General features: G+C 39.3%; 2 protein-coding genes across 2 annotated transcripts in view; one reads left to right on the forward strand and one right to left on the reverse strand.

Moving 5' to 3' along the window:
• Positions 1-12,824: 12,824 nt before the first annotated feature.
• On the reverse strand, positions 12,825-53,615 carry Prp4k (Pre-mRNA processing factor 4 kinase). Its single transcript, XM_070101961.1, has 17 exons — positions 53,472-53,615; positions 49,423-49,584; positions 48,691-48,940; positions 48,383-48,544; positions 47,495-47,697; positions 31,687-31,918; positions 30,206-30,444; positions 29,763-29,952; positions 29,210-29,310; positions 28,440-28,889; positions 28,095-28,211; positions 27,041-27,194; positions 23,344-23,481; positions 22,542-22,656; positions 18,067-18,173; positions 16,825-16,956; positions 12,825-14,087 (listed from the first exon to the last, which is right to left on the reverse strand). Exons 1-17 carry the CDS (start codon positions 53,474-53,476, stop codon positions 13,884-13,886), a joined length of 2,961 nt encoding a protein of 986 aa, XP_069958062.1. The 5' UTR covers positions 53,477-53,615; the 3' UTR covers positions 12,825-13,883.
• A 5,706-nt stretch (positions 53,616-59,321) lies between these two features.
• Positions 59,322-72,089, forward strand: part of LOC128702681 (uncharacterized) — a 14,808-nt gene continuing 2,040 nt past the window's right edge. Inside the window, exons 1-9 of the mRNA XM_053797056.2 lie at positions 59,322-59,995; positions 60,946-61,041; positions 61,253-64,030; positions 65,608-65,764; positions 67,268-67,494; positions 67,863-67,945; positions 68,485-68,619; positions 68,921-69,097; positions 71,950-72,089. The exon at positions 71,950-72,089 is cut by the window's right edge and continues 66 nt beyond it. Of these exons, the coding sequence (XP_053653031.2) occupies positions 59,988-59,995; positions 60,946-61,041; positions 61,253-64,030; positions 65,608-65,764; positions 67,268-67,494; positions 67,863-67,945; positions 68,485-68,619; positions 68,921-69,097; positions 71,950-72,089 (3,801 nt within the window). The 5' untranslated portion in view covers positions 59,322-59,987. The remainder of the gene's footprint in view (positions 59,996-60,945; positions 61,042-61,252; positions 64,031-65,607; positions 65,765-67,267; positions 67,495-67,862; positions 67,946-68,484; positions 68,620-68,920; positions 69,098-71,949) is intronic.

Below are 72,089 nucleotides of genomic sequence, written 5' to 3' on the forward strand. Positions count from 1 at the left end.
CTAAACTCAGTTTCTAAGGACAGCATCCCATATTTCGTGGGACGAGTTCTGAACTTGTACGTCACATAGGATGGGGGGGGGAGACAGGTTCTGGGTAGACAAGTTTTGAACCCAGGCACAGGAGGACAGGTTCAGAACCTGTAGGTAGGTATACTCCAGGTTATGATTATAGTCATCCCCGAGTATACTGCACCAGTATGGAACCCATACCTGATCAAGCACGTCAAGAAACTAGAAAAAGTGCAGAGATTTGCAACGAGACTAGTCCTAGAGTAAAGGAGTATGAGCTAAACCTAATGATGGCGTATAAAATACTAAGAGGAATAGATAGGGTGGACAGGGGCTGGCTGTTTAAGAGGTGGGAAACAGGTGCACAGGTGAATCACAGGGATGTCAGGAAGAATTTCTTCAGCCTCAGAATGGTCAGGAAGTGACGTGACCTAGATAGCGATGAGGTAAAGTCAAGATCTATATAAACAGCTTTAAGGATAGGTATAAAATGGCTCACGAAATTAGGAGTGAATCCAATAGCGGCTGGTTTGAGAGGCCGGGCTAGGAGCTAAGACTCGACCTCGAGTACACAAGCACACACACAGATAGTAGCGACCAGCGAAGAGGCGGAACCAGGAGCTGTGAATCGACCCCTACAACCACAAACAGGTGAGTTCAAATAGATGAGTACACACACACACACACCCTCACCACCACAACAATGTTCATAGGTATCGCCACCGGCAGTTGCCTCAATTATACACTATCTAGATATACTTGTTCCTACATTTACTAGGGATGAAAATGTGTTAGAAGAGTTCTTAAGGTTAGGATAATACAGTCCTGTAACCACATACCTGTGAGCACATTCCTGTATGAACATTCCTATAAGGAGCTTCCTTGGTGCTGGTAAAAGGCTCTTGATCAGAGGAATTGAGGCTACCTTTCCCTTCCTAGGATCAAACCTGATTACCTCCCATTCTCCAAGCGATGCTGACTTCTACATGGATAACTAAAGTGTTATGAACACTTGTCAAGGCTCAGTAATAACCTACATGGAGACAGAAGCTCAGAAGATTAATTGATCTGTGTTTCGATCCCCTTCAGCAGATACACGTAAAGTGTTAATATTATTATTCCGTTCTGACCACCAATGTTTGCTTATGGTTCTACATTACCCAAGAATGGCAAGTAATAAGGTTCGAGTCAATGAAGGTGGCGAGGTGAACGTTTCGCTCAAGATCCGAGCGAAACGTTGCCACAGTAAAATGTAACATTAGTTGCACGTGTGTCCTTTTACCTAACATATTGTCGGTAATTCTACCAACATAATTACAGTATTTATTTTGTTAGGAGAAATGTGAAAGAGTTTTCCTTGTGTGCGTCTGTCATATGACTCAGTGGTTTTGGTTATTTGACCGAGGCCTTCCACCGGCTTACCCGTCCTCCATGTGAAAAAAGTAACCTAAGGTGACACTTTTACGTGTTGTAAGATAATATGAATGAAGACTCCGGTCCTGATTCTTACATCTGTACGTGAAGGCCGTGGCGCCATACCCGGTCAGTGGCACAAGAGATGTGTATCAACATGCCTGGTCTAAGAATCTGTGCTATATAGAGAAGATAAAAAAAAAAGAGAGATCAGCTGCAGAGCGACCGTTTCTGAAACCATATAATCGGTCACACTAACCAGTAAGAGTGAAGAGAGCAATGCTGTCATTGTGAAATTATTGTCTCAATGCAATGCAGTTCACCGGTGATTGACTGCACTGGCACCAGTCTGTACTTGATGCTCACCGCTCGCCTCTTTCTTTTGTGAATTTAAATTACATTTGTCGTCTTATACAATGAGGACGTTCATTCTCTCTCTCTCTCTCTCTCTCTCTCTCTCTCTCTCTCTCTCTCTCTCTCTCTCTCTCTCTCTCTCTCTCTCTCTCTATCTCTCTCTCTCTCTCTCTCTTCTTAAAGCAAGCTTTTATTCCCAAAAGATATAGTACATAATTTTACAAGACTGAATGACATATGATAGTATATATGAGAAGTCCCCAGTTATGCATAACATTTTGGGCAAGCTAAAACTGAAGACTAATAGTATAATAGACGTGAAAAATTGTTCATGTCTACCTGGAAGGTGTTCCGTGGTCAACGTCCCCACAGTTCGGTTCATGACCAGGTCTCCCGGGGGATCGAGGACTGATTAACCAGGCCGTTACTGCTGGTCGCACACAATCCAACACATGAACCACAGCCTGGCTGGTCAGGTACTGACCTCTTGAAGACAGCTGGGAATCTATTGGTAATCCCTCTTATGTATGATGGAAGAATGTTGAGCAACTAGTTCCGGGCCCCTGATACTTATTGTATTTAGTGTACTCTTGGAGAGTGATTTGTGTTTGCAGATTTGGGACCGCTTCCTCTAGGATTTTCCAGGTGTCAATTATGACACATCTTTCTCGCCTGCGTTCCAAGGAGTATAGGCCAAGGGACTTCAAACGTTCCCAGCAATTAAAGTGCATGACTGAACTTATAAGTGCATTGAAGGCTCTCAGTACATTCTCCAGATCTGCAATTTCACTTGCCAAGAAAGAAGCTGTTAGTGTACAACAGTATTCTAGCCTAGAGGCTTGGCATCCCTTGCTTTGAAGGCTCTTATTATCTACCCTATTATTCTTAGTTGTGATAGTGATCCTTGGAAATCCTCTAACGTTATCGCTCCTAAATCCTCTACGTTAATTTTTCGCTCTGTGTAAAATTTGTGTATAAAAAAACATTAAAGATTAATGAAGAAAACACACATGAGGGGTAGATTAAAAGTGTAGTATGGTACATGACAATTAGATAACATAAAATACTCAAGAAGATTTCAGATGGATAGGCCTAGACTGTCCAAAAGGTAGGAAAAAGGCACACGAGGGCACAGTCGGAAGGTACACACAGACGAGACATAAGGATATCAGGAAGTATTTCATTATCTTTGGGATAGTCAAGATGTGAAATGACCTAGACAGTGTATAGTGGAAAAAGTAGGATCCATACATAGTTGTAAGAAGTGGTACGATAAGGCTCTTGAAGCCAGCGGAGGATTCCGGATACCAGGAATTGGTCTATTTGGTTGTGAGACTTGAGCTTTCTCACCGAGCTGAGTCACATTATGTAGTGAACTTGAAGTATTAGTTATGAAGACAGACAAGATGCACAACAAGATTTTATTGGGAAAAGATTTGGCTCAGTGTAGAGCTTTATCAAACCAATTGAGCGAAAATTTTATCAAAATGAAATCCCATTTAGTTTTGGTTTATTAGGTTTAAAGCCTATCGACTGCACGAGTCATTAAAGCTGCATGTCACCTTTACACCACCAGTCACGTTACTTTAATACTAAATGTAGGGATTAAAACAAATTCTAAGTGTATATACTGTTTATCAGTATAAACACTCCTTTTTGTGTGCACAGTCAGTATATATTAGGAGTGATATACTTTTGGAATATATATCAAGTCATTCTGAAACTTGTCTTTATCTTCATACTTGGCAATACGCCATGTCGACCTGAAGCGACAGTGGTAAGAGCCTTTCTTCACTCGGCAGCTAGTTGGCAGGTTTTCCCAGCACTCCCGGAAGCTCATTATTATACGTGTCATTAATGGCATAAAAATGCACCGAGGCTGGCTGGTCACTCGTGTTGTGGATGATTGCCCAGGTTACACCTGCTGGCGCACCTCTGTCAGGGATTGTTCTCGCGCACTTGTCTCTAGAGATGTCGGATACTTTTGTCCCTTCAGCCAGTTCCTGACTCCATCCATCCTTCCAGTCAGTCACTTCCTGACTTCATCCATCCTTCCATTCAGCCAGTCCTTGATGTCGCTGCTGGCCAACCATCCAGCTCTTGATTCCTTTTATCCATCCATCCATCCTGGTCTTGACTGCATCAAATTCACATTTTTTTTATGCAGTATACAGTAACCAGAATCTATATTATATGTTTGTTTCCGCTGCTGTACCTTTAACCATAAATTTAGAACGAAAATTGTCACTAAAACTGAGGCAAACTACTATTTTTGCTGTTGAATTTCAGTTGAACAAGATTAATGCATTTATTTTAAAGATGTGTTTAAGCGCATGAAATCGTTCAGGTAATTCTGGTCTGTTATTTCACAGTGGTCAGTAGGAGGTGAGGAGTGTGTCTTGATGCTGGTGAAGGCCTCTTGATCCAAAGTATTGGAGCTTCTCTTCCCTTCCTTAGATCAAACGTGATTGCCTCTCATTTCTCAGTTCTTCCTCACGAATGTTAAAATAGTCACGCGTTTTACAGTGACTTCTTGTATAAGCAGTAGCTGGTACACAGCGATAATTATATTCAAGGGGACGCTCTAAACCAGTCCCCAGCGAAGCCCACATATTATTTGTCTCCTCTCTTCTCTCATCCCTTTCACTTGCTCATTTTATCATCATCTTTCTCCTGCATCTCTTCCCTTTCTCCCATTCTATTCCATCATACTTTCTTTCTTTCCTTCCCTCTCTACAATTATCTTCTCGTTTTTCTCTCGTACTCTTTGTGTGTTTTTTTCTCCTCTTACGTGGCCAGAAAACACAAGTGCAGATATGGATGAAACTGGCTGGAAACACTGAAATTGAGACATTATTTATGATGTATGATGTTTAAAATACTTCTGTAATTATAATTTTGTCACTGCGAGTAAGCTTTATTCAGGTTATTTTTACGTACTTGTATTACTTTGACAGCAGTAACAGTCTTGTTATTAGATTCATGGAGGAAGTGTTAAACCCGGAGTGATTATTACAGAGCGTAGGAACGGGATATAAAGTTCGATCCACCGGGTTAGGAACTCTAAGTCCCTTGGATCAAGAGCCCTTGAACAGCATGACGGCACCTCTTTCGATGGCACCAGCAGCCATCACAACCATGTTGACTCACGATTCACTGTTATTTCGTCTTAAAGAGATCTTTGTAAGTAACAGACCCTTTCGGGTTTAGCGTTTTTTATTTTTTTTGCCCATGAGGGGCACTTGATCCACGGAATTTGAGCTATTTTCGTGAATTAAAACGGTTTTCCCCATTTCCAAGGCACTTTATGAACTAAAGGTTTTGCGCTTCCCCTGAATATAATAATAATGACAGCCTATTCCATAGTCATTACAAAAGCTATACCCAACTTCTTTGAATTCAGTTAATAATTATGCTCATGAAGTGACAAACCTGTAGGGGTCATACAGCGCCTGTGGCATAGGAATTAATCAGGTTTTATAAGGGTATGTAGGGGGTTTCCAATTCGTTTGATAAAGAGCCCTTTGCCAACATGAAGGCAGCCTTCTTGAAGAAAACGGCAGTCAGATTATAATCAAAAGGAAGAGCTAAACCTACCAAGCAGCAGTCAGAAAGGCGGTCCTTGGACATTATTATTATTATTATTATAATCAAGGGGAAGCGCTAAACCCGTAGGATTATACAGCGCCTGTGGACAGATGCGTTGGCTAGCTGTATTCGAATTTTGAAGTGTTAGTATATTTAGTCATTTCTGTAGCTTGTTTCCATATATTTTTAGTATTGATCATTATTCACAAAGCCGTTAATCGCTTGCAAATCATAGAGCTAGTAAGTGCTCAACCTGTGTGAGGGACATACAATACTTAGGGAATATTATTATTATTATTATAATCAAGGGGGAAGCGCTAAACCCGGAGGATTATACAGCGCCTGGGGGGGGGGATGTGGAAGGCATTCAGGCTTAATTCGGGGAACTGGAGCACAGATCCAATTCTCTAAATCAAGAGCCCCTCACCAACATCAAGGAACCTTCCTTGAGGGGTACTTAGGGAATAGATGCGATTAGGTTTGAACCAAGAAGCAGCGCTGTATGACCTTGGTGGCTTAGCCCTGAGTTTTGATTATAATAATTATAATGAACCAAGGAAAGAATGGGTAGCTTTAGTGCTGTGGATCAAGAGCTCTTCGGTATGAACGCAACTCTTTGAAGGAAAGTCCCATTTTTTTTTATTTAGCAAAATTGGAGTGTGCCAGTTATATCTGAAAAGTCTATGGTATGACATTACCAAGTTAGAGAAGCCACTTTATGAATCGTATCCGTTTTCTAACCCGTTTACGTGCGTGTTTTTGGACGATGTTTAGCGACCAGCATTCCATTAAACCAAATATAAATTGTTAACGCTAATCTATTATATTCATGGGGAAGCGCTAAACACGTAGGGGTTACACATTATTATAATCAAGGGGGAAGCGCTAAACCCGGAGGATTATACAGCGCCTGGGGGGGGGGGATGTGGAAGGTATTCAGGCTTAATTCGGGGAAGTGGAGCACAGATCCAATTCCCTAAATCAAGAGCCCCTCACCAACATCAAGGAACCTTCCTTGAGGGGAGGGGTTACACAGCTCATGGGAGGAAATCAGTTTTGATCCCAGGGTAGGACAGATACAACTCATTAGATCAAGATCCATTTGTCTCGTAACTCGGTTGGTAGCGCACTCAGCTCACACATTGAGGTCCGTAGTTCGATCCCCAGTACGATTATAAAAACGAAGCGCTAAACCCACTTGGGTCATACAGCGCTGCCATTCCCAGTACGAGTGGAAACATTTGGGCATGTTCCCTTAAGACACCTGTTGTCCTTGTTCACCTAGCAGTAAGTAGGTACCTGAGTGTTGCATTCTGGGGACAAAATTAACCGAAGTTGCACGAAATGCTCTGCGTAAGCAGGGGCTTTCTGTGTCACTGATGTCAGCTAAGTCTGTTATCATGTACTTGTAAAAATATGAACGTGTGCAACTGTACTCGTATGCAGGGCCTAAGCAAACTTGCTAATACTGTGGAATATCCCATATACGGCACTACCGAAAGGTGGAAAGCAATCTCCGATGGGCGAAACGTCTGGAACAGTCTATTTTAGTCTGCCCTCCATATGAAATCAGAGAAAATGAAGATTATTATTATTCTTTAGCATCAAGGCACCCTTTGAATTATTATTATAATCAAAAAAGAAGCGCTAAGCCACAAGGACTATACAGCAGCACCCTTTGAAGGGGTCTGACCTTATGAAATATAATTGGATGAGGGATAGCTACAAGGTGGTGCACCTAAATATGTAATAGTATATGCATGGAGAGGCAGTCCTCTCAAGGGAGGTTCCTGATGCAAGGAATTGAACCTATCCTTCCCTTCGATTGAATCTGATTTGTCTCCCAGTTTCCCTAAATACAATAATGGCAGAACACTAAACCCCTAGGGGTTATATACAATACCTGGTGAATGCTGCAGTTAATCAGGTTTGATTAAAAATAAGTATCATAAACAACAATAGCACTGTATGACCCTTGTGTGTTTAGCGCTTAGTTCTGATTTAATAATGTTCACAACTGTGTTAAACATGAATGAGTTAGACATTTTACCAAGGAAGAGGCCAGTTTCAATTCCTTGGACGAAGACATCGTCAAGGAACCCGTACTGAAACAGTAATTTTATTTAAAAAAAAAAAAAGGCAGGGCTAAGGTAATTTATCTACATTTTGTAGTGATTATATATTTAGCATTTAATTATTGATTATTAGGATCTCCTTAAGGGAGATTCCTAGATTCCAGGGAGGGGCTCTTGATACATTATTATTATAATCAAAAAGAAGCACTAAGCCACAAGGGCTATACAGCGCTGCAGGGCAGGAAGGAAGAGAGGGCATCGGGTGGCAAAAGGGAGATGGATGAGTAATAGGTTACGGATAACAGCGGGGCAGTGGATGGTGAAAGGGTAAAGGGCAGCAAGAGACTGAACTAGAAAGGGCTGAGGGGAGTGCAAAAGGTATCATCATCAGAGTTTGTGGAGTAAATCAGTCATTGTCAAGAAGTCAATGAGTCAGGATTAAAGGAGGGTCCATCAGCAAGAAGGGAAGGTAAAGAGAGTAGTAGTAGAACGAAGACGACGTTGGAGGTAAATTCTGCGTGCTCGTTGATAGAGAGGGCAGTCTAACAGAATGTGGATAATCAATACTGGAACTTGACACTGCTCACAGAGAGGAACAGGGTGCCTCTCCATGAGATACCCATGAGTAAGACGAGTGTGGCCAATGCGAAGGCGGGAGAGAGTGGTCTCCCAACCTTGGCACTGATGACAAGAAGACGGCCAGTAACCTATGCTCGGTTTAATAGAATGAAGTTTGTTACCGAGCAGAGTTGACCAACGTTGTTGCCAACGGGTGTGAAGGTGGGTACCTATTGCAGCAAAATAGTCCAGAAATGGAACACCTCTATAGGAAATTGGTAGGTCATGCACTGCTGACCGCGCAGCAGTGTCTGCCTGTTCATTGCCCTGTACGTCGACATGACCAGGGACCCAACAAAAAACAATATCTTTATGCTTGGTAGAGATACAGCGTAGCCAAAGTTGGATACGGAGAACTAAGGGGTGAGATGTATCAAATTTTTGTACAGCCTGTAGAGCACTAAGGGAGTCTGAGACTACCACAAATGATGACACAGGCATAGATGCGATACGAATAAGTGCTGCAAGAATGACATACAATTCAGCAGTAAAAATGCTAGCCGAAGATAGTAAATGCCCTCGCACGACGCTGTCCGGAAACACTGCTGCAAATCCGACACCGTCTGAAGACTTAGAGCCATCTGTGTACACAGCGATGGCATGAGAATGAGTGTGGAAGTGATCAAGAAAAAGAGAGCGGGAAGCCACCATAAGCAGTTGGGCTTTCGAGCAAGGGAGTGAGAAAGAACAGACCCGAACAGCTGGAACTTCCCAGGGGGGTAGGGAAAAGTGAGATGCTACATGAACATATAAAGGTGGTAACTGAAGGGAAGACAAGAGCGAATGTAGGCGAAGAGAAAAGGGACAGAACAAACAGGGGCGGCGAACAAATAATGTCTACTAATATCGGTGACCATTCTATAAATGGAAGGATTGTGGAGTTCGTGAGAGCGTACATAGTAGCGAAGGCAATGGGCATCACGGCGATCAGACAAGGATGGAACATTCGCTTCTGCATAGAGGCTCTCAACAGGGGAAGAGCGAAAAGCACCAAGGCATAAACGTAATCCTTGGTGATGGATGGGGTTAAGGCTAGAGAGAGTAGCAGGAGAGGCCGCTGAATAAATCTGGTCACCATAATCGAGTTTCGATAAAACGAGGGCTGAATGTAGGCGAAGCAGAGTTCGACGATCAGCTCCCCAGGAAAGATGAGCAAGGGTTTTAAGAAGGTTTAGCCGGCTGTGACAAGTTGCCTTCAGAGAGGTAATGTGAGGTTTCCAGGATAACCTACGGTGGAGAGGGAGTGCATGACGTGTCGGTCTTTTCCGAGTAGAATGGGAAGGTAACGAAGGAGCATCATCAGGAGATTGACATTGGCATTTAGGAGTAGGACCGGAGTTGGTCCGGCGTGAAATGGGCTGGCGATTCGAAAATTGCCGTACCGTAGAGGGAGAGGCCGGAAGCATAGTCAAAGGAGAGCGGAGGTCAGACAAATCGAAGGAGTCAGTCAAAGCCCGGGTACCTGAAGCGGGTGAGGAAACAGCACCAGCAAGAGGTACAGGGGCATCAGGAGTGTCCGAAGAGTGGTCTAAAAGCAAGGCAGGGTCAAAATGGGGTGCGGTATCAAGAAGGGGCCCGGGGGTAGTGGGTTCATGAATTGGGTTCTCCATGGTTAGGTTACTCCTTTGCTTTTTGTTTTTAAGAAAAAAAAGAAAGAAAATAAAATAAAAATAATAAAAAAAGGGGGGAGCGGGGAGGAATAGTTCCCAGGAGGAATGAAAGGGCCAGAAATCTCCCTCCGTGCCCAAGAGGACCTCAGCACCGCTAGTAGTGCAGATGCAGCATGGAACCCGTGCCATACCCTACCCTTCATGCCAGTAAACCAGCAATCCGGGATAGCAACCTTACATCTGCCGAGCTACCTCGGTGGACAAAAGAGAGGGCGGCCGGATATCCGCCACAAAGCATACCTCCTTCGGCCACCACCCCCGGAATCCGAAAGGTGGCTTCCAGAGATACACCCGTCGCCCGAAAGACACCCAAAGCTACTCTGGGATACCGGAGAGGGATTGGGACATCCCCAGGCGATCCAGATTCCACGGCAAACTACGCCACCGCCAAGAACCTCAACGGAATGGGATGGACCCCGGTATCCTTTCCCCTACCTAGGAACTAGCGCGCCTGTGGGAGAAATCCCAAAGGCCAAAAAGAGGAAGGGCAAAAGGGAGGGGTGGGGAGGAGGAGGAGGAAAGGAAAAAGGGGAGGATGGGATAGGGAGGGGGGGATTGGGGGGTAATTAGGTTCGGTCTGAGGAAGGAGACCAACAGGTCTGATTCCTCAGACCAAGAGCCTCTTCACCACAACAAGGAGCCCCCCTTGAAGAGGGTCTCTTGATACAGGGGATTGGACCTCCTCTCATTTTTTGGATCAAACTTGAATGCCTCCCATTTTCTCGGGCACTATGACTCCTATGGGTTTAGCACTCCCCAATGAATGTAATTACTATTACATTTGGTTATGCCAGGGGCATAACCAAAGTTGTTTACAAAGCACTAGGGAATGAGGCAAATCAAATTTTTTAATAGCTTGCAAAGCACTAAAGGAGTATGAGACGATTACAGACTTTGAAGTAGGCATAGATGCAATATGAATAACTGCAATGAAAATGGCATACAATTCACCTGTAAAAATGCTAGCCAAGTCTAATAAATGACCTCGCACCACACTGTCAGGAAACACTGCTGCAAACCCGATACCATCAGAGCATTTAGAATCATCAATGTACACTGCAACAGCATGAAAATGAGATCAGAAGTGGGGAAGAACAGACACTAACTGTCGGAACTTCCCAAAAGGGGAATGAAAAGTTAGATGCTAGATGAACATATAAAGGGGGCAACTGAAGAGAAGACAAGAGCGACTGAAGAGAAAAGGGACAGAGTAAACAGGCGAACAAATGATGGGCTTCTGCTAACGTTTGTTACTATCCTGTATGTAGAAGGATCATGAAGGTCATGAAAGCAGACAAAATAGTGGAGGCAATGAGCATCATGAACGTTCAAGGATGGGACATTTGCTTCTGTATAGAGGCTCTCAACAGGTGAGGAGCGAAAAGCACCGAGACATAAACGTAATCCCTGATGATGGATGGGATCATTAGAGTTGCAGGAGAGGCCACAGAATATATCTGGGCACCATAATCTAGTTTCAATAAAATTAAGGCCGAATGTAGTAGGAGGAGGGTTCAATGATCTGCCCCCATGAAAGATGAGCGAGGGTTTTAAGAAGGTTCAGCCGGCTATGGCAAGTTGCTTTCAGGGAGGTAATGTAAGGTTTCCAAGACAACCGGCAATCAAACAGTAGGCCAAAAAATCTGACTATCACATTCAGGGATTTGTCAGCTATACAGGTACAATGCAGTATCAGGGATGACTGACTGTCTGGTGAAAATAATGGTTTGTGTTTTAGCACTAGAAAATTTAAACCCATGAGTAGTGGCCCAATGGGAAACATTGTTGACAGCATTCTGGAGTGAGGCTGCTATTAGGCAACAATCAGCTCCTGCACATGCAAGAGTGATGACCAAGTATTAAATAGGAGAACGGATGTCATATCATTTATAGCAAGGAGAAAAAGGGTGGTGCTAAGGACACATCCCTGTGGAACACCTTCAGCTTGGACAAAGTCCAGGGAAAGCAAATTATTAACCCAAACATAGAAATGCCTCTCAGATAAGAAGTTTGCAAGAAAAGATAGCAGATTGCCTCGGAGGCCGAAGGAGTGAGCTTAGACCAAGATGTTATACCTCCAAGTAGTGTCATATGCCTTTTCAAGATCAAAAAAGAATGTTATAACGGAGTGGTTACTAGCAAAGGCATTACGGACATAGCTAGCTAAATGGAGTAAGGGGTCAATAGTAGAGCAGCCCTTATGAAAGCCATATTGATGGGGGAAAGACTCTTGTCTCTCTCTAAATACTACATCAAATGCCTATTTCATAAAACTCAAAGCCTCTTGTATCCTCTCCCTCCAACCATTCTTATGACTCCTTCCCATTCTGTGCAAATTGCCAAGCTCCAATTTCAGTTTGTCATTAATCTATTGGACTGTCCTGTCTATTAGCAAGCACATGCAACTTACCTCCGATGTCGTCACTGCTCTACTACTCCTCGCTGACGGCCCCACCTTTGACACAGATTCCCTCATTGACTGACAGCAACAGATTTATTGCACAACCTCTGATTGTACAGTGGAAACTCGCCACTCGAACTTAATTGGTTCCAGAAGGCTGTTCAAGTACAGACGATTTTTTTCAATTTTCTTTTTGGTTGGTTGTTATAACTAACCCTCTTAGGCCCCATGATGACTTATTTACACAAATATATATAAAAAAAATTAAAAGAAACACACAATAGTTTACTGCAAAGTTCTGGGAGGTTGTGTTTGTTTGGTTGAGTGCTGAGCAAATGGTTGGCTACTGAAAGATTTGTTTACCAGACAAAACATTCAAATACCGAACCATTTAAATACGGAGATGTCTGAGTACCGAGGTTCCACTGTACTTCCTTCAGCACTCCTCACAAACTCTACTTCTGTTATACTCCCTACCCTGCAGTACTGTATGACTCTGGTGGTTTAGCGCTTCGTTTTGATTATAATAATAATCCTTTAGGAGATACTGCAGGGTCACCACCACATGGAGAAGACCCGGGCTGAGGCCCATCCTGGCAAACTTAAATGAATATGTTCTTGTCTTAAGTGAAGATTTTTTGTTTCAACCACTATATTTTGACTTTTTTTTCTTTTAATGTTATAGGCATTTAGGAATTTTGAATATTTTAACCTGTATATATTTATATTATTATTTTACAACAAGTACTTTTTCCATTTAAATGGTCATAAAAAACAATGACTATTTTATTTGTAATATAAAATAAAATAAAATAAATCTGTGAAGAATCATTAATATTAATACAATTGTATGCTTATTATTTATCCTATGTTCTCCCCTCGTACTGAAATAGTAATAAAATGCCATTGTAAAGAAACGCAGCACAAAAATATTAAAAAATTTCTAATTGAAAGACTAAATTCTACTTCATTTAATCTGAGAATTCAAACATGGACCCCATGCATACTCTATCATATACTGTGTATATGTCAGCAAATAATATACAAAATTTCAATTATTACCTGAAGCCTCAATAATAAGCAAACTCACAGGCACACACTCTCATCATTATGTTTTTCTTAGTGGAAAAGTACTGCATATAGTATGAAGGTATGACAAACCAAATTCTACATAATGTTACTTATATACAAGCAAACTATTAACACAATCATGTAAATAAGTCTCATAATGAATGTTGTATGAACATAAAATTTTTAGTGGGTAAAATGGGCAAAAAAAAAGTAGTCTAGTGATGAGTCAAGACAAACTCTTTGGTTCAACACTGTTGTAAGATTTTCCTCTGGCTGATATAATACAGTAACAAGTTGACAGGTACAGTGACAGTTACAGGAGTAAACAGTCAGTCAAGCAGGCCTTGCATTAAATTTCTTCATTTACAATAGCAATGGCTAAATACTTGCCACCTAGATCCTAAGAGGATAATACCAAAAAATTAATTTTTAATATTAAAACTTCACAAGTAATAAAAGTTAAAGAAAAATATACACATGTACTTTCCAAAATGAAAAAAAAAAAATTGTAAACCTAGTTTGGTTTTTGTACATTTTAATTTAATTGTTTTTCTTTAGTATTTACTAAATTATATCATTAGCACTCATAACATTCATAATTGCAAATAAATATATAAATTTGAGCCTGCTGACAGGAGTTCCAAATAGTTTTATCACAACCATACACACTTGACAAAATTAAAATCACATTTTTTCTCTAATGAACTGGTGCATTAAGCAATTGTCTATTGTTGCTCTCTTAACAGGGTCCAGCATGAGGCATCTCTCCATTAGATCCTTCAGTTGAGTCACCTTGCGTGTGTGGTCTTCTGGTAAATTTCCTTCTCCAAGCAATTCATGCTGCAAGTTTCTCGTTGGATTAATGGTAGGCATTACTACTACTTTTTCCTGAAATGTTGAAGTAAAATGTAAGATAATGTTTGAAGAGGGGTACAACAAAATATTTTTGTACAAAATTTTAAAACAAATTTATGAATATCAATGGCAAAATACACTAACAAGTATGCAGTTAAGACACAATATGCAGTTTATGGCATTTACTGAAAAGATGTTTACTTAGAAGACATTCCTCATGGATGAAAAGTCCTTTCAGTAAATGCCATTAACTATATATTCACATGAATTTGTTATACTCTATTTCTTATAAACACGTAATATTATATAGTATACACTACAATAGTACTCATGATTCTAAGTTCATAGAAGCCAGGAAGTGAGATTTTCTCACTGTCCACAAACCATACTAGCTTTTCCTTAAAACCATACTCTCTCTCACTGGAATAGCCCATTAATGTATATGTAACAAAAAAAGGCACAATACCGTGACTGGAACAATACACAAATAACCTGCACATAGAAGAGAGGCGCTTACGATGACGTTTCAGTCTGACCTGGACCATTTACAAAGTCACACTAATGAAGAGGAGAGAAGGAGATGCCTTCCTTTCCCACTACATTGTAAAATGCTCCAAACTTCAGAACACCCGTGACTTAACCTGATTCCTCCTTTTTCTTCTCCCTCTTCCCCTTTCCTCTTTCCCTTTTCTCCTTTGGGTTGTCGTTCTTCTGCCTTGGGTATTTATTCCTTCATTAGTTATTATTTATTTATTCCTCCCCCCCCTCTGTGTTCTTGCTCTTATTCTTTGTGGGCACCTAGCTCTCTTGCAGTGCTCCTCTTTCTTAGTATTTGACTGGCTCCTCTTCCACCATACTACCTTCCTCACTACTACTACCTTCTACCTCCACTACTACCACTACCTCCTCCCTCCCCCTGCCTACATATACTCACTCCTCTCCTTTTCATTAGCATGACTTTGTAAATTGTCCAGGTCGGACCGAAACGTCGTCGTAAGTTCCTCTCTTCTATGTGCGGGTTATTTGTGTAATGTATGATATGGCCTAATTATCAATGTTTGAGAATGAGTTATGGAAGAATAGAGCTTGCCTAGCAGTGAAAGATTCTCATGAAGATTTCCTGTAGAATATCCCTAGTTATTTCATGGGCATCTTTCTTGACTCTCAGATCATTCACACTGGAGTAGCCCTTCACCTTCCTATCCCTATCTCAATGAATACAGAATGCATCTGTGGCAGTGCATTGATACTTCACATACCTGTGCCACTGAGATGCCAGACTCAACCTTCTTTATTAGTTCAGGGAAAACTGGAGACTTGATGACAAATGCATACATGAGTGAGCACAGACAATAGACTGATGGGGGCAGCCTATGACTCAGGAAAAATGAAAACCAACATATCCTAAACAAGGACCCTATGGCTTGTACTGGATCAATCAATTCGGAAGGCAACCAGATGCTATTACCATCAACAAGATCCAGAATTACAAACTTTTTCCCATTTTGTTCAATGATTCCAGCATTTGTCCAGCCAATTTTGTTTGTCTGTGATTTCCTAAATCCATTAAATGGGGGTCAGTTTATTAGAGGTTTTACTGCACCTCCAGATGCAAGTAAATATGGGTGGCATATTGAGTAAATATAGGACAGTTTTTCTTAACCCTTTGACTGTCGAAGGGCCCAATCCTGAAGTTGCTCCTGGTGTCGCAAAATATTCGAAAAAAAAAATTTATTTTTTCTTATGAAATGATAGAGAATCTTTTCCCGATTGTAAAGACACCAAAAAAACGAAATTTGATGGAAAACTGACGGAATTACGCTCTCGCGAAGTTAGCGACTTCGGCGATATTTAAAAATCGGCAATTTCGCCCACTTTGAGCCCTATTTTCGGCTAATTCCGTTATTCCAGTCAACCAAACTCATAACTATTTCTTCAGAACTCTATTTTTTCTATCGATTGAGCACAAGAAACTGCCCATTTACCGATTTCAACTACCCAATAACATGGTCAGAAATTTGCAATTTGGCCAATTTCACGAAAATTAAAAAATACGACAATTTCAAAACAAGGTCCAGAATGAACAATGCAGACATTCCTGGCTCTAAAATAAGATTTTCTTTGTTCATCAGTCATGTCTCCAGGTCCCTGTGATATTACTCTTGCTTTTTATTTTGAAATTTTATTCAAACAAAATATAGAAGATTTACTGTTATGCAGACTACTGCAATACTGTAATAATTGTAAAAATTACATCAACCCATTCATGACTGCGTATTAGAATGGCTATTTGGACATTTATTGGACAATGACATCATTTGTTTACTTTTGAACATCGGCAAAAATCAAACATTTCCTGTACTTTGTGCTCCATTTCCAGGTTCTTTTTATAGTAAAATTAATCAAAATCACCTCCATTTCTATAATATAGTTTCCATTCTATCAAATGAGACCATGAAAACGAGAATACAACCACAAATACTATACGAAAATAGACCACAAAGTCGGCATTTTAATTAAAAAAAACGGTCGGAGTTTTTTTTTTCTCATTATGCACTGTGTGCTCCAGGATTTTTTTTATGTGGTGCACACTGACCACACAGACCCATTCTCTCACATGTGGGCCTACTAGCTTTCTCCTGCCTGATTTGAAGCCGCTAGAATTTATGAGTATATATACGTCAAACACGGTACCTCACAAACGTATATATACGGCCGCGACAGTCAAAGGGTTAAACAACACAACAGAAAAGATTTCTTTAACACTTACCCTTTCTGTGACCCTATCAACATCTCTATAAAGGAAGTTGCAAGCTGCATCAAAATGGTGATCCTTGAAGGCTCCTTTTCTAATCACTTTATTTGGCATTTTTCCTTTCAGATCCATGAAGAGTTTTAGCATCTACAAAAAGTAAAGTTAAATGAATAAATACAAATTACTGATAAGGCAATAATTTTATAACTTAACAGAACTGCAGGATGTATAAATATCTGACTAAAGTATATCATTGATGGTTTTGCATAAATGATCAATGTACAACAGGACATTCTATACTCAGAGTTTCAGAATGACAATTCTATCCTCATTTTTTTTACCCCAGTCTTTTTAACAAGAGGCAAGACTCCCATCCGACCACCATCTGTTGAGATTCTACCTTACTTAAATATCTGGTTAGTAAAGGTTCAAGAAAAAGGCATTTAAGTAACATTCCAACATACAAGAATTAGATTCTAGCCTGTGTTTTCCTAAGTACTAAAGGATATAAATTGTGGCTTTTATATGAAAGAGATTCAAGGAGCAAACGGGATGGGAGAGAGGCCGGTGTGTAATAACAGTAGTACACTTGGCCTAATATCTTAATTTTAATGATAATGCAAAAATATAATTAGCAATTCTGAATGGACAATATTAAGCCTTTCTGTCTTATTACTACATGAAAGAATGGTAGCACATTCCTGGGTACCTGCTGACTCCCATCCTCCTATTCTAATTATCCAACATTGAAATAATATTCACTAATATATGCTAAGCTGGTCTTATTTATCATAAGCACTATAAAGACTAAATACTAATTTCAAAGTATTTTTGGGAAGGCGAGTAGTTAACTGCCATTAATTTACAGTAAAAAAACTAATTTATTAAACCTCAATTGAATAGATTTCAGATTTAACAGACAAAATCCATCAAATCCAGAACTGTTCATTATTGTTACAGTATACTGAGTAAATTGATTTAAAACTTAATGAACAATTTACAGAATTGTCTGTTAATGAAACAGTTCACTGGGTAAATTGATTTCAAGTTTAATGGACAAAATTGGTTAAATCCAGAATTATCAATTATTATTATGATCATGGAAAAACAATCTGATCATTCTGATTTAACAATCTACATTACTAGACATCCTCTTGCCCTATTAGTCCACTAAATCAAGGTTGCACTGAACATTCATTATCTCTACATTATCTTCATCGGTGACACAAAAGACAGAAGCACTCAACATCAACTCACCTGATTATTAGTCTTTCCAGGGAACATAATTTTTCCAGTGTAGAGTTCATAAATGGTACAAGCTGCAGACCACAGATCAATACCAAAGTCATAAGTCATTCCTAAAACTGTAATAAAGCAAAAGATTCACATAACAAATTTTCAATGATGGCTATGTAAAGAGTACACACATATATATATGTAGACAGCAACCATCCAGGGAGGTACTACCGTCCTGCAAAGTGAATGTAAAACAAAAGCCTGTAATTGTTTTACATGATGGTAGGATTGCTGGTGTCTTTTGTCTGTCTCATAAATATACAAGATTACAGGTATGTCTTGCTACTTCTACTTACACTTAGGTCACACTACACATACATGTACACATTTATTTATACACACTCATCTGAGTTTTCTTTGATTTTATCTTAATAGTTCTTGGTCTTATTACTTTTCCTTTTATATCCATGGGGAAGTGGAATAAGAATCTTTCCTCCGTAAGCCATGTGTGTTGTAAAAGTCAACTAAAATGCCGGGAACAATGGGCTAGTAACCCCTTTTCCTGTAAAGATTACTAAAAAGAATAAGAAGAAGAAAATTGTCAAAGTGGGAAGTCTGAATGTGCGTGGATGTTGTGCAAATGATAAGAAAGAGATGATTGTGGATGTTATGAATGAGAAGAAGCTGGATGTCCTGGCTTTAAGTGAAACGAAGCTGAAGGGGGTGGGAGAGTTTCAATGGAGAGGAATAAATGGGATTAGGTCAGGGGTTTCAAATAGAGTTAGAGCTAAAGAAGGAGTAGCAATAATGTTGAAGGATAAGCTATGGCAGGAAAAGAGGGACTATAAATGTATTAATTCAAGGATTATGTGGAGTAAAATAAAGATTGGATGTGAAAAGTGGGTTATAGTAAGCGTGTATGCACCTGGAGAAGAAAGAAGTGTAGAGGAGAGAGAGAGATTTTGGGAAATGTTGAGTGAATGCGTGGGGAGTTTTGAATCAAGTGTGAGAGTAATGGTGGTTGGGGATTTCAATGCTAAAGTGGGTAAAAATGTTATGGAGGGAGTAGTAGGTAAATTTGGGGTGCCAGGGGTAAATGTAAATGGGGAGCCTTTAATTGAGCTATGTGTAGAAAGAGATTTGGTAATAAGTAATACATATTTTATGAAAAAGAGGATAAATAAATATACAAGGTATGATGTAGCACGTAATGAAAGTAGTTTGTTAGATTATGTATTGGTGGATAAAAGGTTGATGGGTAGGCTCCAGGATGTACATGTTTATAGAGGGGCAACTGATATATCGGATCATTATTTAGTTGTAGCTACAGTTAGATTAAGAGGCAGATGGGAAAAGAGGAAGGTGGCAACAACAAGTAAGAGGGAGGTGAAAGTGTATAAACTAAGGGAGGAGGAAGTTCGGGGGAGATATAAGCGACTGTTGGCAGAAAGGTGGGCTAGTGCAAAGATGAGTAGTGGGGGGGTTGAAGAGGGCTGGAATAGTTTTAAAAATGCAGTATTAGAATGTGGGGCAGAAGTTTGTGGTTATAGGAGGGTGGGGGCAGGTGGAAAGAGGAGTGATTGGTGGAATGATGAAGTAAAGGGTGTGATAAAAGAGAAAAAGTTAGCTTATGAGAGGTTTTTACAAAGCAGAAGTGTTATAAGAAAAGCAGAGTATATGGACAGTAAAAGAAAGGTGAAGAGAGTGGTGAAAGAGTGCAAAAGGAGAGCAGATGATAGAGTGGGAGAGGCACTGTCAAGAAATTTTAATGACAATAAGAAAAAATTTTGGAGTGAGTTAAACAAGTTAAGAAAGCCTAGGGAAAGTATGGATTTGTCAGTTAAAAATAGAGTAGGGGAGTTAGTAGATGGGGAGAGGGAGGTATTAGGTGGGGAGAATATTTTGAGGAAATTTTAAATGTTGAGGAAGAAAGGGAGGTGGTAATTTTGTGCACTGGTCAGGGAGGTATACCATCTTTTAGAAGTGAAGAAGAGCAGAATGTAAGTGTGGGGGAGGTATGTGAGGCATTACGTAGAATGAAAGGGGGTAAAGCAGCTGGAACTGATGGGATCATGACAGAAATGTTAAAAGCAGGGGGGGGATATAGTGTTGGAGTGGTTGGTACTTTTGTTTAATAAATGTATGAAAGAGGGGAAGGTACCTAGGGATTGGCGGAGAGCATGTATAGTCCCTTTATATAAAGGGAAAGGGGACAAAAGAGATTGTAAAAATTATAGAGGAATAAGTTTATTGAGTATACCAGGAAAAGTGTATGGTAGGGTTATAATTGAAAGAATTAGAGGTAAGACAGAATGTAGGATTGCGGATGAGCAATTAGGTTTCAGAGTGGGTAGGGGATGTGTATATCAAGTGTTTACATTGAAGCATATATGTGAACAGTATTTAGATAAAGGTAGGGAAGTTTTTATTGCATTTATGGATTTAGAAAAGGCATATGGTAGAGTGGATAGGGGAGCAATGTGGCAGATGTTGCAAGTATATGGAATAGGTGGTAAGTTACTAAATGCTGTAAAGAGTTTTTATGAGGATAGTGAGGCTCAGGTTAGGGTGTGTAGAAGAGAGGGAGACTACTTCCCGGTAAAAGTAGGTCTTAGACAGGGATGTGTAATGTCACCATGGTTGTTTAATATATTTATAGATGGGGTTGTAAAAGAAGTAAATGCTAGGGTGTTTGGGAGAGGGGTGGGATTAAATTATGGGGAATCAAATTCAAATTGGGAATTAACACAGTTACTTTTTGCTGATGATACTGTGCTTATGGGAGATTCTAAAGAAAAATTGCAAAGGTTAGTGGATGAGTTTGGGAATGTGTGTAAAGGTAGAAAGTTGAAAGTGAACATAGAAAAGAGTAAGGTGATGAGGGTATCAAATGATTTAGATAAAGAAAAATTGGATAACAAATTGGGGAGGAGGAGTATGGAAGAAGTAAATGTTTTCAGATACTTGGGAGTTGACGTGTCGGCGGATGGATTTATGAAGGATGAGGTTAATCATAGAATTGATGAGGGAAAAAAGGTGAGTGGTGCATTGAGGTATATGTGGAGTCAAAAAACATTATCTATGGAGGCAAAGAAGGGAATGTATGAAAGTATAGTAGTACCAACACTCTTATATGGGTGTGAAGCTTGGGTGGTAAATGCAGCAGTGAGGAGACGGTTGGAGGCAGTGGAGATGTCCTGTCTAAGGGCAATGTGTGGTGTAAATATTATGCAGAAAATTCGGAGTGTGGAAATTAGGAAAAGGTGTGGAGTTAATAAAAGTATTAGTCAGAGGGCAGAAGAGGGGTTGTTGAGGTGGTTTGGTCATTTAGAGAGAATGGATCAAAGTAGAATGACATGGAAAGCATATAAATCTATAGGGACAGGAAGGCGAGGTAGGGGTCGTCCTCGAAAGGGTTGGAGAGAGGGGGTAAAGGAGGTTTTGTGGGCAAGGGGCTTGGACTTCCAGCAAGCGTACGTGAGCGTGTTAGATAGAAGTTAATGGAGACGAATGGTACTTGGGACCTGACGATCTGTTGGAGTGTGAGCAGGGTAATATTTAGTGAAGGGATTCAGGGAAACAGGTTATTTTCATATAGTCGGACTTGAGTCCTGGAAATGGGAAGTACAATGCCTGCACTTTAAAGGAGGGGTTTGGGATATTGGCAGTTTGGAGGGATATGTTGTGTATCTTTATACGTATATGCTTCTAAACTGTTGTATTCTGAGCACCTCTGCAAAAACAGTGATTATGTGTGAGTGTGGTGAAAGTGTTGAATGATGATGAAAGCATTTTCTTTTTGGGGATTTTCTTTCTTTTTTGGGTCACCCTGCCTCGGTGGGAGACGGCCAATTTGTTGAAAAAAAAAAAAAAAATATATATATATATAATTCTTCCTCTGTAAGCCATGCGTGTTGTAAGAGGTGACTAAAATGCCGGGAGCAAGGGGCTAGTAACCCCTTCTCCCGTATAAATTACTAAATTTAAAGAGAGAAACTTTTGTTTTTCTTTTTGGGCCACCCCGCCTCGGTGGGATACGGCCGGTGTGTTGAAAGAAAGAAAGACATACACATATATATACACTCAGATGACTCCTGGTAACACAACACTGGGCAATCAGAAGAACGAGCCTCTGATACTCTTTATGTATAATCCATAAATATTTTGCACTTAATATGAATATAAAAATTCTGATAGCACACTAATGTAATATTATCTTTGCAATTTTGACATCTGACATCTTCTCCACAAGTATAAGGCATTGCAAATTTTGTATATAACAGAAGAGCAAGGGTCCAGAATTTGCCCTTATTTAAATGAACCATGTATCTATACATTAGGCTGGAATATTATAAAACTCAGATTAGCAAGATGAGGTACCCTTCAATGGTTTACATTATTTCTTTATAAACCTATGTTTAAATTATGTAGTGTGTTCTGCAGTAAAGTATGTATAGTACAGTACTGTATTTTAAGGTATACTAGTTGATACTTACTGATTTCAGGGGCTCTATAGAATCTAGCAACCAAGTAGGGTGTTATTTCATTCTCAGTAACTTTTGATGCTGAGCCAAAGTCACAAAGCTTCAGCACTAGCTTTTTCTCATTTACCTGCAAATATAATGAAAATGAAAAAAAAAAAAAACAAAGAATACAAATGTATATAAATTTCATTTCAACATAAATGAGGTGTATTAGTTTATCTTGTCCCCTATTTGCATAACACTTATATCTGAAAATGAGCACTGATAGTATAAATGAAGCATGTAACAAAATATAAAATTTACACTGAAAAAAATGCTGCAATATCTCTGAACACAATTTCAATGAAGTGGGATATATGTTAATGATCATGCAATCTCATAGAACACCCTTCCTAGAAGAGGATTTACCTGTGCACTGGTTGATTGGAAAGTAATGATAAAAGGCAATAATTGACAATATTGTGTTATGTGCATGTAAAGTGCAGTAGATGACTTGAAATTAGTGATATACTTAAAAATTTTGTCCAATGAGAAAGACCATAGTGAATGCAATATCATGATTAGGGCATGTGAAAATCTTCCGTAATGTCAGCAGCTGAAAGAATATGAGTATGGTGTATTCTGTTTGCTAATGGTCCATACTGCACACCAAGGTGTACAGTATGGACATATTGGAGATTTTGATTGGGGGTTCATTACTATCCTAATACATACTGTGTGACATATCTGGTTTTAGAAATGGCCCCTTATACCAAAAGACATTTTTCAAAATTAATAACTAATTAAATAATAACCACAATAAAACTATGCTTACCAAGATGTTGTCAGGTTTGACATCTGCATGAAGGATATTACACTTACGAAGTAACTTAAGGGCACAAAACAGCTGATGTGTATAGGAGCGAACAGCTTTCACATGAAGACCTACATCTTTACCATATTTCTTCAGCACCTACAAGGGGATGCAAGAATGTGATTTTAATTTTTAACACACATGCTAATAATTTATAAAGAATTTGTCATCAATGGTGTACACTTTTAAATTATTATACTGTACACATATGTTAACTTGAAATTAAGAAGCAAAATGTTTAAGTAATCTATATCTTTTATATACAGTAGGGCCCCACTTATACTGCAGGTTAGGTTCCAGGCTACTGCCGAAAAGCAGACATCGCCGGAAAGCAGAACGCCATTTTTTCCACTTATAAATGCATATAAATGCCAGGTAACAAGTTTACACTAACATATATTACATTAGCAACAGAACTAGGCATTAAAAACAATAAAAAGTAAAATACACACACAGTACACCCATTACTTACTGAAAATACTTGTAGTCTTAATGTTGGGTGAGAAGTGAGTTTTGTTTGTAGGAAGTCAGGTCTGGGAGGTATGGTAGCCAGCCAGGTCAGCCCACCCCACCGACACATAATATAATACTACATTTAATTAAAGCTCCCCAGAGAGATAAAATACATATACAGTACATTCATTATGTACCTTAAAATATATTTGTAGTCTTAATGTAGGATAAGAGGTGAGTTTTATTTGTAGGAAGTCAGGCTGGGAAGTATGGGTAGCCAGGAAGGGCAGCAAGCCCCACCCCACCCACACATAATGTAAACAAACCAAATGCATCTAGTTTTAGTCACTTTACATTGTGTACAAGTTGGTCTCCACGTTGATACAGTAGAATAAATAAAGAGAAACACTCCCATTCTCATGTAACATCATTTTTAGAAGAAATAACACCCTGAATGAAGGCATACCTAGGTACAGGTACACATACGTATAATTATCAGTTATAATAATAATGTAGGTATGTCGTCTGCTTGGGCTACATACCTTTGCCTGCCTACATAGCTACACGATATTTAATGTGGCCCAGAATCATATCATTACCATCGACATACCATGTTCACTGAGTTTAATTGTTTCTAACAACTACTTTTAGATGCCATCATAAACAAAGGGAGAAGTAATGAATAATTCATGCCAAGAATTGTAAACAAACGCGTTATGTATTAAGGGGAGTGACGTAATGTTTTCCCTCCACCCAGCTACCACACCTCAATAGTATATAAACATAAAATGTTTATATGCTATGTAACGTGTTTCTCATATAATTTTGAAGAAAATATCATAGATGGATTAATGAAAATGTCTATACTAATGTAAAACAAGACATTTAATGTGCCCAAGAGTGATTGTTATTAGTATTATGTAATGTTTTCCCTCCACCTGGCAACCACACTTCCATAGCATATAAACAGCTTGTTTATATGCTATGTAATGTGTTTCTTAAATAATTTTGAAGAAAATATAGATGGATTAATGAAAATGTCTATATTGATGTAAAATAAGACATATAATGTGGCCAAGTGTGATTATTATTACATAATAGAGAGATGTGCTCATGGAGAATGTAAACAAACCGGGTGGCACACACAGTATTTGAAAGACCGCTCTCTGTACAGGATGTTTTGGTCATAATTTGAGATCATCATATTAGTGGAACACCGTAAGGCGAAACGCAGAAAAGCGGGGCCCTACTGTATAATTTTGTTTGTATTATAAAACAATTTGCATTTATTTTTGATACACAGTGCAACAATTCTTTTGTTTAGACTGGTACATATCTGACATTTCAACTGATTGAAATAAAATTAGCAAATTTTTGTTTCATTATTTTCTATATCTTTCTCAATCTTTCCATGGAAATTAAATTTTTCATCCTACACAATCTTACTTCTGAATGAGACTTGTCATCAGTAGCTGCAAGTTAAGGAACTGTTGAATAAAGGTTGTACTATTTTCATTTAGACTATCCTATATGAATAATACTGTTGACTGCTCTTATTCTGTATACATACAAAATTATGTGGATAAGAATAAGGGTTCTCCATGGGGAAGTGGAACAGAATTTTTCCTCCGTAAGCCATGTGTCATAAGAGGCGACTAAAATGCCAGGAGCAAGGGGGCTAGTAACCCTTTCTCTTGCATAAATTACTAAATTTAAAAAAAGAAATGTTAGTTTTTCTTTTTGGGTCATCCTTCCTCAATGGGATAAGGCTGGTTTGTTTAAAAAAAAAAAAAAAAGGGTGGGATGTAAGAAGTGGGTTATAATAAGTTTATGCACTGGGAAGAGAGGAATGTGGAGGAGAGAAAGAAGACTGGGAGGTGTTAAGTGAATGTTTAGAGAGTTTTAAACCAAGTAAGAACATAATTATTAGGGAGGACATGAATGCTAAAGTGGGAGAAACTGTTGTAAATGGTGTAGTGACCAAGTCATGTGCAGAAAGAGATTTGGTAATAAGCAACACATCTTTTAGGAAAAAAAGAGGATATAAAAGTATAAGAGATATGATACAGGGCTGAATGATAGCAGTTTGCCCAAGTATGTAATAAACGAAAGGTTGATGGGTAGACCTCTGGATGTGCATGTATGCAGAAGGGGGGGGGGGTGACAGTTATATCACATCCATTATTTAGTGGTGGCTACCGTAAAGGTAAGAGGTACAGTCTTTGCAGAAAGCTATGATGCCAGCTGCAGAAGAAACTTTTGATCAATGAAATGCATTGTAACAGATAGTTGAAGCCTGTATTTTTGTACACTGATTGCAAGTAGGGCCATGCAGCTTCAAGAGAGGGTTCATCTGCCATCGGGCTGAATTCTGCACTATGTTCCATGAAGGTCAGATGTGACTGATAATAATGTTAGAAGAGAAGAAAACACTGTCCTCTTCTAACATTATTATTCATCCAATATGCCAACAACTGAGTTTCAGTGAACAGGGTGCAGAGTTCGACTCAAATCAGACGAGGCCACTCTTGAAGCTGCATGGCCCCACTTGTAATTGGTATCTGAATTGTTACAATTGTTGCAATTATCATGTTTCAATTATCAAAAGTCTGTCCTGCAGTCATCGTCCTAACTTTCCATGCAGACTGTTGATGGAGTACAAGGAGAATGTCATCATTGGGTAAGAGTGAAGTGAAAGTAATTGAATTAGAAGAGACAGGGTAAGAAATAAGCAACTATTGGGAGAAAGATGGGCTAGAGAGTACAGGTAATTAGGAGGAAGTCAAAGAGGTATGGGATAGCTTCAAAAATGCAGCATTAATGCATAGCAGAAGTTTGTGGGTTTAGGAGAGTGGGTGCAGGTGGGAATAGGAGTGAATTGATTCAATGAAGAGGTAAAGGGGGTGGTAAGGAAGAAAAATTTAACATATGAGTGCCTACACTCTTAAGGAGGGGTGGGAAGTTACTGTTTGGAGGGTTATTTGAATTGTGATGTTTACCTTCTTAAAAATTAAAAGTTGGTAAATGTCTACAACAGGTAAATAAAAGCATTACTTTATCTAATGGTAGTAAAATAAACTGTGGCATGGCTCCTGATATTATTTTATCAACTGCCTTTGGATGGGTGAAGAATTACATTATTTTTAATCAAGTAACTTGCAAGGGAGAGCAGTTATGGTTTGTTTCTATTACATACAGTACATACCTCTCTCAATGACATTGACAGTGGTTCAAACACCATACATAAATGATTCTTGTGAAAGAAATGTCGATACAGACGTAAACAATGATACTTGTCATCTGGGTCAGCATCATTTAGGGTTTTTAATATATTTAATTCTTTCTTCCCTGTCTTGTGCCTGGAAAAACAATTCTTTATAAATATTTATATACAATATTAATATTCACTGATCGTTTAGCAAAGTAAGGTAAATCATTCCACTGGAATAGTGTGCATCTGCTTTACTTAACATTTAATTCAAGCTGTAATGTATGACCTACCAAACCAAAAATCCTCATCTGAATATCCAAGGTCCAGGACTGATTAACCTAAATCTCTTTATGAATATTACCATGCTCACACACCATGAGCATGTCAGATCCCAATAATGTTTCAGCACCTGTCGTCTCAGCATCAACACCAAATAACTCTCTCACTCTCACTCACTCACTCACTCTCTCTCTCTCTCACTCTCTCACTCTCTCACTCACTCACTCACTCATTCTCTCACACACACATACATACATACACACACACACACACACACACACACATTCTTATATTTTAAATGGTTTCTCACACTTCATTCGTGGACTTTCTTGGATAACAAAATGCACTGGAAGTTACTATGAAACTGCATAAAGCACAATTTGGCAAATCTGAGTACTGTATATCCCCTCATAAGTGATTTGTCAATCACTTTAAGTACTGCCAGAACAGCACACAATTCAGTAATAAATATTAATAATTCCTGAGGTATTTCTGATCAATACTACATATTTTTGTTTTCAACAAGTTGGCCGTCTCCCACTGAAGAAGAAAAAAGAAAGAAGAAAGAAAGAAACTACTATATATACAGTGTATATTTTATGCCATATGTGTAAAATGCTATTATAGAAGTCAATAGAGTATATAAATATTGTTACAATATAAAAACAGCAGCATATGCTGTGTCTAACTAAAATCAGTGGAAATGACTAACTGCAGTATATTCTGATATTACTGACATGTGTGACTGTAAACTGTATGGTATACTTACATAACTTCATTGTTTCTAATGATTTTGATGGCAACATCTTGCCCAGCTCTAGCTGCATCTCTGCCACGTACAACATTACTAAACACTCCTTGGCCTGTATAACCATACACAGTGTATCTGTAAGGTAAGATAAACAGGTGTCAGGTCACATGCACAAAGCTAAAAACAATACTAAAACTACAAAATACAGTCCAAGCGAAGCAGTATCAGAAATGACATGCAAGGCAGATTGACAATTATTTAAAAATATTTAAGTGACAATGAATGAAGGTACACAAAAATAAAATAAATAATAATAAATGATTTCCATTATATTTCATTAATTGCCCAATAGTTGTTACTAACCTTGAGTCCAGTACCTCTCCAATACGGACTCTGTAGTAACCCTCTGCATCATCCCAGTTGTCTGTGAGATTGGGATTTTCAGCAGCTCCTGAGTGAATATCTCCTAATTTATCTACAGCAAAGTTGTCACCAAACATGTCTGAAAACATGTCCTTATTTTTTTTCTCTTTTTCAGGAACATTCTCGTCCTTCTCTAGACTGCTGTTTTCTTCTTTGATTTCACTTTCATTTTTACTGTCATCTGGTTTAGATGTCTTATTTTCCTTGTCTTCACTACCTCTACTTTTACTACTGTTAATACTACTGCTACCACTTTGGTTTCTTTGTCTGCTGTTGCTTCTACTTCTCCTGGTGCTGCTGTCACTACTGGACTCACGTGACCTTGGAGAACCAGATCTTGATTTTACAGGTGATGAAGGCTGCTCCACTGATTTTGATTGTGATGGTGGCCTATAATGATGGAAAAATATCACAATACATAATCCAAAGAAACTGTTAGCATAAATTCTATCATGCTCTCCATCAAAAATTTCCCTCACTTGACAGTGCCAGATAAATATATAATTTTTTTTTAAGTTTTTAATTCTTCACTTTATTCACTCACCAAAAGCAATAATGAAATTGAAGTTAAACTTATTGTTTATCATTAGAAAATTTTTTTGAGTAAAAACAATAAATTAACTATTCCTAAGTACACACTACTCCTAAAGTATTATATTGTTATGAAAGTTAGTAATGCACTAGCAAGTTTAACCAGAAGCAAAGATTACCTAGATGCAGGAGCAGGAGAATCCGTAGGAGTGTTGTTCCCAGAGGGCACCTCACTGGTGGCAGGAGTTACTTGTGAAGAATCACGTTCTAGACCCAGTTTCTGATGAAGGAAAATTTTTAAAAAAATGCCAGGTCAATAAATGTAATACACAGAGATTACGTTTATATTCCAGTATTTCTTTACACAAATGTGAAGAGCATGTAAAAAAAAAAGGAGAGTATTTTTTAGTAAAAGCCTACATGCTTCAGACAAGGATGTATGATGTCACTGTAGCTGTTTCATGAATTTACAGCCTACACTGCAAGATAAACAAATGCCATTGTGTAATGGAAAAATGAAGAGTTAAATGATAACTGATCTGGTGAAAAGGTGTGAAAGTCTTTACTCAATCACTGTTAGAATACATTTTAGCATACAGCATCTAAGTACTGTTCTAAAATTTAATTAAATTACATTGCAATGATAGCTATAATAATACACAGCTTATATTAAATCCCATTAATTGACATACTGGGCAGAATGACTAAAAAAATATAGAGCGAAATGTTTACCTTGTAAAGTTCCTCCCTCTGTTTTCTCATTCGTTCAATCTTCTGCTCCTCCTCCTCTTCATCTTCATCAAAATCAATGTCTCCTGGTTCGGAATCAGATGAGGATTCTTTGGCTTTACCAAATATTATTTCTTTTTGTCTCTCCAGCTCTCGATCAATTTCCCTATTGCGGCTGTAATCCGCTTCTTGTCTGTTAAAATGTATTTTTATTGTTATTCAACTACTGTCTAAGAAATTGCCCCATATATGCCCAGTGATCTTAACATATATTGGATGGAAATCACTGAGGAATGAATTATCACTCATACTCTTCAGAAGAGCTCCTATTTAAGAACATTTTTATCAGTGATCATTTTTTCCTCAGCATATTTATATTTTGAACAGAGTACAGTACACATTAAACAATTACACAGAATAAACACAGGTTGGTTACAAAAACACACCTCCTTTCTCTGTCCTTATCTCTATCCCTTTCTCGATCACGGTCTCTTTCTCTGTCTCTGAAGTTGTCATCCCTACGCCGTTCCCTCTCTTTATCTCTACTATCTTCTCTCTCCCTCAACCGTTCTTCACGTAATCTCTCCCTTTCTTTTCTTTCTTCCATTCTCTTTTCCCAGTCTCTTTTCCGACGCTCCTCCCTTTCTTTCCATTCACGCTCTCTCTGTTCCTGTTCTTGAAGAAGCTGTGAAAAAGGACAAGATTATATGAAGATGACATAGTATTGTGAAAAATAATTCACACCTGTTAATCTTTACTTTATAAAAAATTATAATGGATTAAAAAAGTTCATAAACCTTGACAACATATTATTAATTCAGCTTTAAGAAAAACAAAATTATTCAAACTACAATTTTTGGCCACATTTTTTCTCTTTTTACCCATTTCCTTCCTCCCCCCTTCCCATCTCTCCATACTTCTACCTTCTTTTCTCTCACCTTTCCTCTTACTCTTTCTTCATCCTGCCTTGCCTGAAATGCCTTGGCATGATAGTGGCTATCTTTGTACTTAGCAAATCAAAATTGTAATTACACATTGTAACCTTTACAAAGAAATAAACTTCCTTCACTCCCCTCCCCTCCCCTGACATAATACAGAGCACCTAAACAGATAATGATAAAAAGGGTTGTGCAAAAAATATAGGGACCATACAATAATCATTCAAACCATGGTACAGGTGGGGCTCGAACTCACGAGTCGCAAAACTCCAGGCCAGTGTGTTAAGTCACTGGGCCAGCTGGCTATAATAAGATTCATCCAACTAGGTATATTTATACACCATATGGAGGTTAGTATGGGTCCCACTGTGACCACAAATGCCAATTTTTACAGATGAATCTCCCGCCAGCGTGGCCATGATCATGACTCATGAAATCGTAATAACATGATTGCAAGCAAACTATGGTACTGGTGGGGCTCATATTCACGGTAAGTGGGCAGTGGCTTACGCGCTGGCCTGGAGTTTTGTGATTCACTTGCCATGAGCTCAAGCCCCACCCATATTTGCTTTATGTATATGAAAGGACTTACATCCTCAACATTAAGAAAAAAAAATAACAGGGAGAACAATTTTTAACAAGTTTTGTATACAGAGGACCCCCGACTTACGATATTAATTCGTTCCAGAAGGCTGTTCGGGTGCCGTTACAGAACGAATTTGCTCCCGTAAGGAATATTGTAAATTAGATTAGTCCGTTTCAGACCCCCAAAAATACACTTACAAAATCACTTACAAAAATACACTTACATAATTGTTTGAGTTGTGAACTGATCGTAAGTCGGGGGTCCACTGTACTTAGATAACAAATATGAAAGACTAAGGAATAATGAGATAAAGAAAGAAGTATTGTGAGTATAGAAAATTATGACTGTATGGTGAATGCTGTCATAAAATTACATGTATAGCTCTAGGAAATGGAATACTCACTTTTTCTCTCATAAGCCTTTCTTTTTCCTTTCGTTCACGACTCCTTTCACGGCTGCGTTCCAAGCGTTCTCGTTCTTCAGCTCTGGATTTGGACCTTTCATGTGCCATGGAAGATTTTTCATGATCCCTCCTATAGTCCCTGCGATTTGAGCTTCCCTCACGCCTGTCTTTTTCTCTTCGCTCTTTGTCCCGGCGAGATTTCTTTTCCTTTTCCTCTACTTCACTTCTTGATCTGTTGGGAGGGATTTGGGAAAAAACAAAATTTCTTTTGAGTGATTTCTTTATACTGAAAATAATTGCATTAACTGGATCTCACTGCTAATCTGCAACAAGAAGTGTGAGATTAATTAGATTTAATAGAATATGAAGTACGAGAATTTAATAAGGAAGGAAGGAAGGATGGATCAACGTTTCAGCTACAATGGGAAAATTAATTATCACGTATGTCTGGCTCTTACAATATGAAATATAACCATGATAAGAGGAGAGTATTGTTCTCTGCAATCACAGTGCTTTTCGAACTCAAGTGTAAGCCTGGCTGCCGAAAAGAATATATGTAGTGCTGAGTTTTATCAGGAATGCCTCAGAGTGGTCAATAAAATTTTATTCCTGCACACTGCTGAAACTTTTCATGAGAATATCAGGTGATGCAGTGATAGTATGTGTTGTTTCATATTCATTATATATAAAGTACACACCACTCATTGGTACCTGATGCATCTTACAAAAATACAATTGTTAATTTAAGTTACCTCACTTTCGTGAACACAAGAATCGTGCGTATTTTTCCATAAACAGTTGAAGAAATTTGAATTCTCTCCACAAATAAAAAAAATCCGGTTACTCTCAAAATTTATCATGAAAGTGTAACTTTTATAAATGTGGAGGTAAGTGGCTAATGGAACTATCTAGTGAGATACTTCATGGACAGTGTTTTCATTCAGCATAACTGATGAGTTTCCCACAGTCTTGGCTATCTGGCATGGTCTATGCTTTTCTTCTGTACAGTTTATTATCTTTTTTTTCCCTCCCAAAAAAATTTTCTATTCTTCACTGAGACTTGAGTATCCAGGGATGTTTTCAATGATTCTATTTCCATTTCCAATTTACACATAAAAATAATTAGTGTTCACCTTTTCAAACATTACTAAAATTTGATGTTTCCAAGACTTGAAGAAATCATAGCACAATTGTAAAAATCTCTGGGAACAAACAGAAATCGAAACCATGGCAAGCCTGTGCTAAAAAATAGCAGGTTAGTGCTCTCACTACTAGTCCACACAGGCTTAAGAAGACTTATCAAACTACTAAGAGGTTACCATGAACACCTTTCTGACCACAAATGCAGGCTTTTATGATCAAGTCTCACACTCATATTTCTGAGATAAAATCTATCTCGAGTCATTATGACTGACATTGTCAGTGACGTGAAAATTTTGTTAATACAATTTACATGCATTACTGACAACGACTTTGAAGGGACTTGAGCTAGATCTCAGAGCTGCCATGTGAGTGCAAGATTCATTCATAAAAGCATATAATTGTGGTACCAGTGGGGCCCATGCTAACCTCTCTAGTGTATTAAAATATACCTAGCTGACGAACCTCATTAAGCTGGAATAAACCTGTGGTGAGAGCATTGGCCTGCTAGTTTTAGGACTGGCTTGCCAGGGGTTAGAACCTGAGGTGTTGTCTGAAGATCATCCCAATTATTTTTTGTTACTGCTTCCATAACTTCCTGAATCACTTTTACTTTTTTAATATCTCACTTAAACCAAGGGGTCTTTTGTCATCTTCAAATGCTGAGGTCATTGTTCCAAGAGATATTTTATCACAAGGCCTGGGTTCATTTGAAACATACAATCTTTTCCTCTCTATCGGTATCTCACTTTATTATTATACTGGCTCTTTGGGATCTAATCATAATTTTAATATCTTGTGCTGTGACAGTCCCTCAGTCTCTTTCAACATCCTTATTATAATCCTCTAACACTTTCAACCTGCCAACTAGACTAATTTTAAAATTGTTTACCTTGATCATCCTTTGTTTGATCATTGCTTCTCCTAACATGATACATCCTTCTGTGTTGGACTAAACAAATGATAGAGGCTGACACTTGCTGGAATAGAGGTTTGCATCTCATTTTCATTTTACCTCCTCTTACATCTCTAAACCATCACTTAATGAGCCACACTTCATAGCAATTCAATAGCATTATTTGGCCTTCAGATCCCACCAGCAGCTTTCTTCTGTGGCTAACCATTCTTTGCAAAACATACATCTGCTAGAAATCATTAAATTTAGATACCCTGGTCTGGTTTACCATTATTTTCCAACTTCAAATCTTCCCACTAATTTCTAGCTTAAAGTATTTTGCATAACTTCAGTTATCTCTCTTAATGTTCTGGGAATCATTAGTCCTGTAGCCCAGTCTAAGACTAGACCTCCTAAATTACAAAGGAAATATTACAGGAACAAGAACTACTGTACTGGTATTTTCTCTATCTCATGAACATGTAAGATGGCAAGCAAATCTGGTAAACTTTTACTTACATTCACTAAACATTATTTTCCCATGTTTCTTAACCCTTTGACTGTCGCAGGCCCCTTTCTGAAACTGTCATTCTATGTCGATAATCTAAAAAAAAAAAAAAAAAAAAAAAAAAAAAAAAAAAAAAAAAAAAAAAAAAAAAAAAACTATTTTTTCTTATGAAATGATAGAGAATCTTTTCCCGATGGTAATGACACCAAAAGTTCGAAATTTGGTCGAAAACTCACGGAAGTTAGCGGTCTCGGTGACATATGCGTATCAGCGATTTCGCCGACTTTGAGCCCTGTTTTCAGCCAATTCCATTGTTCCAGTTGACCAAACTCATAGCTATTTCTGTAGAACTCCATTTTATCTATCAGCTGAGTACAAGAAACCGCCCATTTACCAATTTGAACTACCCAATATAGTGGTCAGAAATTGGCAATTTGGCCAATTTCACGCAAATTGAAAAAGATGCCAATTTCAAAATAAGGTCCAGAATAAACAAGGTAGACATTCTTGGCACTAAAATAACATATCCTCTGTTCACTAGTCACATCTCTAGGCCCCTCTTATATTATTATTGCTTTCTATTTTGATTTTTTATTCATATAAAAAAATACAAAATTTACTGTTCTGCAGACTACTGCATTATTGTAAAAATGATATAAATAATATCAGTGCACTAGTGAAAGAATATTAGACCCCCCAGTTGACGTGTATTGGACATGTGGTGTGATTTGTTTACTCCTGAACATTGGTAAAAATCGAACATTTCCACTACTCTGAGCTCATTTTCAAGGTTGTTTTCATCGTCAAAGTAATGAAAATCATCTCTATTTCTGTAATATGTTTTCCATTTTATCACCTAAGACCATGAAAACGCGAATACAACGATAAATACTATACGAAAATACACCTCAAAGTCTGCGTTTTAATCCAAAAAAACGATGTTTTTTTTTTCTCATTACACACTGTGTGCTGCAGGATTTTTTTTGTGGTGCACATTGACCACACAGACCCATTCTCTCACATGTGGGCCGACCAGCTTTCTCCCACTTGATTTGAAGCTGCTAGAATTATTGAGTATATATACGTCAGAAACAGTGGCGCGTAAGACGTATTTATACGGCGTAAACAGTCAAAGGGTTAATAGTTATTAACTCTGTAATAATTCCTTTCCAATTTATGAAGCTTGATCTGCGACTGGGCAGGGTGGATGATGACAATGACTACTGAACCTACTAATACAAAGGGGATCTCTATTCTTTCCTCAACACTTCTGAGCTCTAGTCTTTTAAAGACATCTGTGTAGCTATCTTTGAGACAACAGATGATGTTCTTGCATTTTTCATTGGCTGGATATTAATTTCTATTTTAGCATTTTATAGAAAAAAAATATTTACTGGCTACCTTACTGAATAATTTGTTAAAGAAAAACATTTCTGATGAAACGAAAATATATGGACAATGTTATTAAGCTTAGTATAAATATGTCTGAAAATTACAATATTATCTGACTCATTATTAAAGCACCACAATAAAATTTACAAATCTGCAATTAGTACTCATTTGTCGAGGAAGTTTTACCAATGCAGAAAGCTAAATCATGAATAAATGGAAAGACTGCAGCACAGACACCAAAATCACCATCAATCAACTTCAGCATTCAGGATTACACTTGAGTCTTCGCTCTGTAAACACAAGTGTGTTCGCTCTCGATCATGGTGCATTAAAAGTGGGCTAATTATTCAAAATTTATACCAGGCACTTAGTTACTCATTAACAATTTTTTATATGCACCTGCAAATGCTCACATGAAGATATGACAGAAGACAGCAAAATTATTCAGCCTGCTTGTCTTGACACAGGCAAAGTGTCATAACTTTAGTGCCTTAAGAAGTGAATCCACAATTCAACACATTTAACTGCAACACACAAAATTAAATCTCCAGAGCTCATCTTAAAACTGGTCTCTCTAAAGTAGATTTAAAAAATGAACTAATATCTACAACAAGAAACCAAGGGATGAAAAATTATCAATGTAATTAACAGGTTCCTTGATTTTTTTTTGTGTGTGTGGGGGGTGGGGTGAGAAGACACTAGTAGCAGTGAAGTCCTTCACTGGTACATTTCACCCACTAGCGGGCATTTTCAAGTATATGATGAACTCTACCTGAAAAAGCCCACTTGTGAGTGAAATGTTATACCAATCAAGACCTTCACTGCTGGTACTGTTTTCACCACTTGTTGGAATTATACCTCCAGTTTGCACCTATTTTTTTTATGGAACCTACCTGTATATGTTTAAAAAAATGCATCTGAATCAATCTTTCAGATGTGAATATAATATGAAGTTCAAATCTCACTTTCAAGAATATTGCTATCACTTATGTAATTCCCCAGATAGTGATAATTGTTCCCACAAAGATCTTTTAAGAGCTTCCAGAACTTAGCAATATGACAATGTATAAAACATCTGAAGTTGTACTTCAATGCAGCTAAATTCTGTACACATGACACCCATAACAAATCAACATAACACATTCAAGATCAGTACTAGACAATAAACAAGACCTTTTCTGAAACTGGCAACAAATCATAGCAAAATAAACATTCTACAAGAACTTGTAGAAATCACTGGCAAATTATCACAAGAGCTCCCTTTTGCTTTGCATTTTTTTTGACATTTCTTTCATATCAAAAGTGGTCCTTAGTTTTTCTTAATCATTTTCATTAGCTTTTTACAAATGCTGTAGTCACTTCATGAACTGACTAAATATAGCCCTAACACATCCATTACTTCCAATAATCTCTTCTGATACTGCTAAAAACTGTTTGGGCTGTGTTTAAAAATAAAAATATTTTTTAAAATAACCTACATTTGCTCAACTAACAGAGTACATGACATTTTCTTATGAAATAAGGTTTACTGGTAGTATTAACCAAATGCCTATTTGCCACTCAAATTTATTATTTGCTATGACTGACAAGCAGTACATTAATGAAAAACTATCTTGATGAGCCGTTAAAAGTGGAACTGTTAACCTTGTTATGTCTATTTATCCACACTTTGCTTGTTAAGCTGAACTTGCCAACTGGACACAAATGTAATGATCATTTTGCCAAACAAGCCAAGTATATACAGTACAGTGGATCATCAATTATTCAGCTATTACATAATCGTCATTTAACATATCCTGGAACTTCTTTTCGTAAATTACCTGAACAGACACAGTATTGTGTAAAATGGAGACCATAAACACTGACACTACAATGTACCTTTGAAAGTCCAGCACAAACTCTGATAATGCCAAAAATCAATGATCTACTGTGTTTTGATTTTTTATGCTGTAACTCCATTAAATCAGTCAGAACATTATAAAATTACTATATTTCATTGAAGTTAAATAATACTAACCAAAATATGCAGATTTTAGATAGTGTGGGTAGTATTAATCTACATTATGAAGAATTAAGCAAGAGTAGATCAGGTTGCTTGGTAAATTCCAAAGTAAAAACATGAATTTCCATACGTTAATTCAAAAATTTAAAAGAAAATTATACTTTTATAAAGTATGGCTTGTTTGACTAACTTGGCTTGTTAAGCAGGGTATGTTTTAATAAATCAGCCTTTCACATACAAACTACCTCCCTTAACACCCTTTTCACCTATCATTCTACCAATCAATCCTCTTCCCTCCTGCACCCTCCATCATAACCACAAATCTTTGCTGTACACTTGAGCTCTACTTTCTTCATTAATGTTATGCAGGTTTCGGCATTGCATTGTAACGTATATATAGTGGAGAAGTGTGCCATAATTTTTATGAACTATGACATACAGTGGACCCCCGCATAACGATCAGCTCCCAACTCGACCAATTATGTAAGTGTATTTTTACAAGTGCTTTTGTAGGTGTATTTTTGGGGGTCTGAAATGGACTAATCTAATTCACAATATCTCTTATGGGAACAAATTCGGTCTATAACGGCACCCAAACAGACTTCTGGATTGAAATAATATCGTTATCCGGGGGTCCACTGTAATTGTAAATCATAATGTATGAACTATGGATAAATGTCACTCATAATTTTAGAAATATGCTATGCATTTGTGGGTACTGCAAAGTACTTTAACCCTTTGACTGTCTTGGTCTTATACATACGCCTTACGAGCCACCGTGTTTGACGTATATATACACTCATAAATTCTAGCGGCTTCAAATCAAGCAAGAGAAAGCTGGTAGGCCCACAAGTGAGAGAATGGGTCTGTGTGGTTAGTGTGCACCATATAAAAAAAATCCTGCAGCACGCAGTACATAATGAGAAAAAAAAAACTGACCCGTTTTTTTAATTAAAATGCCGAATTTGTGGTCTATTTTCGTATAGTATTTATGGTTGTATTCTCGTTTTCTTGGTCTCGTTTGATAGAATGTTAAACATATTATAGAAATAGAAGTGATTTTGATTGGTTTTACTATGAAAAGAACCTTGAAATGGAGCTCAAAGTAGGGGAAATGTTTGATTTTTGCCGATGTTCAAAAGTAAACAAATGATGTCATTTTCCAATAAATGTCCAAGTAGCCATTCTAATATGCAGTCATGAATGGGCTGACATTATTTATACAATTACAGTATTACATTACTGCAGTAGTCTGCATAACAGCAAATCTTCTATTTTTTTGTTTGAATAAAAATTCAAAATAGAAAGCAAGAGTAATATTAGAGGGGCCTGGAGATGACTGATGAACAAAGAAAATGTTATTTTAGAGTCAGGAATGTCTGCATTGTTCATTCTGAACCCTATTTTGAAATTGTCATATTTTTTAATTTTTGTGAAATTGGCCTAATTGCAAATTTCTGACCACGTTATTGGGTAGTTGAAATTGGTAAATGGGCAGTTTCTTGTACTCAATTGATAGAAAAAACGGAGTTCTAAAGAAATAGCTATGAGTTTGTTCGACTGGAACAAAAGAATTAGCTGAAAATAGGGCTCAAAGTTGGCGAAATAGCCGATTTGTAAATATCGCCGCAGTCACCAACGTTGCGAGAGCGTAATTCAGTCAGTTTTCCATCAAATTTCGTTCTTTGGTGTCATTACAATCGGGAAAAGATTCTCTATCATTTCATAAGAAAAAAATAACTTTTGTTTTGAAATTTTGCGACACAAGGAGACACCTCAGGACTTGGGGATGCGACAGTCAAGGGGTTAAACTGTAAAATGTAAGGAAATCCTGCCGGGACTTATTTTCCAAGTACGTAAGCGTGGGTGGCTTGGCTTGGGCTGTCCAGGCCAAGCCACCCACACTTACCTGCTAACTTAGAAAATAAGTCCCAGCAGGATATCCTTACATTTTACAGTTTAAAGTCCTTTGCAGTAACCACCCATGTATAGCATATTTCTCAAATTATGAGTGACATTTATCCATAGTTCATACATTATCATTTACAATTATGTCATAGTTCATAAAAATTATGGCACACTTCTCCACTAAACATACATTACAATGTAATACAGAAACCTGCATAACAATTAACCACCAACTCTTTATTTGCTCTTGCTCTAGTGAAACCTTTCTTCCAACTGTTGCTCATATCTTACACTAACCTTCTACTTCTTAGGTTCCTTCACCTGAACATCTCTTACCCACTGACAACATTCTCTTTGTATTACATCTCGCTTTTACTTATTGTAGCTACTGCTAAATAATAATCTGACACGTCACACTACTAAAATCACATATGCCGAGAAATCTATGCCTCAACTTTTGTTGATGTACTCACTATATATATATTTTTTTTAACAAGTCGGCCGTCTCCCACCGAGGCAGGGTGACCCAAAAAGAAAGAAAATCCCCAAAAAGAAAATACTTTCATCATTCAACACTTTCACCTTACACATAATCACTGTTTTTGCAGAGGTGCTCAGAATTCAACAGTTTAGAAGCATATACATATGAAGATACACAACATATCCCTCCAAACTAACAATATCCCAAACCCCTCCTTTAAAGTGCAGGCATTGCACTTCCCATTTCCAGGACTCAAGTCCGGTTATATAAAAATAACTGGTTTTCCTGAATCCCTTCACTAAATATTACCCTGCTTACACTCCAACAGCTTGTCAGGTCCCAAATACCATTTGTCTCCATTCACTCCTATCTAACATGCTCACACACGCTTGCTGGAAGTCCAAGCCCCTCACCCACAAAACCTCCTTTACCACCTCCCTCCAACCTTTTCTAGGACAACCCCTACCCCGCCTTCCTTTCCCTACAGATTTATACGCTCTCCATGTCATTCTACTTTGATCCATTCTCTCTAAACGGCCAAACCACCTCAACAACCCCTCTTCAGCCCTCTGACTAATACTTTTAACTCCACACCTTCTCCTAATTTCCACACTCTTGAATTTTCTGCATAATATTTACACCACACATTGCCTTTAGACAGGACATCTCCACTGCCTCCAACTGCCTCCTCACTGCCGCATTTACAACCCAAGTTTCACACCCATGTGTGTTGGTACTACTTTACTTTCATACATTCCCTTCTTTGCCTCCATAGATAATGTTTTTTGTCTCCACACATACCTCAATGCACCACTCGCCTTTTTTCCTTCATCAATTCTATGATTAACCTCATCGTTCATAAATCCATCCGCTGACACGTCAACTCCCAAATATCTGAAAACATTCATTTCTTCCATACTCCTCCTCCCCAATTTGATATCCAATTTTTCTTTAGCTAAATCATTTGATACCCTCATCACCTTACTTTTTTCTATGTTCACTTTCAACTTTCTACCTTTACACACACTCCCAGACTCGTTCACTAACCTTTGCAATTTTTCTTTAGAATCTTCCATAAGCACAGTATCATCAGCAAAAAGTAACTGTGTCAATTCCCATTTTGTATTTGATTCTCCATAATTTAATCCCACCCCTCTCCCAAACACCCTAGCATATTATACCTTATATAATTATTTATTCACCTCTTAAAACATATACAGTATTACCCATTATGAAACCTTTTTTCTTTCCTTAACATAATTCAATTAAAAGTCCCAATAGCATCTACCCCGGCCATTCCAGACTTTCCTACTATATCTCCTACAACTGTCTCTCCTACTTTGACATTAAGATCTCAAAAATTCTTTCTAAATATGACCTGAAGAGGAAAAACACAAATACAACCAGGAATGACCAGATCACATGAAGAGAACACTCAATCTACAAGAGAATTTCAGAGAAACAAAATGCAATAAAATATCAAGAGGTAGACGTAAATAAATAAGATAAAAGAGTTCTATAACAAATATTAAAATTTGAAAACAGGCTAAAATGATAAAACAATAATGGTTTAATGGAATGTACTGTAGTACTATAAAAAAAAAGAGGATCTGAAACCAATAAAATGTGTGCCAACCTAGAGAGTTACCAGATTCAAGCAAACTAGAAATAACTATACAATTACAAGGCGGGAGAAGAACTTGGGGAAAGAAATATAAAACATGAGTATGACTGAATCAAAATTTATATTCAAGTTTGTAAAAAAACAACTTAAATGTAAAAATCTAAATGCTATACAAGTGATCAAAGATGATGGTAAAAATCACTAGTGGATAAGGACCTGTGTGAGATACTAAATATGAAACACTGGTATGTGAAAAATAACACTTAATGTACAGTTCAGGCCATTTATCAAGAGAAATGTTTTGCCGTGAGTGGCTTTTTCATTAGGACAGAAGAAGCCACTTGTGGCAGGCAAAACATTTCCTTTAATAAATGTGCTGAACTACACATAAATGTCTTTTTTCCACATCTTCTCTGGATCACCATGCCATTTACTTTCAAGTTCCAGTATGCTTCCAGAAAATGACACTTTGTATGTAGCAGATTTAAAAAATAGCCAACCAAAATAGAGGGCAATGAAGTGTCCAGTGTGGAAGCAATAAAGTTACTTGACACTGATAAGATAACATGATTATTGCAAAAGAATATGCAGAACTAAGCTATCCACTCTGCAAACTGTAAGGTTTTGGATTTCATTACAAGAGGGTAAACTGGTGGATACGTAGAAAAGTCATACTTTATGTTTGTAGTTTAAGATAAGGTAATAGAGAAGACCCCCTGAACTATGGGCCTGACTTACTTCCTCGAACACTTTTATAATAAATATTGGAGAAAACCACGAAACAGAAAACACTTGAAGGAAAAACCTATCAAATGGCTCCCCAAACAACAAAATACATAATAAAAAAGCTGCACTAAAAGAATATACAATATTTTAAAGCCCCATCAACAGGGATAACAGAAGGCCAAAGTTGTAAACTGAGGGAAAAAAACAGAACCAATGTAACTGAACACAAGAGGGAGTAAGCTCTACAACTACTAGAAATAAATTATTTGTGAAAAATTAAACACTAAATACAGAATACCAAGCCAATAGCCCTCCTCATGTACCTTCAATAGGTAAATCCTAAAATGAGATTCATTAAAATCCACAGTACATTCAGACTGGTGCTTGAGCTGTGTGGGATGGGCAATTTATAAAAATTAAGGGTAGTATCAGAGAATACTTATTCAACTTAAGATTGACAAAGAAGTGGAAAAAGCTCAACAATGATACAATGAAAGCAGACTCCTTAGAACTGTTCAAAAAATATATGACTGGGTGATTTCATATCAATAGCTCAAAAATTAAGAGACTGGACCAGAAGATAGAGCTAATCCCTCAAACTGAATTAGACAATTACTCCCACTCTGTTCACATGATTATTACATTCACAGGGAGCACTAAACTTGTAGGAGTCATACAGTACTTGGGAAAATGGGAGGCCTTTAAGTTTGATCCAAGGAAGAGGAGCATAGATCCAATTCCTTAGAACAAGAGCCTTCCCTGTACCAGCATCAAGAAACTTCCTTTGAGGGGCACTCTACTCTCAATGTCAACAGATACTGTATATATACATTAAGGAATTTCATTTCCTAGTATGATGGATAATTAAAAACTTTCAGTACACCACAAATGAGAACTGCAAAGACGTTTCCATCAGTTCTAATAGTGAAATAAAATTATGTATTACACTTCAAAGACTGGTGTTTATTGTTCATTACTAAGAAAGGACGCCTTATCCGTTTTTGACACCTCATATGCATAGACATGCTCTTCTTTGAGGCATATGGTAAAGCAGCTATTAGTGTAATTTCTTGAGGGAACAGGCAATCTTTGTGACTGAGTTGGAGCGGTAATGAAATGTCACAAGAATACAAATAGAATGGAACTCAAGAGTCACAGACTGGCAATAAAAGTTATATCTGTGAATGTGAAGAATGAAAATTATAAAACATACTAGTTATGGACGTCAATGATAAACTTGTAGCTTTGACAAAAAGTTATCATAAATGTATCATTTACCACATTATTACAGTATTAATAAGGTATTTTGTACTTTCCTATTTTTCAGTTTATTTTCTGTTTTTTTTCAGCTTTTATAGAAGGGTATATAAAATGTCTTTCAAAAAGAGCAAAATTCAAAGAATAGCAACCAGATTATTATTTCAGTTAGGTTACCGGGGCTTATTTTAATAAATATAAATGAAAACTAAAGGCAAAAAATTTTCGACAAGGTAAGCTATAGTAATATTTTGGTGAGAACATCCTTAATATGGGGTGTGTGTGTGCATATATTCAGACAGATGCAGAATGCTTGGAAATCTTGCATGCAAGACCCAGCAATACGTACATAATTGCAATGAGTTAACATATTTGATGCAAAAATTAATGAAAAATACACAAATTCACACACACTTAACACTTCTTGAAGTCTTACTCTACATTACCCTTTAATTACACATTCCATCATGACAAATATGAATTAACTTTTTTCTCAGTTCATTTTTGTTGTATGATGGATGCTTAATTTAGTAAAATATGTATGCAGTATTAGAACTTATGTAAATTGCTCAGCAGTAATAATTTTCACTAAAATTAAGTTACTTGTATTTGGATATTTTTATAACACTATTATTTATGATTCTTTTTGCTTAAGTAGATACCTCAATTTAATTTTATGAATCTATGGATGTGATAAGTGTGCAATATTCTCTATTTTTTTTATAAGCAGAAATGCTAGTCTTAAAAGGGGCCCTTTTCACTAATAAGAAAGATGGTAAAAGTTATGAGTGGGAGCATTCACAATAGCAAAAGAATCTCAGGGTGTCACACTCTCTCTCGCTCTCTCTTTCTCTCCAAATGGTAAGTATATATCCATAATGGAGAAGTGAAGAAGCTATAAGCCATTACCCTTGCCTGGGTACTTACGCCGCTGTAGACAGGGCAGAGCTGCTGTTGGATCAGCTCCATACTAAGCCTGTAAACAGTGAAGCCCGCAGCCAGTAATTAATGGTATTTGGCTAAGTAATTTATAACGTACTTACATTTATGAAAAGACTGGCTATGTGATAAATTACCAACATTCTAACTAGGTCCACAATAAACAGTTATTATTACTGGTATTTATGGTAACTGATTCTAAAGGTACAGTAACTAAATCCACTGCTAACTGACACCAAATCCGGAATGCTTTGAAGATGCTTCTCTTCAAAACTTAGCTTCAATTCCTAAAACGGTTTACACTAACCTCCAAAGATATGAAGTAAATGAAACCTAATGCAGCAAAGTCTACACTCATTCAGTAAAGCAGTATGCATGCACAACATGAAAGAGTGTAATCCTATTTATTGTCAATTACATTGAGTTCAACCTTCAACCTTTGAGAAATGTTGTTACCTGAAGTATTTATTTCATCCGTTCATAGACACAGATTACATAGCTACACCATGACCCAAACATGTTTGATAAAGGCTTCACAGTCTCTCGTTTTTAGTTCAGTAAAGTAGAAAACATGACAGTCATAGAGATGGAAAGTGAGTAAAATGTGTTGTACAAGAAGTTGAAATTCTTTGGTATCCTGAATGACAATGTAATGAATTGGTGTTACTGTGCACAATTTATTTGCTGGTTACTTCACTTATTATATATTAATAAACACAAAGACATACTGTTGTAGCATTGAAGCTTAATTTTAAAGCTGAGTTCATTTTGTGTAAGCCACTATATATTATGCAGAAGTATTTGAGTTCATTTTGTGTTATCCTGTCATACAGCTCCAATAAGTTAATGAGACAGAATTAATCTTTGTATGCCAGTAGTTTATAACTATTTCTCTATGTACTCCACTACTCCACCTATTATCTTTTCCATACTGTAGTGTATGCCCATTAAAGATATAGGCTTGTTGCTCAATGCTCCAGTCTATTCCTGTATGAATACTGGGACAACATTTGCCATATTCCAGCTCTCTATTAGATGGTACTATTTTCACTGACCTCTTGCAGAATTTTGCAATTTAGCAATTCAGTGTCCACAGTAATTTTTTCAGGATCCAGACACACCTTATATGGTTCCACTGCTTTTGTGTGTCCAATTCATTTAGCAGCTTCTTTACTTCATCCCCTGTTGTTGTGATGTCATCCTGTTTCTGCTGGTCTTTACTTTCCCCTCTGTTCATTTCCTAGGTGAATATTATATTGAAAGGTTTGATTAGTTCCTCACAAACCTCCTTAATGTTTCTAGTCAGGATCTCCTCTCTTCCATATTATTATTATTATAATAAAAAAGAAGCGCTAAGCCACAAGGGCTATACAGCGGTGGCTCACTTCCATAAATATTATTACTTGTTCCTGTACTGTAATCTTTCATCTCATGTTGCTATGTAGTTGTGGTTCCTACTTTTGCAGCAGTTATTGCTGCTCCTCTCTTCTTACCTTTGCCCATTCATTTTTGGCTCTTCAGCTAGCTCTTCTATTGTCTTGTCTTCTACGTTCCATCTTTTCTAGGCTTTGTCTTTGTTATTTTAAGTACCAGTCTAGATGCACACCTTTGGATTCTCTTGAGTTTCACAATTTGCTTAGCCAGACAACATGCTGCATACTCAAAAAACAGTACTAATCCACAATACATAATCACAAACACAAGCACTCCAAAAATGATTCAAATTCCTTAGAGGACAAGCAAATTTAAATCCCTTATCAAAATGTCTTAAAAGTACAGTTGATAAAACACATCCAAATCAATACACAAATAACCCTTGCGTAGGAAGCTGAGATTTATGATGACGTTTCAGTACAACTTGGACCACTGACTAGTCACACAGTGGACCGAAACATCAATGTAAGTTTTGGTTTCCTATGTGTGGGTTATTTATGTATCATTCCAGTCACTGTATTGTGTATTTTATTCTCAACATTCAAATCAGTCAATTTGTATGTTTATACAATCAACAAAGAACTTTTATACAAACAATGGACATTAAACCTAATAATCAACATATTCAAAGAAATTTTTTTACCATATTCACTGTTCTGGTTAATTTCAAGAATTCCTGCTTCAGGTAACAACATTCACTGGACCCTAAAATTTTCCATCTAAAAAACAAGTTGATCTCTACAATGAATGTTCTTCAGTGATAAAATGAGTATAACAAAAAACAATTATTTTCAGCACAATATCTCACTCAATAATAGACTGATTCATCTATAAAACAAACCTAGTCAAATAGAAATATTTATAAGCAGTACTGCTATAAGTACACATTTGACAAAACATTTATCAGTACCTGGTTATACTTAACGGTAACCAGCAGCAACTCAGCGAGGAGCTCATAAGTACAGCAGAGAGCCAAACCAGCGACCAAACGCAGCTTCATAACACCCAAGGAAGGTAGGCTTGCTAGAACGCTCAAATACATGTCATTTACAGGGGCAAATAGAGGCTTACTGTCAAGAATTCTTAATACAATATGATCAATAGCTTCCACTAACAGATATAATAGCATCTCGAGATCCAATTAGTGGATTTTAGTCATGCTTACTTCTCTTGGTAATCCAATATAAGGATTTGATAGCAAAATAAAGAGAAGCTCAGAAGCCTAAGTCAACAGCATAAGACAATTTACCTAAGTTATATTCATCAAATAAATAATGCCACTTTATATTTAAAAATAGTGTAGTATAAAAAAAAGGGGCCAAGAACTTCAATGAGAGAAGAATGTTCTAAGCAAAATGATCATTCTTTGATTCATTACAATGCAAAATCATTATTGCATCTGTTAAATCTAATCACCAAGATTTCTTTGTTACCAGTTTCAGGAAAGTCTGAGGCACTAAAAAAAACATAAAATACACTCATTAGTGACACAAATCAGATACCTGCTTCTCTTCCGTTTCTTAGCTCTAGATTCTCTCTCCTTCTTCCGCTCCTTTTTTTTAGGCTCGGCATCATCAGAGTCTTCGATAGTTACAACTTCCTCCTCTATCTTTTTGGCTACCACAGGCTTCTGTGGTGTCTCTTGAAATTCTTCTTCATCCTCCACATCACTCATGTATGCTCCTAGACATGCCTGCAGTGCTGCCTGTTGTAGCAAATATGCAACTTTATTAACTGAAAAGTCTGCTACAAAACAATTTTAATAACAACAGAGAAGGGTAAGGGAAATTAAACCCAATGGAAATGGCACTTACAGTGCTTGCCTCAGGTGTTCAAATGCAGATAGACTGTTAATGGTTAAGAGTCATTTACAAAATTTAACATAAAACATATTTAATTTACAATGCACCTGGAATACAGTATTAACATGGGTAACTTAAAGACTGCCTATGAGATTCCATTTTTTTTTAGCACACCGGCTGTCTCCCATCTCTATACACATTAATTCGACCCTCTAGGACACAACTTGCATTATGTACTGTCTTAGCCAAAATAGAAATCATTAATAATGGAACAGAGGTACTGTAAAATATGGGTAAAATATGAAAAATATAAAAAATAAAATATGTAAAATATGAAAAAAGGTCATTATTATTATAATCAAGGGGGAGCGCTAAACCCATAGGATTATGCAGCACCTGTGCAGATGATGTGGAAGGTATTCAGGCTTAATTCAGGGAACTGGAGCACAGATCCAATTTCCTAGATCAAGAGCCCCTTACCAAAGCAAGGAAGAAAAGAGGTTATGAACCACTACATGATTGTTTGTAAAGCCTACAGAGTAAACTTCCTCTAAAAGAAAATGCAAATTTAAACTGTTATCAACTTAACTTCTGCTTCATGAGTTCCTCCAAATTAAGGTCCTCATGGATGTGGAGGAAGTCTGAGGAATCTAAAGAAAATTCTTCAGCCTTCCGTGAGGCTTCTCTTGAATTCTCATCACTCAAAAGCTGATCAACTATTTCGTCTTCACTGCTATACACAGTCACAGGCTGTAAAATAAGAAGCCATGTAAGGTAAAGTAAAATATTTTTTTAGTTATTTTTTGCAACAATCAAAAATGAAAAAATAAAATTTCTTTTGACAGTGAAAAGATTTCAGTTTTTAGCAAATCAATACTGATTTAAGAGATACACACCTGGTCTCTGCTACCATTATGATTATTGACGACAATTTTCATAGACTCCACAATACCATTACCAGCAGATGCTCGCCGGATCTCGACATCCCTTCCATGACTCCGTGGTCGTTCGTGATTAGTAACCAAAGCCTCCAAGCCAGACTCAAGCAGCTCATCAATGAGTTGTACATCTTCCACATCCTCTGATTCTGCGCTCTCACTTTCAGATTCTTTATGTCTGTGTTTTGAACGGTGCTTTTTGTGTTTTCTGCAATATAATTTTTTTTTTTTTTACAGTATATACATATAAGGCAACCATTTCAACCAAATCTTGAGTGAAGCAAAGCCTTACAAACATGTTGGTAAAGGCCTCTCTACCCCTGGAGCCTGTTCAAAGCTTTCTCAATGTATTGCCTGGTTGATCAGGCCCTGATCCACTACGAGGCCTGGTCATGGACCGGGCTGTGGGGGTGTTGACCCCCAGAACACCCTCCAGGTATAATCAAGTCATGACTGATAAAGGCCTCACAACCTAATGACAGTTTGGTAATAAACAAAAGTAATCTAGGTTCCATTTCTAATTTGTGTTGTGAATTGTGACTTTTATTCTTCAAACTATAGTGCAGCCCTCTACAATGATTTAATATCACATTAGAGTATATTCAGATAAGAATTTTTACCTAAATTGATTTCTGGCATAGAGTAAATATGAAGATAGCTCTCAGTAAAACACAAGACATACTTTATTACCTTTCTTTCCTGGAGGACGATTTATGGCGGTGTTTATGCTTGTGTGAATGACGTTTGTGCTTCTTTTTGTGCTTGTGACGATGCTCTTTAGACCTGGACCTCTCTTGATCATCTGGTTTCATCTCATCAGTTGAGAGGCTAGACAAACTTATCTCGTCAGAACTGAAAAAGATGAATAACTCAAATCTCTAACATTACTGCAAAAATTTTTAATCATGGGGAGATTATTATTGTCAGGGTAAACATTACCTAGGAAATGAGTGCTAATAATCAAATATGAGCCAAAGAAGGGGAGAGTTTCTCCAATTCTTTGGAACAAGTTCTTCACCAGCCTCAATGCACCTTACTAAAGGGCTAATGAACTACAGCAATATTAATCTGCAACACTTCCTTTATTTTCTTCTGACGGGCTATTTCATGTTTTAGGCCCTTTTAATTTACACACAGTTTTTCTAACATGTACAATACCTAATGTTGAGCAGGAGAGTAGTTGAGATCTCCTTGTATGGCATTAAGCAGGGTGGTGGAGATTTCATCTTTGTATGGAGTCAAGTAGGGTGGTGGACACCTCCTCTTGTATGGAGTCAAGCAGGGTGGTGATTTCCTCCTTGTATGGGGTCAAGTAGGGTGGTGATCTCCTCCTTGTATGGAGTCAAGCAGGGTAGTGGAGATTTCCTCCTTGTGTGGGGTCAAGTAAGGTTGTAGAGATTTTCTCTTTGTATGGGGTCAAAGAGGGTAGTGATCTCTTTGTGTGTGGTAGAACAGGGTGGTGAAGATCTCCTTGTAAAGGGTCAAGCAAGGTGGTGGAGACCCATTTCAAGTGTGGGGTTGAGTAGGGAGGTGATGAACACAAATTGCAGGTGTGAGGTTGAGTGCAGGTAGTAGACATGCTTAATTAAGGTGTGGGGGTTGAGCATGGAGGGTTATATATATAGCTCCTGGAAGAATGGCAGGCAATTAGGACAGACACATGGAAAGGGAAATCAGGTTCAATTCCCTGGATCAAGAGCCCCTGATCAGCATCAAGGCACCTTCCTTGAGGAATGGAGAAAATTTAGAAAAAGTCAGCTCAAATACCGAGGTCCATGGTTCAATCCCTGGTACAGGTGGAAACATTGGAGTGTGTTTCCTTGAGACGCTTGCTGTCCCTGTTTACTTAGTAGTAAGTAGGTATACCTGGATGCTAGCTGACTTGTGTGGGTTGCATCCTGGGGACAAATTTGACCAAAGTTGCCCAAAACAGGCCCTTTCTGTATAGTATGCCACTGATGTTAGCTATGGTCTGTAAAAGATTATTATTACTATTATTATTATTGTTATTATAAGCTCCAGGTGTCAGGTCGAGCATGGAGGTAAAATAGACATGCTCCAGGTGTCAGGTCGAGCATGGAGGTAAAATAGACATGCTCCAAGTGTCAGGTCGAGCATGGAGGTAAAATAGACATGCTCCAGGTGTCAGGTCGAGCATGGAGGTGAAATAAACATGCTCCAGGCGTCAGGTCGAGCATGGAGGTAAAATAGACATGCTCCAGGTGTCAGGTCGAGCATGGAGGTAAAATAGACATGCTCCAGGTGTCAGGTCGAGCATGGAGGTAAAATAGACATGCTCCAGGTGTCAGGTCGAGCATGGAGGTAAAACAGACATGCTCCAGGTGTCAGGTCGAGCATGGAGGTAAAATAGACATGCTCCAGGTGTCAGGTCGAGCATGGAGGTAAAACAGACATGCTCCAAATGTCAGGTCGAGCATGGAGGTAAAATAGACATGCTCCAGGTGTCAGGTCAAGCATGGAGGTAAAATAGACATGCTCCAGGTGTCAGGTCGAGCATGGAGGTGAAATAAACATGCTCCAGGCGTCAGGTCGAGCATGGAGGTAAAATAGACATGCTCCAGGTGTCAGGTCGAGCATGGAGGTAAAATAGACATGCTCCAGGTGTCAGGTCGAGCATGGAGGTAAAATAGACATGCTCCAGGTGTCAGGTCGAGCATGGAGGTAAAACAGACATGCTCCAGGTGTCAGGTCGAGCATGGAGGTAAAATAGACATGCTCCAGGTGTCAGGTCGAGCATGGAGGTAAAACAGACATGCTCCAAATGTCAGGTCGAGCATGGAGGTAAAATAGACATGCTCCAGGTGTCAGGTCAAGCATGGAGGTAAAATAGACATGCTCCAGGTGTCAGGTCAAGCATGGAGGTAAAATACACATGCTCCAGGTGTCAAGTCGAGCATGGAGGTAAAATAGACATGTTCCAGGTGTCAGGTCGAGCATGGAGGTAAAATAGACATGTTCCAGGTGTCAGGTCGAGCATGGAGGTAAAATAGACATGCTCCAGGTGTCAGGTCGAGCATGGAGGTAAAATAGACATGTTCCAGGTGTCAGGTCGAGCATGGAGGTAAAATAGACATGTTCCAGGTGTCAGGTCGAGCATGGAGGTAAAATAGACATGTTCCAGGTGTCAGGTCGAGCATGGAGGTAAAATAGACATGTTCCAGGTGTCAGGTCGAGCATGGAGGTAAAATAGACATGTTCCAGGTGTCAGGTCGAGCATGGAGGTAAAATAGACATGCTCCAGGTGTCAGGTCAAGCATGGAGGTAAAATAGACATGCTCCAGGTGTCAGGTCAAGCATGGAGGTAAAATAGACATACTCCAGGTGTCAGGTCGAGCATGGAGGTAAAATAGACATGTTCCAGGTGTCAGGTCAAGCATGGAGGTAAAATAGACATGCTCCAGGTGTCAGGTCGAGCATGGAGGTAAAATAGACATGTTCCAGGTGTCAGGTCGAGCATGGAGATAAAATAAACATGTTCCAGGTGTCAGGTCGAGCATGGAGGTAAAATAGACATGTTCCAGGTGTCAGGTCGAGCATGGAGGTAAAATAGACATGTTCCAGGTGTCAGGTCGAGCATGGAGGTAAAATAGACATGCTCCAGGTGTCAGGTCGAGCATGGAGGTAAAATAGACATGCTCCAGGTGTCAGGTCGAGCATGGAGCTAAAATAGACATGCTCCAGGTGTCAGGTCAAGCATGGAGGTAAAATAGACATGCTCCAGGTGTCAGGTCGAGCATGGAGGTAAAATAGACATGTTCCAGGTGTCAGGTCGAGCATGGAGGTAAAATAGACATGTTCCAGGTGTCAGGTCGAGCATGGAGGTAAAATAGACATGTTCCAGGTGTCAGGTCGAGCATGGAGGTAAAATAGGCATGCTCCAGGTGTCAGGTCGAGCATGGAGGTAAAATAGACATGCTCCAGGTGTCAGGTCGAGCATGGAGGTAAAATAGACATGCTCCAGGTGTCAGGTCGAGCATGGAGCTAAAATAGACATGCTCCAGGTGTCAGGTCAAGCATGGAGGTAAAATAGACATGCTCCAGGTGTCAGGTCGAGCATGGAGGTAAAATAGACATGTTCCAGGTGTCAGGTCGAGCATGGAGGTAAAATAGACATGTTCCAGGTGTCAGGTCGAGCATGGAGGTAAAATAGACATGTTCCAGGTGTCAGGTCGAGCATGGAGGTAAAATAGACATGTTCCAGGTGTCAGGTCGAGCATGGAGGTAAAATAGACATGTTCCAGGTGTCAGGTCGAGCATGGAGGTAAAATAGACATGTTCCAGGTGTCAGGTCGAGCATGGAGGTAAAATAGGCATGCTCCAGGTGTCAGGTCGAGCATGGAGGTAAAATAGACATGCTCCAGGTGTCAGGTCGAGCATGGAGGTAAAATAGACATGCTCCAGGTGTCAGGTCGAGCATGGAGGTAAAATAGACATGTTCCAGGTGTCAGGTCGAGCATGGAGGTAAAATAGACATGCTCCAGGTGTCAGGTCGAGCATGGAGGTAAAATAGACATGCTCCAGGTGTCAGGTCGAGCATGGAGGTAAAATAGACATGCTCCAGGTCTGGCATCACCACAGGCTCAACTAACTCCACCACTAAAAGCAACTTGTACACACACGAACACACAACACCCGCCTCCTCTAACACATTTAACCCATCCACCAATAAATACTACACCGATGGACATTAGTAATATGCTACGCGTACTCAAACTTACTTCATAATTACGGGAAGATAAATAAAGAGTATTACTCTTGAGCCACGGATGCAAAATGCGTCGCTTACTTTACAGACACCGGGACGAACATCGTTCCTGAAAAAACTACTTTTTGCTGATTTTTTAATAATTAAAATTGCATTTAAATCGTTTTACTCGCCGAATATGAATTTTTGAGCTTTATAATTGTTAATGGAAATATATTCCTGCCTGGAGTAAAATATCAGGATCATGGGCAACTGTGTACGAATATTTGTAAAGAGATTGTATGAAAAAGTTGTGTCTAGCCTTGCCTCTCACTACGGAACGCTCCTGTGATATCAGAATTATTTAAGCCGAAACCTATATATAAATCACATTGTGCATTATTATAATTATCGTTATAATCATCCTCATTAATTATTATAAATTGTGAATTCAATATTTTACCAAAATAAAAATTTGCTTAAAAATAATTTAATTTACGCTCTTTACCGCTATTAGAACGTCATATTTCTGACCATAATTACATCATTACTTTTTTAATTATTTTTAATTACCCTGAAAAATGACCTTGAATTTAACATAAAGTTTTAATATGATGTCTTTCACTAAATGATTATTCTTCATAAAAATTTGAATTACAATACTATGTAATTTTTTAATATGTATTACGCACACACACACACACACACACACACACACACACACACACACACACACACACACACACACACACACACACACACACACACACACACACACACAAATATCTGGAGTATACATGAAGAGGGTTTCGGGGTCAACGCCCCCGCGGCCCGGTCTGAAACCAGGCCTCGTGATGGATCAGGGTCTGATCAACCAGCCTGTTACTGCTGGCCGCTCTAGGACTTTCGTGTTGCAATCAACACATCATCAGGTGCTTGCAATGTTGCAGAAAACAGGAGGAAGTCCAAGCAAATACATTCAGAGGAAGTGTTTTTTCCTCATAGATAAATCCCCGTCTTTCTGCTCCGCCAACACGAGGCTCCACTTCTCACTTATTCTCCAACCTATAATATATTTTTTTCGGCCTTTTTGTGAGGCTCGTGAAGAGCTCTTGATCCACGGAATTACTTGCACTTTCCCCAGGCGTCGTATGTGCTCTGAGAGTTTAGTGCTTCCTCGTGAAAATAATAATCCAATGGCCTTAAAAATAGAAGAGCCATGTGTGTGTACTTACCTACATATGGTTGCTGGGGTCGATTCACAGCCCCTGTGTGTGTGTGTGTACTCACCTATTTGTACTCACCTATTTGTGGTTGCAGGGGTCGAGTCACAGCTCCTGGCCCCGCCTCTTCTCTGATTGCTACTAGGTCCTCTCTCTCCCTGCCCCATGAGCTCTATCATACCTCGCCTTAAAACTATGTATGGTTCCTGCCTCCACTACATCACTTTCTAGGCTATTCCATGGCCTGACTACTCTATGACTGAAGAAATACTTCCTAACATCCCTTTGATTCATCTGAGTCTTCAACTTCCAATTGTGACCTCTTGTGTCTGTGTCCCATCTCTGGAACATCCCGTCTTTGTCCACCTCGTCTATTCCGCACAGTATTTTATATGTCGTTATCATGTCTCCCCTGACCCTCCTGTCCTCCAGTGTCGTCAGGCCGATTTCCCTCAACCTTTCTTCATAGGACAATCCCCGTAGCTCTGGGACTAGTCTTGTTGCAAACCTTTGCACTTTCTCTAATTTCTTGACGTGCTTGACTAGGTGTGGATTCCAAACTGGTGCTGCATACTCCAGTATGGGCCTGACGTAGATGGTATACAGAGTCTTAAACGAATCCTTACTGAGGTATCGGAACGCTATCCGTAGGTTTGCCAGGCGCCCGTATGCTGCAGCAGTTATCTGATTGATGTGCGCCTCAGGAGATATGCTCGGTGTTATACTCACCCCCAGATCTTTTTCCTTGAGTGAGGTTTGCAGTCTTTGGCCATCTAAACTATATTGTGTCTGCGGTCTTCTTTGCCCTTCCCCAATCTTCATGACTTTGCATTTGGCAGGGTTAAATTCAAGGAGCCAGTTGCTGCACCAGGCTTGTAGCCTGTCCAGGTCTCTTTGTAGTCCTGCCTGATCCTCGTCCGATTTGATTCTTCTCATTAACTTCACATCATCTGCAAACAAGGACACTTCTGAGTCTATCCCTTCCGTTATGTCGTTCACATATACCAAGAACAGCACAGGTCCTAGGACTGACCCCTGTGGAATCCCGCTTGTCACAGGCGCCCACTCTGACACCTCGTCGCGTACCATGACTCGTTGTTGCCTCCCTGTCAGATATTCTCTGATCCATTGCAGTGCCTTTCCTGTTATGTGTGCCTGGTCCTCTAGCTTTTGCAGTAACCTCTTGTGAGGAACTGTGTCGAAGGCCTTCTTGCAGTTCAAAAATATGCAGTCGATCCACCCCTCTCTCTCTTGTCTTACTTCTGTCACCTTGTCATAAAACTCTAGTAGGTTTGTGACACAGGATTTTCCTTCCCTGAAACCGTGCTGGTTGTCAATTATACACTTGTTTCTTTCCAGGTGCCCCACCACTCTCCTCCTGATGATCTTCTCCATGACCTTGCATACTATACACGTTAGTGATACAGGTCTGTAGTTTAGTGCCTCATGTCTGTCTCCCTTTTTAAAAATTGGGACTACATTTGCCATTTTCCATACCTTAGGGAGTTGCCCAGTTTCAAATGATGTGTTGAAGATCTTTGTTAATGGCTCACACAATATCTCTGCTCCCTCTTTAAGGACCCATGGAGAGATGTTGTCTGGTCCCACCGCCTTTGAGGTGTCAAGTTCGCATAGCAGCTTCTTCACCTCCTCCTTGGTTATATGTACCTCATCCAGCACTTGCTGATGTGCCCCTCTGTTCTGATTTCTTGGAGTCCTGCTGGTTTCCACTGTAAATACCTCTTTAAATCTTGTGTTGAGCTCCTGACAAACCTCTCGGTCGTTTCTTGTGAATTCCCCATCACCCTTCCTCAGTCTGATTACCTGGTCCTTGACTGTTGTTTTCCTCCTGATGTGGCTGTACAACAGCTTCGGGTCAGTCTTTACTTTTGATGCTATGTCATTTTCATATTGTCTCTGAGCCTCCCTTCTTATCTGTGCATATCCGTTTCTGGCTCTTCGGCTGATTTCTTTATTTTCCTGAGTTCTCTGTCTTCTGTACCTTTTCCATTCTCTAGTACACCTAGTTTTTGCCTCCCTACACCTTTGGGTGAACCAAGGACTCGTTATGTTCTTCCCATTATTTCTGTTTCCCTTGGGAACAAACCTCTCCTCTGCCTCCTTGCATTTTGTTGCTACATAGTCCATCATTTCTTGTACTGGTTTTCCTGTCAGTTCCCTCTCCCACTGAATGTCTTGAAGGAAGTTCCTCATGCCTGAGTAGTTCCCCCTTTTGTAGTTTGGTTTTTCCCAGCCTATTCCTGCTACTCTCTCCACTTGGAGCTCAACTATGTAGTCGAAGCACAGAACCACATGATCACTAGTTCCCAGGGGCCTTTCTTACATGATACCCTCGATGTCCGAACTACTCATGGTGAATACAAGGTCCAACCTTGCTGGTTCATCCTCTCCTCTCTCTCTGGTAGTGTCTCTAACATGTTGATGCATGAGGTTTTCCAGTACCACATCCATCATCTTGGCTCTCCATGTTTCGGGACCCCCATGGGGCTCCAGGTTTTCCCAGTCAATCTCCTTGTGATTGAAATCACCCATAACTAGTAACTTTGCTCCCCCCATGTGTGCTCTCCTGGCCACCTCGGCTAGTGTGTCGATCATTGCTCTGTTGCTCTCATCGTATTCTTCTCTTGGCCTCCTGCAGTTCTGTGGTGGGTTGTACATTACTGCAATTATCACCTTATGTCCCTCAGACTGGATTGTTCCTACTAAGTAATCCCTTTCGCCCGTGCCATCCATTCCTTCCATTTTCTCAAAACCCCACTGGTTTTTAATGAGCAGTGCAACTCCTCCTCCCCCTCTCCTCCCTCTGTCTTTCCTGAGGATTTGATATCCAGATGGAAAGATTGTATCTGTTATTATTCTGGTGAGTTTTGTTTCTGTGAGTGCTATTATGTCTGGGGATGTCTCTTTGATTCTTTCGTGCCACTCCTCATACTTGTTTGTTATTCCATCTGCATTTGTATACCACACCTTCAACTTCTTTTCTAAGACTGTGGTCTGGGAGGTATATTGGGGTTGGGGAAGTGGGAGACCTGGTAAGGAACTATGGGTTGTTGCTGTGGGGGTGGAGTTTGTAATGTAGTGGGTGGGGGCATTGGATGTGGCATGGGTGTTTTGATTTAGAGTGTTTGTTTGCACTGGGGTTGACCTGGTTGGGAGGCTTCTATAGGAAGTTGTGAGGGAGGCTGTATTTGATCTTCTTCCTGGGTCTGGGATCTCCTGTCTGTCTTCTCCATCCCCTCTCTTTCCTCCTTTCGCCTTTGTACCATCTCTCTCAGTTTCTGCCTTTCTTCTTGTGTTCTGTCGCGGTCGAGATACACCTTCCTGTATGCCGTCATGTCCCTTAATCGTGCTTTCTCCTGCAGGATCCTGGTCCGAGTCGCTTCTGCCTTGAAGGTCACTCTCACTGGCCGGGTTCTTTTTTTTACAAACCCCCCCTATTCTCCGAAAATTTTCCAGCTGGGTCATATCGTCTTCTCATATTGCTTTCATGATGCTTTCAATTGCTTTTTTTCCCCTTGTTTTCTTGCTTCATATGTTTCCCCTTCGACTTCCTGGAGCCCATACACAAAGACTGACCTCACCCTTTCATTCTCCCACTGCATATCCCTGTGTATCCCCTCATTTAATTTGGTTTCCTCCACTGCAGCTTTCCTTTCATCAGTTTCACTGGCTAATGTACTTGGGCTCGGTGGACTGTCATTTCCCCTTCTCGGCTTTCCTTGGGCTCTGTTGTTGTCTGTTAGGGCCTCCACATAAAGCTTAGCTCTCTCATTTGCTACAGTCTCCTCTGATAGAGCTTCTCCATGCAGTTGTGCCCCTTCTTTCCCTACAGTCCCCTTATTTGTGGCTGAGGTAGCAGTCTCTGTTGTCAATCCCAAAATGTTCTTTAGTTCTTTAGGCTGTTTCAGATTTTTCAATTCCTCTTCTAAACTCTGTATCCTAGCTTCTGCTGCTTTGACATGCACCTCCCACTTCCTGCTTTCCATATCTATCCTCTCTTCCATTCTCATGCTAAGTTCTTCTAGTTTCTTTTCCCATTCATGATCCCTTTTTATGAGCTCTGCTGCCCAATCTTCCTTTGCAGTTTCCTCCTCCTGTCCCTTGGTTTTTCTTGTTGCTCTCTGGCAACCCATTTGTGTGTGTGTGTGTGTGTGTGTGTGTGTGTGTGTGTGTGTGTGTGTGTACACTGTATTATATTTGCATGTGTGTGTGTTTACTGTGTTACAGAATGTGTACACGAGTGTGTGTGCGAAATGTATATGTACATAGGTGCATGTGCATCGTATGTATATGGGGGTGTGCACACTATTACATGTACATAGGAGTATGTGCAGTGTACTTTATGTACATAAGTGTGTGCTTTTCTCTTTCGTGATTATCATATTCACGGAGAAGCGCTAAACTAGTGAGGGTTAGACGGTGCCTAGGAAAATAAGAAGGATTTGAGTTAATTAGGTTTGATCCGAGAAAGGGAACTTCCGCTGGCCTTAATTCTTTGGATTAAGAGCAAAATGAGGGGAAAGCCAGGAAAAGGGGGAGAAAATATGAGAGGAGATAAAAGTAGGTGAGGGGATTATCGTAGCGTCACAAGGGGGGAGTGACTTTCTAAGTGGTAAATCTAATCAGGTTAAGCTGGCCACACTGGCAGGTCTTCCCTCCCCGAGGAACCTGTTTCTCGTTACCACACTCCCGCGATCAAGGGTTTCCAGTCGAGCTCACGATTATTTCTTTAGTAAATAGGCATATAAGAGAATGCTTAGGCATGACCATGTTCTAGGCCTCGTGTGTTTTTTGATGCGTTTATGGCGAAGTGATGGTGATATATGGTGATGCGGCGGCTGTGGTGGCTACCTTGAGGTAGTCGAAGCCTTAGTAAGTGTGGTGTGTATTGAAGAGTGTAGGTCATTTCCAGTGTAGATGGTGACGATGGTGATGGTGGTGACAGTGGTTATGGTGGTGACCAGACATCACACAGAGCGTCCGTGAACAGCCTCACTGTCAATTGTAAATTTCTAGCTGTGAGAACCCGAAGAGCGCAGGATTGAAACCATGTGTTTACTTTACCGAGGAACGTGATGCTAATCAAGAGGGCAGTAAAAAACAATAACACATTCGTGAGTAAGCGCTAACCCCGTAGGGACAAGGTAGTGAGATAACTGTGAGTGGAGTAACGAGGCCAATTGGTAATATAAACCGGGATACACGATGGTTACCTAGCCACCACTCCTTCATTTTCATTGAAGCAACAATTTCTCGCTCAATGTCAAGCTACAAAGAACTTGTAATATTCAGAAGAAGACTTCAAGATGACTCGGTAAGTTGGAGTCAAACAGTGTACTGACAATAGTAAACAAAAAATACAAGTGACAGAAAAACTTTTCTCGAAAAAAACATGTTCAACCCCCCCCCCCTTCCCCGTGAAGGGCAAGGGAGTCTCCTGAAGTTTTATACAGGAAGGACTTGTGGTGATCTAGAAGAAAGAGGATGGAGTTATAAGACTGGTCTTCTAGCAACGTTTATTATTATTTTTATTCTTATTCTTAATCTTATTATTATTATTATTATTATTATTATTATTATTATTATTATTATTATTATTATTATTATTATTATTATTATTATTATTTGAGGGGTGACATTATATTGAGAGCTTCAGCCCCCTCTTGTTCCTTAGCGCCGTCCCTGGTCTTCAAGTCATGCCCTGGATGACAAGTTAGGTTATTTTTTGTAATATACCCGCTAAAAAACCTTAGGTCTTATCATCCTACTAAAATATTTTTGCTTATCTTCAGTACGTCTTCTGTGATAGGCCTAGCTTTATTTTTTTTACCAGGCGCCTCTTCCTCATGAAAGTGGAACACAGACCAATGATAACAATGGTAACTAACGAGGACCCCAGCGAAAATAGTCACTTCGACTTTTTTTTTGTTAACCTAGGTAATATACACAAATGTTACTATGTATGATAATTGTACTTATGTGTACCTGTACCTAAATACGTATATTTATTGCTTCACATTAATATAACATTCTCACCAGGACTAATTATGTTATGGCAAGTGGATGTTGGAGTAATGTAATGTTACCGGTGAAAAAGTTTTTATTTAGGCATTTCTTGCAAAATATAAAATTAACTAAGGCCGCTACCAGCTATGTGGTAACATGAGTGTGGTACGTTACCTGTAGGACGTATCTTGTGATATACGTACATGTGTGGCGTGACTTCGAGGTACATTGTGTTGACTCTAGGTGTGTTGTTTTCAGGATGTGTGGTGCGACGCTGGATTACCCTTCCTGGATTCTGAGATCACTCTGCCTCTTCTGGCTCCTCTCAGCTGCATACCCTGTACATGACATGATGTGAGTACCTAAACTGTTTAAGAAAAAAAAATAAAATTATGCTCCTCGGTTTCATAACTTATGCATTTTGTGCAACTTCAATATTTAGTAAAGTAAAATGAGGTTAATCTGGGTCATATCATTAAAATTCATGAAATCAATGATATATATTTTAAGAAGTTGCATTTTCTTTGGTTTGACCCAATGTGACCTCATTTTACTTTCTTTGCAGAGCGGAGGTTGGTGACTCCAGGGGAGTACCGATGTTTGTTTCTGGGAGGACCAGGTCACTCGCTAGTGATCTGACCCTCCATTCTCCTCACATCCGTCATTTACACCTGCTAGATGATGCTCTCCAGCGAGGACTTCCACAGTCAAGACGGGTCTCACAAGGAAACTTCCTCCAGAAAGAAAGTATCACACAACCAAAAGGTCTCGTGGATGAAGGGGTCTTGGAGCGAGAAGCCCCTTCACACGTCACAGATCCTCTGGCATTAGAAGGAACTTCCACAGTATCTTCATTCCCTTCGCAATATATTTCTTTTGGTTGTCAGCTACAATATCAACACCCGCTGCACGACGCTGTCCGGGTACTCAAAAGAAAATTTCACAATAGCAGAGAGGAAATAGATGGTTCACTCTCTGGTGATGCTAAGATACAACAAGAATCATATACATCTGAGAGCACGAACGACAGCGAAACAGTGCTTGAGAACATCGAGAGAATGGTTATTAGTTTTGAGAAGAGAGACACGATGAGAATGAACAGTAAAGGGCAGAGAGTGGGTCTTCAACAGTTGTACACGAAAACTTTTCTCCATGACAGCCGGAAGACAAAAAGAATTAGACACCGTAGACACAAAGAGACGCAAATGGAAAACCAACCCTTAAAACATGTTGATACACTTACTAACCTTCTCCCATCTTTATCTGAAGGGGGACTGGGTGATATATTTGACAGAGGCAATCTAGGTGTAGAAAATCTCAGGGAAGAACATGACTCTGTAACTGAGAAAGATTACGTCACAAATTCTGATTTATTCAGTCATTTGTATAACACAAGGGAAAAACAAAGGCCGGTTCCTGTACCTTCAGGTTCTTCTGCCATCGGTAACAAACAAGTTTTCTCTGACTCTGATAAGATTAGATATAACATGACAATGAATCAGAGCACAAGTGTAGCTACATTTCCTGTCCGTGGCTACAGTGAAGGCATTGCTTTACCTTCCAAGTTTTCAAGAATGAGGATCAATAAGCCCAAGCTCCATTCAGGTAAACATATTGTTGATGAAACATTTATCAAAAAAATGAATTTTAAGGGTTACCAAAGGAGAACCGAAGGTGAAAATGAATTCTCGACATCTACCGAATCTTCATTCATCATCCCTTCCGATGCCAACAACATATCAAATGACCTAGGTGGGGGAGTGGAGATGGAGTTCACTAATTATGTGGAGGAGCCTGTGGTTCTGCCTACTGTAGAAACTATTGAACTTACAGAGGTTTCACCACCCTTGCCTCCTATTTCGACCAATTCTCGTCCAGTCAATAAAACCATCTCCCCCATACCACACCTCCCCCATAATACAAATTATCCGAGATTTTCAGCCACTCCTGGATGGGAAGAAAACTCAAATGATTCTGTAACTTCTCCAGAAGTGGGCAATACGATAGTAATTACATCCGAAGAAGATTTAACTAAAAAATCAGAAGGGAACGAGGCAGACAGAGTCGGTGATGCAAACAGGGCAGAAGAGACTGTGACACAACCGAATGCAAAGAACGATACTTATGACGAGTTTCTAGACCCAGCCTTCATTCCTGCCAAGTTCCCCTTCGGTCCGTTTATTCCCAGCTTGAGAATAATGAACGTTCAGGAAGCTCCACACATTCTCCCAGGAATGGTGAAGAAGTCTAAACCATTCATCATTCCCGATGTCCAGAAAAGCAGGAAAAAGCCAAATACTGGTGATATGATGGCCAACATTCTGTCGCCTTTCTTCGGAAATCAGCAACAGAAGTCCAGCGCAAAGGGTCACAAGTTGCTGGAGTATGACAATGAGAGGAGCCACAACGAGGAGTTGTATAACCAAGTAAGCGGGGTTTTCATGCCAGATTTTGGCAGCAGGGCCATTGGCTTTTCCCCGGAGATGTATCCGCCCATTGCTCTCATCCGGCGGGATAAACACAGAATGTTCACCAGTAATAAACTTCACGGAGGATTTAATTTTATTGACAGAAAACGAGGTAAGATCAGCGGATCTTCAATCATGGAATCTCCCGTGGGTGAGAACCCTCTTAGGGAACAAAACCTCGTCATATTCGGTAATGTAAAAGACAACATCATGGATACTCTCAGGAACTGCTCTAGGTATATTTCCCTGCAGTTAATTGACCATTACAGCATTGGAGATCTTGTGAGGGAGTCGTCTAACCCAATGCGGCAGCTAATTGTCTACTTTAACATCAAGAGCATCAGCTTCGAGAGCTACGAAATCGTATTAGAGCGGTCAAAACGCATTTTGGATCACCTGGCTATGAGTCAGGGAGGACTGACCATGTACACCGTCATCCCCAGCCAAGATGAATCTACCAACACTACAAATAGCAAAGAGTTCAAGGCACAGCTTCTAAATCTCAATGACGCCATCCTTGACTATTGTGCCCAGAACTACCCCAATTGCTACAACACTTTCAACCTGGAGTCCATTACTCAGAAAGTAAAGCGCACCTACAACAAGGACAGCGGCTTTAATGTCTATGAACAAGCAGGTAGGAACAAAGGGGCGTGTGTGTCCAACGAGGTTTGTGGTACCGCCAGCCCTACCACCAGCAACAGCAGGGTTACCACAAACACTGTGGTCTCTCCGGAACAGCAGCTGAAGAATTTAGTCAAGGCTGTGTGTCTCTCCAGTTATCATCTCCTGATTGAGCTAGAGGCTAACATGCCCATCCACGACTTCGAGGAACTTGCAAGAGCTCTCGAGAACGGCAAGGGAGAGAGGTTGAGGTGAGGCAAGTCTGCTGACAGTAGTAGACAAAATGAAATAAGTAATGTTGACAGAACTATTTTTATACAGAATAATCTCACAGAAAGGAAAGCTACTAGGTTCTTCAGGCGTTGCCAGTTACCCACCCACATTATGGTTCCCTGCAGAGTGGAACGTTGTAGTAACGAGTTGGCCCATTCTCAGGTCTGGAGTGAAATGTTAAAGCGAATCTCACTCATATATTTGGATGTTTGTCAACCATTTAGGTGTTGCAACAGGCTGGTGGAAGTAGGGTTATGTTCCGAAAAGTAGTTCCAACTAAGATTGAAATTAACATTCGGTGAGAATTGAACTTTGAACGATTTTGTTGCTAGAGAAGTGTGATAACCACGTCGAGAATTGCATCCTTGATTACTGAGCAAAGAAAGTGTGTGTACTCATTTAATTGTGAGTACACACACACTTTCTTTGCTCAGTAATCAAGGATGCAATTCTCGACTTGGTGTGTGTGTGTGTGTGTGTGTGTCACAATGAAAGGATAGAAACCTTTATCGAGTCTTAATAACTGTTTCCATTCTGTTTTACTGCTTTTTCACTAGTTTATTGGTTTTAAAACCTCTTATTCCCATAGTGAATGATATTAAAAAAAAGAATTATGGATAGCGACAGCATTAGAAGAATGGAGGATGCTCACATCATGAAAACTACTGAAAGAAGCCAAATGATGGCCTCAGGTTGAATCCGTGAACAATATATTACGATCTCTTGCCTACGAAGGAAAATCACAAACTCCTCTGCTTTATCCAAGGCTTATTAACTTCTACAATACACTTAACAGTTATCTCTGGTCTGCACTTGTAAGCACTTATTTCAAGGTCGTTATAACTTTACGCAAATCCCAGTGCATGAACTGAAATAGTATTCTCTAATCCTATTACTGGACTATTATAATGGTCATACAACAGTCGTCTGGTGGTGGGCAAGCAACATGCAGCTTCATCAACCTTCCTGTAGTGGTTAAGCTTTAAATCTAATAATCGACCAATCCGCTTCATTTACAGAAACACGAAAGGCTTCCTTGTATCTATATTTTAACACAATGCCACGAGTAAGGCACAGAAAAATGTGATTAGCCAAGCATAAACCTGGACACGCTGTTCAGATCTCGTTATGTACGCCTATGTATGGTTATCCTTGTTACTAATATGATAAAAAAAATGTAAACTATGAAATATTAGTATAATGGAACAACGGTAAATGGTTTATAACTGCTATTTTTATTACGGGAATCAGTGGGCATTTTGATATCATTGGACCACTAGAAGCTACATATCTGTTAGATGGTAATAGAAGAAGGGGGATACATGTTATTAGGTGTTATATAGAACATTGGTTGGACTTAATACAGTGACCTGTAGCAGTGCAAAATCTATATAAGACAACGTTTCGTTCATAGGTGAACTTTTCCAATTGATGCACAGTATTCTATTTAACAGTCATATTCTTAAATTGTATATAAATTTTAGGAGTAACAAGGAAGACTTAATAATTAATCAGTTATTTGAATATCTGTACATTGATATTTCTCTCTCCTCAGGGTGCGGGCGCAGACGGGGCTGGTACTACACGACATCCTCCCCAGAGATCTGAAGAAGTACGACAAGAACCGTCCACCGAAGTACGAGGGACACGCCACCATTGTTTACTTTCATGTCACCGTCCTCTCCGTCGACTCCATCAACGAGGAGTCCATGGTCAGTCGTTGATGTTTTTTTGGTCCCTCAGGCCAAAATCACCTGACAGTGGCTTTTATAGGATAATTTGTTCACTGATGTCGGCCCAATGGCGGGGGCGCTGCAAGAATGGTGAAGGATACCTGTGAAAATGGGGAAGATGTTGAGATCCTGTCTTGGACCACGACAGAAGCGATAGCTGGCATAATTATTTGTGCTGAACTCAGCAGTCAGACAGATGCCGAAGTATGAGAAATTTTATACCGTTTTTCTTTTCCACCCAGAATGGTCATTTCCTTCCCCTTCCCCGAAATGCTGTACAAAACCAGGAATTTTTCAAAATATTTGACAAATATCACTGAATTGTGCAACGATTGTGTATATTTTAATAATATGTTCTTATTTTGCTTTTTAAGGGCTACGAAGGCTTGTGCAATATTAGCCCTTCTTGCGGAAGTCTAATATTCGACATCTTACAGTTCCACTTGGACTAAATGGTTCTGGCTTTGACCTAGACGTTTCCGTCCATAATGTACGTGCTATATGAACGAAAATGTCTGAGCCAAACCCAGAGCCATTTATAATGAACGGAACTGTAGAAAGTCGAACCCTTCTTTGACCTAAAGACAGTCAGAGTTCGGTATGAGCAGAATAAATTCTTGCGCAATAGAGTTCCACTGTATCATCCTATACAGGGCTGGTCTAATACATTAGAAAATGTGGTGAGACCATCAATCAAACGCGAAGCCTACCATTCTCATGGAGGTCGTTGGTCATTAGACACTCAGCGCCCCCTGGCTGGCCTATGCTAGTGGGAACACCGCCATTCCTCGCCACCTTGACGTCCAAGCCGTCTTAAGATTTTTCTTCTATTTACTACTGAATGCTCCCTGTAATATTACCAATTATTATTATTATTATAATCAAGGGGGAAGCGCTAAACCCGGAGGATTATACAGCGCCTGGGGGGGGGGGATGTGGAAAGCATTCAGGCTTAATTCGGGGAACTGGAGCACAGATCCAATTCCCTAAATCAAGAGCCCCTCACCAACATCAAGGAACCTTCCTTGAGGGGTAATATTACCAAGCTGGCAGGAAGAGCAGCACAAACTCTAGTCTTAAATACCAGACAGATGCCAGATTAACTGAAGGCTATATTCAAATGTTATCTGCACCTTTCTCAGAGAATAATTACAAACGATATAAATTTCTTTTGTGTAAACTTTTTCCCCATTTCGTGCACCATGAAGTAGGGCTAAATACGGCGCAAGCTATCAGTGGCCCTTAAAACCCCGACAACAACATAGTTAGTGGTCAACCATATGTATTTGCTTTCTGATACATACGTTGAGTGTACAGTCTCTTACCTTAACTCTACAGTCTCTTACTCTGAGTTTACAGTCTTGTTCATGCCCAGTTATGAGTTTATAATCCCGCATGAGACATGACTGGCTCTGTGGATGCGTCTGGAATTTCATGCTATATCAGCTGCTCCATAGTTATGTGGGTCTCTCTCGCTTCCAGACGTACGTAGCAGATATCTTCCTGGCCCAGAGCTGGCGCGACCACCGTCTCCGGCTGCCTGAGAACATGACAGAGGAGTACCGCATTCTGGACGTGGAGTGGCTCCACAACATCTGGCGCCCAGACTGCTTCTTTAAGAACGCCAAGCGGGTCACCTTCCATGAGATGTCAGTCCCCAACCATTACCTCTGGCTCTACCACGACAAAACTCTCCTCTACATGGCCAAGTTCGTGAGAGATTTTTTTATAATACGGACAGGAATTGGAATGGGCTATAAGTTTCGTTTTGTGCGTGTATATGATTACATATTCATAATTACTTATTTATAGTTATAGGGGCAGTGCTGCTCTCAGTGTGTGTATGTGTGTGTATAAACTCGTTTGTTTAAACGCCTCACCGGGGGCGGTGTCCCCCTTGGTCACCGGGCGGCGGGGGTTACCACCTCCCGTCGCTGGGTCACAGATTGGGCCTGTGCTGAGAGAACTAAGATAACCATTTTTCTTAACCATAAATATACATATGCATATTGTGGAACATTGAGCCAGATTATATTCTGCCAATGACGTCCGTGTTCCCTCCCTTGCTCCGCGGCAGGCTGACGCTAGTGCTGTCGTGTGCCATGAAGTTTGAGGCCTACCCTCATGACACCCAGATCTGCTCCATGATGATCGAGAGCTGTGAGTTTCTACTCTCTCTCTTTTCATTTTTTTCTCTGTCCCCTCTCTTTACCCCCTTCCCTAACCACCAGTTTGTTTTCTTTTCTTCCTTATCATCATATTCTTACATTCCTCCTTCGTTTCCTATCCTTTCTAAGGTTTGTTATCTTGTGATCACTTATAACACGCGACTTATTCACTAGATCATTATTATATGAACAAAGTGAAGCGCTAAACCCATATACGTCATACAGAGCCTGGGAAATGGGAGGTAATCAGATTTCATCCCATGAAGGGAAGGATAGCTCCTGTTTGCTTGATAAACCATCAACATCAGGGCACCCACCTGGGGACTAGTTATTAGTTATAGCCTGGCCTTCCCACTCCTGCGCAGGCAGCTTTTTGGAAGGGCTCTTGATCCAAGAAATTGGAACTACCCTTCTATTCCTCGGATCAAATCTGATTACCCTACATTTCCCAGATGCCGTGTGATCCCTACTGGTTTAGTGCTTCTCCATGAATATACAATAATAATGTAATGTGTTGTGTTGCGTCTTCAGTGTCCCATACAACGCACGACTTAGTCTTCAAATGGAACGAGACGGATCCTCTGGTAGTGAACCCGGACATAGAACTACCACAACTAGACATCTCTCGTAACAACACCGAGGACTGCACCCTTACCTACTCCACTGGTTAGATCATTTTAATACTCTCCCACTCTCCCCTATGTGTGTATATATATATATATATATATATATATATATATATATATATATATATATATATATATATATATATATATATATATATATATATATATATATATATATATATATATATTCGTTTGTTTTTACCTTTTTTTGGATCAATAGGTCTTCACTAGCATCAATGCAACTTCTTTGACGGGCCTGTTATTATTCTTAAATACGTGGGAGAGCGTTAAACCCATATGAATTGATCAGTACTTATATCCTCTCTTTGGATCTCCTGCAGGAAACTTCACGTGCCTGGCGGTGGTATTCAACCTGAGGCGCCGGCTGGGTTACCACCTCTTCCACACCTATGTTCCCTCTGCCATCACCGTCGTTATGTCGTGGATTTCCTTCTGGATCAAGCCAGAGGCTATTCCTGCCAGGGTCACTCTGGGCGTCACCTCCCTCCTCACCCTAGGTAGGCTCAAGGTATCAGACATATGCAACACCTGGGTATCTTTAATTGAACACGTTTTACCAACCTGGCCTGGTGGCTAAAGCTCCCGCTTCACACACGGAGGGCCCGGGTTCGATTCCCGGCGGGTGGAAACATTTCGACACGTTTCCTTACACCTGTTGTCCTGTTCACCTAGCAGCAAATAGGTACCTGGGTGTTAGTCGACTGGTGTGGGTCGCATCCTGGGGGACAAGATTAAGGACCCCAATGGAAATAAGTTTGACAGTCCTCGATGACGCACTGACTTTCTTGGGTTATCCTGGGTGGCTAACCCCCCGGGGTTAAAAATCCGAACGAAATCTTATCTTACGGAGATAATATACTGATATACTAGGTCATTATAAAATGAAGTAATCACTTTCTCAGTCTTGCGAAGCTCTACATAGAAGACTCTTTTGTGTACAGTTTTCTAACTTAGGGTCGTCTTAAGGGGTTATCAGTTAAAATATACTTTGTGATCGTAATGATCCCCCATAGCCTAATTACATCTTTGGGTTCCCTAGTTCTGATTCTTTTGCAACATGAATGGCGCGGTGGTCAGCAGGCGGGCCAGCAACCCTCCGTAATCCTTTATTAATCCCACACTTATTATTTCAAGTCACTGTGAACTTGAAAGTATAGGTCGAACCTAGTAATTAACCAGAAGACCACTATAATATAACCTGAAGATCACTAATACAATCAGGAGAGTACCATAACATAACTAGAAGATCACCATAACATAACGCGACCACCATAGCATAAACAGAAGACATTAACACAACCAGAAGACTGCCATAACAACCAAAAGATCACCGTAAAACAACCAAAAATTTACCATAACCAGAAGATCACCATAACACAAGAAGACCACCATAATACAAGCAGAAGGCCATCATAAGAATTTATAATAACCTGAGGTAGGTTAATAGAACTTAGGCTGTGAAACGAAATGTCATCAGAAAGTTCCTCCCTGAGCAGCTTGACCTTACCTATCTTCCTCATGGACAATACATCACCATACTTTCACCACTCACCTTGCTCTTTCTCGAATTATACTTACACAAGACATATATTGTATATAAAGGAGGTTAAGCTTGCGGGGTTATTGACTAAAAATTATCCAATTGCTGTGAGTAATGTCTCTTTATATAACATATAGAACAAATAAGCACCATACCGTGACTGGAGCAATACACAAATAACTTGCACATCGGAGATAGGGTTATTTGTGTATATAATATATAATAAATATATAACAGCCTAAGGGGTATTCCTCACAATGCCTCTTATGTAATAAATATTAAATATATATTATAGAAAGCGGTAACCCCTGTGAGCTGAGCACTTGCCACTGATTAAAATAAAATATAGAAAGAGGTATTCTTCTTACTGCAACCAAGCTAATTATCATGTAGTATTTAAATATCACTCAAGTTAATAATAATAATAATATGATAATAAGAATAATAATAAAAATATTATAATCTCCATGGGGAAGTGGAGAAGAATCCTTCCTCCGTAAGCCTCGCATGTCATAAGAGGAGATTAAAATGCCAGGAACAAGAGGCTAGTAACCCCTTCTCCTGTATAAATTACTAAATGTAAAAACGACAACAATAATAACAATAAGGCCAGCATGTTTTCTCTTTAATTTGTCCATGATCTACAATTTTTTTTTAATTCAGACAGCAAAACATACTGCATGTACTCCTCCTCATTATACTACAACGTCCTTTCCTGCACAATATATCCCCTCCGTACTCCAAAATATGCCACCTGTCTCCGCAAAATGTCTCCTATGAGAGCCCCCCCCAAAATGTCCCCCATCCTCCTCTAACATGTCTTCAGCCTCCTCTACAATAAATGTTCCCTCTACACAACATATGTCGGCTCTCTTGTCTACAGTGTGTTTCTCCATCCTCCACAACATATGTCCCCTTCATTCAGAAAATGACCCACTCCTCTACAATTTGCCTCATCTTTCTTAAATTTGCTCTTGTCTCCACCTCACTCGATTTGCAAAATAGATTTTTTGTCTCTGTTCTCTCATACTTACAGCAGGGGGAGAAATGGCGAGATTACATGTTATAGGTCAAACACCCATGTTGTGTTGCCTTTCTAGTACAATCAAAAGGTCGTACAGTAGTATGAAGGATTTTTGCAGATTGCACCACAGCTTATCTTAAGTGTGTTGGAGAAACTTACCAAGTGCCTGTACTTATGGTGGTGTTTTATTTGTTAAAAGAAGCATGGAGATTTCTAACGTTGGCTTTCCTCGTAAGATGACTCACTCAGTTTAACTTTTAATCATTTGACCTGGAGTTTACCTGGAGAGGGTTTCGGGGATCAACGCCCCCGCGGCTCGGTCTGAGACCAGGCCTCATGGTGGATCAGGGTCTGATCAGCTAGGCTGTTACTGCCGGCCGCACGCAAACTGACGTACGGATCACAGCCCGGTTGGTCAGGTACTGACTTTAGGCGCCTCTCCAGTGCCTTCTTGAAGACTGTTCCAGTTCACCCAGTCACGATAACATGATTGACTAGGAACAATAAGTCCTAACCATAATTTTTAAAGATGTGAACCGGTAAGCCAGCCGAAGGCCTCTGTCAGATGACCAAAACCTCCAGCTGTGGGTCATCATATGACAAGACCCACGTCAGGAAACACTAATCTTGTTTCCTGACAAACCTTACCCAACCTAGCTTAACATGATTAGATGGGATGGTAGGCTTTAATTAAGGACGAATCTGTTGTTTTAGAGTGTATTTCGATAATTACTCTAAAAAATAATTTCATTATACTATTAATCGCTTTGTTTGATGCTATTTAGCCACCCAGAACCAACAGTCGCAGTCGTCGTTGCCACCAGTGTCGTACATAAAAGCCATAGATGTGTGGATGTCATCATGTACAGTATTTGTGTTCGCCTCCCTCCTCCAGTTTGGCATCGTCAACTACTTCATGGAGACT

This window comes from Cherax quadricarinatus, chromosome 79 (assembly GCF_038502225.1).
Source record: "Cherax quadricarinatus isolate ZL_2023a chromosome 79, ASM3850222v1, whole genome shotgun sequence".
In the NCBI taxonomy this organism is placed as follows: domain Eukaryota; kingdom Metazoa; phylum Arthropoda; class Malacostraca; order Decapoda; family Parastacidae; genus Cherax; species Cherax quadricarinatus.

Bases quoted from the DNA above. Each gene is read 5' to 3' on its own strand.
- Prp4k (XM_070101961.1), bottom strand. The intron at 48,941-49,422 runs GTAATAAAGTAT...ATTATATTGCAG, and splicing joins TCGTCCTCCAGGAAAGAAAG to AAAACACAAAAAGCACCGTT. The intron at 48,545-48,690 runs GTGTGTATCTCT...CTTATTTTACAG, and splicing joins ATAATGGTAGCAGAGACCAG to CCTGTGACTGTGTATAGCAG.